The following is a 67,267-nucleotide window of genomic DNA, read 5'->3' on the forward strand; positions in this document are numbered from 1 at the left end:
CATGTAGAAGAAAAATGTATTAGGTTGGTAATAATAGAAGTGCTGCACATCTGTTAAGAGTAGTCACTTGTTGATCACCACGACTGTGGGAGTACAAAAGGTGCTAAACCGATACCACAAGAACACTCACGATGAGTCCATGACTCGGCTCACATCCAGGATGATCTCAGAACCCGCAAAGACTTGCAATGAGCTTAACAAACCATCACAGACTTGTGATGAGCATAAAACATCACTTGGGACCCATAGTGAACAATGGGCGTCGCCTGAGACTTGCGATAACATCGTCGATTTTGTCCTCTAACATGTGGCCATTGGGAAACCCATAAGGGGACGTAGCCTACACATGCCACGTTAGAATCCTTAAGAGAAATGGAACTTTGTCTTTGAAGGATCTCGTTGGACACATGGAAAAACCCCAATGGTTCCCTCTTAATAGCCAACATAAAGATAAAGATTCATTTTCCTAATAGGAAATGTCTCATTTTAGATCATTTTCCTTATAACCTTGGGGTCCTCTCTATAAAATGGTGATAACTCTTCCCCACGTTAGACAATACCATATAACCTTGACCTAGGGCTTCTCAAAAGAGGACTCTCCCTTCTCTCCATTCTCTTCCCTGCTCTTCCCCATGTTCTCTCTCTTTCCTGTCGCCTTCTCCGGACCTTCGGAGGCTTGACCAACCTCCATCGCCTTACCACGACACCAACACTCTACTGAGTGTCCCCCTGATTTGGGATCCCAAAAGAGGTCTATGAAACCAGTGTTTGCCGCTTGCAGTTGGATAAGCTACTGGACAATTACTTTAAAAGCAGAACCAGACAGATGATGAGCTAACAAAACATAGTTCTATGCTCAACCCTCATGGGTGATCTAGCAGCTACAGAACCTCGGTGCCAACAGAACCGCAAAGAAACTTGTGGGAGATTTTTGATGATCAAGAAAAACGAAATGGCGAAATTAAGAAAGTGGACTTTGGACTAAACTCAATGCACTTCTTCATCCCAGCCCAAAAGTAGTGCCAACACAACCGAAGCTCAGATCACCAATGGATTCATGCTGTTTAGCATGGTGGGTGCTGATGCCTTGGTGGCGGAGGACTGGTGGTGGTGGTGGTGGTGGAGGGCGAAGAATGGGTGGTTGGAGTTGTAGAGAGAGGGGAACGAGATGGTCATGATGGAGTATTTGCTGCAGAAACCGTGATTGCTAGCTTCATCCTAGAGGCACAGTGTACCGATGTCCAATAAATGGTGGTGCTGTGGATAAAGTTCTGTATATCATTTGTTCTGAATGCTAAAAGCGAAATTATGGTGATTCCTGGACTTTGGTGAAAGATGAACGATGACGACATATATGAAATCAGACTCTCATTCCTGATATATTTTCGCACGACGCAAAGAAATTCACATGCGGATACCATTTATTGGACGACCAAGCACCCATTCTGCTTTAATAATACATATATAAATAGATTAGAATCTCTCTCAACCCTGCACCTAATGAGACAAAGATTATCGGGAGAATCCATGCTATTGATATCAAAGGGAGGCTTGCTATGATTCTTGAAGATAGTATGGAATTTGGTAATGTCCTTTGCCTTTATTTCATGGTCAAATCCCTGCCAAAATGACCCAGAAAATGGTGGAATTTAGGTCCTTCTCAATGGAGGTATGAAAATGGTACATTCAACTCTTGTTTTTAGAATTTTCCTCTTATTTTTAGTATGGATATCCATCTTCTTGTATCATAGTTAGTGCTTCGAAATGTATATCCATTGAGATCTGAAACTCTCCTTGTATGTAATCATATCCAGGGTGCTTGGTCAAGAGAGATTCCACTATTTTGAAATTTTGAAGATTTAGCAAGCTTAAAAGTGACTTTTTGGTGATTTCGTTAAGCATAACTCTGATGGAAAGGCCTTTGAAAAGAGGAGATATTTTACCCTTTACGAGAAACGTCAAGGGAGATTAAGTTTTTTACCCATTAAAAAATACAGGAGTTTAATGTCATAAAGGATAGTTTAGGGGGCTAACGTCAAACGCACCAAAGTACACGTGGGTTTCCTGTAATTTACCTTAAATTATTCCTCTCATTTTCCAAATGAAACAAACACGTGCCCTAAAAGATAACACTTTACACGAAACCATGAGCTTGGAAAATCATACATGTGACTCAGGCCCATGTTTGGGAGTTTTTATGTTAAAAATAAGTGTTTATTCAAATAAGTATTTATTTGTATTTAGTACTCAGCTTTTTCAAGTGATTATTGTTTTATATTGGGTGTTTGATAGTCTTTTTCTCTAATAAACACTTGTGATTATTTTGTCCATATTCTTTCAAATTTTCAAAATATACACTGTGCGTGGTGAGTTCTCTCTCTCTATTGGTATTTATTCATTTTTTTTAACTAACGATTCTCTGTAGATACAAATTAAAACAACAAAAACCAATCTCTCTCTCTCTTGAAGCTATTTATCCATTTTTTTAACTAACGATTCTCTGTAGCTACAAAAACAACAAAAACCAACCTTTGATAATAGCTATTGAATGCTCAGTTTTGTTTGGTTTAACCAAAGTGAGATTTCTTTTTTATATTTTGATTGATTCCTTGATTTGTTATTTTAAATTTTTTAGTCTTCTCAGGCTTTCTATGAAAATGATCAATGACAGATTTTGACTTAAACTGAATTGCGCTTTTCCATGCATCACACAGGTCCTCATTAGTTTTGACTTTATAAAGAAGGAGCTCATTTTCAGAGTAAGCAATATTTTTTATTAATTATTATTTGGTGATCATAAACTTAAAATTTGTACGAAAATCCCTTTTATAAGTAATAAAAAACATTTATTTAATTGTTTGAATATTTTATTCAAAAATAAAAACATAAAGCAATAAAAAACTAATACAAATAGAATATTGGATATTAGAGTATAGATAGTATTTACACGGTACTTCACATTTCTACTATGCCTAGAAGTAGGGTCAATTCCTAGGGGTTGGGGCTATGAGTGTAGATAGACTCGCAGTCTTGTGGTAGATTTAAGGGTTTTTTTGAGTTTTGATTGGGCCAGTTAGATCGGTTTTACTATCTTGTGAACAGCCCTAGTTCTTACAAGAGAAGTTAGAGATTATAACTTGAAGATTTGAATAAGTTCCACCAAGAAGAGCCTTAGCATCATCTTATGCAATTATACATTTATGCTGCTTGACTCAAATAAGAAAAATCAGCTTCGAAAAAATTAGAAAAATACTGTTATACCATTGAATAAAGACTTGGGAACCGTCCAAGCAATCGGTTCTATTTTACTCCAAACTTGGTCCCTGATCAAAAAATGTAGAATTGGTCAACAATCCATTGAACTGGACAATCGAACCATCAAGCCGTTCAACGGTTTTGGCCATTGTTATTTTAATTATTTCTTTTTAATTTTTATAATTTTTTTGTTAAAACGGACCATCCATTCAAACCAGGCGGTTGAAACGTCAACTGAAAACCGGTGGCCAGAGCGGTTTAAGTTCCGAGTCATTTTTTAAAACATTCGGTGTGGTGGCATAGTTATCTATCACATCAATCTAACACACTGAATGGCTCTAGTTCAAGTCAGGGCGATACCAATATATATTTTTTTTTGCCAAATTCAGTGTGACAATAATTTATATATTTTACTGTTTTTTGCACTTTTTTATTATGACTAGTAATTAAGCACATGTGTTACACGTGAATTTCTTTTCATATTAATTACTTGAATTTTAGATATATCATAATTAAGATAGAAATTGAAAATTAACAAAAGTAACAATATGATTAAAAATAAACTTAAATGCTTGCAACAAATAAAAATTATTGTTATTATTATTATTATTATTATTAAATTTTGTATTGCATTTTTTCATGAATAAAAATAACTTTTATTTTAACAATTATTTTATTTAATATGATGAATATATAACATCAGAAATGTTCTCAAATGTTTTTGACAAAATTCTGTACATTTTTATTTTTGGTGTTCTATCTTTTTTTTTAAATATTTATTATTCAATTATGACATCATGGGTTTCTTTGAAAAGTTGGATCGTTGACCCACCATCTAGATAAGAAAATATCTTTGCTTTTGGATTGGTTTTAAATTAGGGGAAATTATTATTAGAGCCGGTTGTACATTTAAAATTAGGCTACAAGTTGATTCATAAACCAACAAAACTTTGATATTTGGCTCTACATTTCAAATTATAAAAACTCTCGCCATGTCATCGGAAGCTTATGTGGTTGTTGCCAACATGGGACTCCTAATCCATGTTGGATACACAAAAAGCTTATCCCTCATACACTCTCACTCTCATAGTCATCTTTATCTATTCAACGACTGTGTAATTTGAAAATAAATAAAAATGGTTTTTGGTTTTTGTATTTATGTTCTCTATATCAATCTCTCTCATTCTCTTTCTCTATTTATCATTCTCCCTCAATCTCTCTCATTCTCATTCTTAGTCGACCTGTCATTCTCCCTTAATTTCTATCGTTCTGCCTTATTTTTTCTCTCGCTTCCTCTTTCGTTATTTTTTTTATTTTCTTACATACTTATATGGTATTAATCAAATTGTATAAAAGAACATGAGACCAACTTGGTATAGTTAAAAAATCATAGCACCAAATTGATAAAAATTCACAAAAAACTCTTAGCTATGAAATTTACACCAATTGGAGAACGATAGAGATCGAGGGAGAATGATATATTGACCAAGAGGGAGAGTGAGGGAGAAGAATGAAAGAGATTGAGGGAGAATGATAGAGAGAGAGGTTTTGATTTCGCTATAGACAGAAGTTGAGAGAGTGGAAGAGATAGAGGGAGTGGGAGATCGATAGATGATTGTGAGAGTGAGAGAGAAGGGATGGACCAACCTGCAACCTAGTTTTAAATGTACAACCAACTTTGGCTATAATTTTTTCCTTCAAATTATATATTCATTTACATCACATAAAATATTTTTTACTTATCACACTTAATTCTTGTTCGTCTATAGTATCATTTGACTCAAACCACTAACCCACCATCTAAAATGAAAATAGTTTGATTTCTAAGTTGACATTAAATTTTGTATTACATATACATCATTGGTAAAATTATTTCTTATGTATAAAACTATTTTTTGTTCAATATAATGACTGCATAATATTAGAGATGTACCCAATATTTTATTTTTTATAAATATATAACATTAGATATGTGCCCAAAATTTTCTGTCTTTTTTTTATTTTTATGATTCTTTGTATTTTCTATTATTAAAAGTTTTATTATTTGACTATGACAACGTTTCACTTCTAGTTGAATTTTAAATTTGGTATTCTATTTTCATCATTAATAAAAATACTTTTTACATTTCATAGTTATTTATTTTATTTTATTATTATTTAATTATGGCATTATTTATTAATCCATTTGATCCCAAATGGTCGAATTGCTTGCCCACCACTGGGAGGGAAGAAAATAGTTTTGTTTTCAATTTAATTTTCAAAATATTTATTTTTATATTATTAAAATTAATATTATGGATTTAATTAGAAGAATTTAATGATGAGAAAAATATATCTTAATATAGGAATTAATGGGAGAAAATAGAAAAAATATTTCTAATCCCGATTAGTTTTAAATTTTACATTCAATTTCCATCATTAATAAAAACATTTGTTATTTATCATACTTGTTATTGTCTAATATGTATGTTAAAGATGTTCCCATTTTTTTTTATTTCTTCATTTTATTATTTAATTGTGGCAACACGGATTGACCCATTTGACCCAAAATGATTTAATTAATTTCTTATCACCACCTAGATGAAAACACTATTTTTGCTAGGTAGATTTTAAAAGTATAAGATTTTATGTTATTGGAATTATTAATTTATTAAGTATGGATTTAGTTAAAAGAACTTAATGATGAGAATAAACAAAAATGACTTAAATATATGATTCAATGAACATGAGTGCAAGTTAATAACTTAAATGTTGGATTTAATGAGAGATAATTGAATGCATTGAATATCTTAAAATGGCCTCTTTTCAACTTATTTAATATTAATAACTGATTACCCTATTTGCCCTCATTTTTATCAATAAATTTAAATATAGAGTGGTAAATTTTCTCCTTAGAAAATTCTGGAAATATTCTTGAGGTCATTCGTGCTTTTTATAGTAGTATATATTTAATGAGGAAGGGATTAAATTATTAAAGATATAGATGGTGTCGTGGTGTAGTTGGTTATCACGTTGAAGGTCTTTGGTTCAAGTCCAAGCGATGCCAATAAAAATTTTGTGCCAATTTCTGAGTGGCATTAATTTATATTTGTATACTTTACTTTTTTTTGCAATTTTTATTATGGATTAACAAGGAAGATATTAAATTAACTAAGATATAGCTGGTGTTGTGGTGTTATGGTGTAGTTGGTTATCATGTTAGTCTAGCACAATCAAGAATTTCTAGAAGGGCTCTCTTCGGGGTAAAGCCCTATAAAAATAAAAATAGTCTAACACATTGAAGGTCTCTTGTTTGAGTTCGGGAAAAATACTAAATTATTTATTTACATGTTAATAAATTAAAATTTTGTAATTAATACACACTAGCAGGGACCTATGCGATGCACGGGCTTTATTAAGTGAAAGATAAACAATAGAAATATATAAGAGTATACAATTGTTTTATATATTAACTTTTTAAATAACTAATAATTATTTATATTTTATATAATAAAAAATAACAATAATTAATTCTAATTAAGGTTGTTAATCAAACCAATGAAACTAACTAACCTGACTTGAATTGTTTTGTTTTCTAGTATTTTTTAATTGACTTTGGTTTAACAATTTTACCAACTCGGCTAGGTAATAATATAGTTGATTCTGAGCAGACATGATCTGAGACTGACTCAATTGGAACAAAATCATGAATCTAGAATTGACATAAACAGTCCAAAGAGTCATACAGAACCCATTCATTAACTCTGATATAAGATATATTTACAACAAAGAATAACTGGTGTCGTGGTGTAGTTGGTTATCACGTCAGTCTAACACACTGAAGGTCTCCGGTTCAAGTCCGGGCGACGCCATCACGTATAAAAAGTTTTCTTTTTAAATTCAATGGAACATTAATGAATGCCTTTTGCTGTTTTTAGTAATTTTCCCCTTGTGGTTTAATAAGATTAATGAGTTTCGGATTAATTAATGCCATTGATGGTGTCGTGGTGTAGTTGGTTATCACGTCAGTCTAACACACTGAAGGTCTCCGGTTCGAGTCCGGGCGACGCCAAAACGCGTACAAAATTTTCTTTTAAATTCAGTGAACCATTAAGTCTTTTACTATTTTTAGTAAATGTTTTCCACATCTCTTTTTAGCTGCAATTTCGATTTAATAAGGATTGATTAGTTTTAGATCATCAATTACCGATGATTTCGATGGTGTCGTGGTGTAGTTGGTTATCACGTCAGTCTAACACACTGAAGGTCTCCGGTTCGAGTCCGGGCGACGCCAATAGGAATTTTTGCGTTGCATGACCGGCGAAAATGGCATAATGCTCTAGTTTTATTCCTGTACAATGGTGCTCCGATACAGCTTTACCGATGCTCAATCAGATCAATATTATTGTTTCTTTCTGTCACTTGTGTTTGGTCGTAGTGCAAATAAATTTGCACCGATGCAAAATTATGATAGTATAAATTCTGATTTATTTTTATTTCGAACTTTATTTTGTTTGATTACAGTACAAATGAAATAAAACAAGACGTGAAAGGTGAAACATAATGAAATAAAATCCAAAATCAAATTAAACCAGATTTTGCATTCTTTTCATTTGCACTCCCATGCATTTGTACTATTGCAAATAAGATTGAACTGCACCCAAACGCAGCCTTTTTTTTTTTTAAAAAAAAAAACTTCATTTGGACCTTGCTGTAAGAAGGGGAGAGAAGATGCTAGTGGAGAGATGAAAATAAATGTTAACTTTTTTACATGGTGGTCTACTAGACATGAAGCCAAAGCAACCAGTATTGCTATTGTGTGACTTGTGTCAGCCAATTTCCAAAATTACATGGGTCATGCAACATGCTAATGTCAGCACTCAACATGACCCGACTTTTGAGTTTCATTCTCCCTTTTCTTTTACCCTATAGATGGACCGGATCTTGCTTATGTATCCATTTGGATCTGAATCCAAATCTGATAAGGTGATAGGGCCTAAAGTTTGTAGATTCAGATTCACATTTTGTTATCCTCTATGCTCTTTATGAACTTTTTATTTTTATTTTTTGAATTAAAAAAATAAAAGACATCAAAATAGGACTAACTAATCGCTTATAGCATGGGGCATCTTTGGCACCAATCTTTGCATTGGTAACCTTACTTCCTAGTTCCTACTATTAAAACCCACATCCCCTTCAGTTTACCTTAGAACTTTTTCAACCCTAATTGTTAAATAAAGCCATTGTCACCGTCACAGCACCACCATCATCATCAACCTTATCCCATCCGAGTTACTAGCAGGATTCCTGTTCGTCTACTACCCTGCTCAATCTAGAACTGATCATCTGTAAGTAACAAGTATAGTATCTAATTTCGCCGAAAAATCTATATAAATCCAATGGTTCAGGCAAGCGACCAAAATTTTTTAAGTAAAAACCCTTTTGGATCAATTTCCAAGTGAAACTACCGAGGCATACTAACAATTAATAGCAAATCCGAAATTCCAGAGTCTTCAGCCTTTCATTATGGGAGATTCATAAATTTAGAAGTTAAATGCAATGCCATCACCATAGGTGTATTGTATTCCTCAAAGAATTCTTTTTCTCAATTCCCATCAACATCTAGGATGGTTCAGCTCTTCAGATGCTGACAAGCACACCAGAGTCCAGTATGAAGTTGACCAGCTCCATAAAACATAAAAGAACAAGAAAGGAAAAAACAAAAAAAATTCTCTTTCAAACATTTCTACAAAATCTAACAAAATCCTACAAGGCTTGCATCTGCAAATTAGTATGTTCACCGCCATTAATGGAGGTTGACGTAGACTCCTGGTTCTCACTGGCATTCATCTCTTGCACCTGAGGAGGGTTGACAATGGTCATAGGCGTGACCATATTATCAGAGAGGCGTTCCTTCATCTCTCGGTGTTCCTGACACAATGCACACCAATGCATGCAGCAATGCACCACACATGGGTCACAGGGAGAGTTCTGCAGACAATGCAATGGGAATTAGCAAATGATAAATCCAAAATTATCCATTATATCAAGTGATAACATCTAAAAAATCCCTGACATTCAAATATCCAATTATGCATGTGTGAATGGAACACGACCATAATATTAATGTCATGCATTTTTTGTTGTTTGGCAATCATAATGTAAAACATCCTTTATCATAAAGAAATACCACATGGACCTTTTCATTTGTGTTCATTGAGAATTTCTCATGGAATCATTATCATTATTTCTTTTATGTTTTAGTATTTTTCAACTAAATATTCATAAAATATGGCCATTGCTAACAAAAGTTATTAGTAAAACAAATTAGACACATTATTTTTTTTTAAGTTCTTGGAAATTTTTATATGTTATTCTTATATGGTTTTATTAATGTAACATACTCAATTCAACTCAACTCTGCCTTATGATACAAGAACAAAAGAGTCGATGCTTGAACTTTCTGGTTTTTACATATTTCTGTGCTTTCGGACAGTAGGGGTATTTTGGTCATTTTAAGATGTCTGTGGAGGTGGGGTCCAGCCTATTTGTTCGATTTTTCTAGTCATAGTTTAGTCGTGTTTAAATTATCAGAGTATTTGGTCAAGTATTTTAAGAGTTATTTAGCTTCTTTAAGTTAGTTCATAAGCGGTAGAATTGTAATTTTGAGTTTTCCTAGTTAAGGAAATAGTTTGACTGACCCTAGAAAGTCCATATTTATATGTAAAGTTGCTAAACATTAGTAATGGATATTGAAGCTCATTTTATGCTTGTGTAACTTGTAATGAGTGATTCCTAGTCTTCTCTCCTCACCATCTTTTATCAGTAATATTGGACACCTACAAACTACAAGTTCACCAATTCGGTCTACAACTAAGTCCAATCTAATGTGCTAGTTTCTAATTCTGTCCTTTCTAGTCTTTCCATTCATCCATCTCAGCTAAACTAATTTTATGAACATGCCAGTTCTTGATTCCCAGGAACCTGTTCCAAAATTACTAATCTTATAGTTGTCTTATAAAATTTTTCTTTTAGTCTCATTGGTATATGTATCTCTCCACTTCAACCACCATAAATTGATCCTATAGGCAACTTCCTCTTCAAGGTCTTTGATCCAAGGTACCAGAAGTGCTTGGTTTGAGGCATCTCTTGATCATCAATCTTCATTGCACCACCATCGTTACTACTATTTTTACTAAAATTACAATACATGTATTCTGTTTTAGTCTGACTTATCTTGAAACCTTCTGATGCTAAATCATTTTTTATCCATGATTCTAAATCATTTTTACATTGTGCTAGCTTTGCATTCAGACCATCTTTAATCTTATTAATCAATACTATATCATCAGCAAACTACAATATATTGCAGGACCTCATCCTATAAATGTTTAATTAGTTCATCCATACTGATGCAAAAAGATATGAATTAAGTGCTGTCCCTTGTGCTGTGTTTGGTTTGAAGGAAAAAGTAGGGAAAGGTAGGGAAATGTAGGGAATCCTTTACAAACCTTGTATAGGTTTCCCTACTTTTTCCTTCAAACCAAACATAACCTTGGTGTAAACCCATTGTGACGGCAACTCTCATCTCCCCTTCTGAGTCTTGACATTGGTTATATATATGCCCAACGATATCAATGTGAATCTCCTCCTTTTCCAAAACCCATCAAATGACTTCTCTAGGGGCCCTATCATAGAAATACCAGACAGAGATCTATCCTTTATTCTCTTAACCTCTCAATCTTTTAAGTAAAAGATAACTTACATGGTTGGTCTCTTTGGCATGAACCCAAATTGTTTTTTTTTGATACTTTAGTTTCATATCTTAAATGTTGTTGGATCAGATCATAATCCGGTCCGTTTGCACCCCTATACTCTCATTATCCTAATTTCATGATAATTATTATAACTTTATATAACACCATTTTTTTCTTATATATAGGAACTGTTGGACTTTTCCTCCACTCATTTGGCATTCTTTTTGTTTTAATAATCATATTGAACTAGTCGGTCAATCATAATAAGCCCACCTCACCATCTTTTTCACCTTCTTGTATAGTTCAACATATGCTTTAATTTTAAATTCACTTATTGATTCCCACGATTCTTTTTTTAGCATTTTTTATATCTCTAACTTCTCAATTTTGTATTTGTTTGATAGGCCCCTTTGTTTTAATGGCTTGTTGAACTTCTTCATTCCACCACCAAGTCTGTTTGGATAATTTTCTTTTATCTTTTGATTCTATAAGGACCTCTTTAGCAACTATTTTAATGCAATTCACAATTTGAAATCACATATATTCCACTTTCTTTCAAGTTTTAATTTGTCCTTAAATCGCATTAGATTTTATCCCTTTAGATTCTACTACTTGATTTTAGGGCTCCTGTTCTTTTTCCCCTTCTTTGCCCTTCTTTTGATGAAAAAATCTAAAACCATTAACCTATGTTGCAGGGTTAAACTATTAGCTGAGATAACCATCAATATCTATTAAACATTCTGTCCTCTAATCAGAAAATAATCTAATTATTTACATATTAGTTTATTATGCAGCATATTATCTTAAATTTATATATATATATATATATTTAAAGATAAATTTAAAATGTTTTGAACAAAAGAAATCAGAATATTATTTTCGTTGGAACAATATTGTATTGAAACATAAAAGTGATAAGAAAACTTGACTTCAATATGTTTTGTCTAAGCAACAAATATCTAATAAGCTATCTCAAAATTACCAGGATAGTCATGATCCTTTGCATGTTTTTTTCTAAAGTGATATGGCATTCTGGCTATAGCATACACATACAGACATGCACACACACCAACTACTACGAAGGAACAACATAAAATGGGAAAAAAAAAGAGCTTGCAATTTGTAGAAATAGTCTTTGGAAAGGAGAGGCATAAAGTAACTAATACAGATATTCAGAGTTCAATAGTAGATTGTTCATTGGGGATCCCAAATGTAATGATATTTTCAAATGATCTTCAAATGACTCATTTGCAGCAGTTTATAAGATCAGATTCTACCTTCACACAAGACTTCAACCTTTAGTGTTGTATATCCTGACATAAATCCATGCCCGATAACTAAGTTTTGCATTAATGCATAAGTGGTTTTAATCTTTTAGGTGCTGATGTGCCAAAGATGTATCAGAAACTAGCCTTTGGATATGTTAGACCAAGGCAGTAATAGCCGCAGTACAAAATACTCAATTAGTCATCCAGAGAATTGGTCCCCTCCAGCAAAAGAATTTGGTCATAAAACCAACTTTCTAGATGAATAGGACCCAGTGATAATTATATCCGATCATATACTATCTAAAATATGATTTTCCTCCCCATAAAGATACCTAGATGGCTAGGCTCAGTTATTATAGATTGGTAAATGAGGAGAATACTCCATGGTTGTGTGTCAAGGGTAAAAAGGTAAAAGTCCAATGTGCAATAAAATACTCCAAATTTGTATGTGTCTGCTTATTTCCAAGTGTATATGCTAGTAAATCAAGTGCAAGTTGGGTGATATATATGTAAAGAAATCAAGTTCACCTTGAGATGATATTTCTTCTGCAGTGATTGTCGAAAGAGACCAGTATAGATACCACACATCCACCAAGTAAACATCAAACCTTCACAGATGAGAAACGATGTACTTGGATCAATACCATGGAAGATTGACGTTGCTGCTGCTAGTGCAATGCCACCTTCAACGAATATAGCATGACAAATGCATGGGTTGGTCCAAGGAATATCTTCTTTCAAGTTTTCAACATTATGGCCAAACAACACACATGGACAAAACAGTCCGGTCCAACCTGTGGGGAAACAACATAAGGATTTCTTTAGACTAATTAGCATCCACATAAAAAGTACCAAAATTTATTATAGATGTGAGGAAGGAAGTTTTCCACTATACCTAATACAGAAGAAACATATTTATTATGGCTTGTAGGAGAAAATTGATATTTATTTTGAAAGGTAATGGTCAGTTTATGGATTAACACATTACACCTGCTTCTTTGACAAATATTGTTCCTTCTAAAACTAAAAAGGCTGATTGTCGGTCCTGAATGCCAATAAGCATAAATTAAAAAAAAAAAAAAAACTGTGGTTAAGCACATGCAAGAACATGAATAGCTGGAGTTTGTAAGCACATGCAAGAACATGAATAGCTGGAGTTTGTATTCATCTATTTGCAATGATGAATCTGAATTGGCAGGGCTATGCCCCTGCAGATATAGGCCCTAAAGGTGTTCTTTATATTTCAACTTCATCCCAAGTTTCACAAGTCAAAATTTGTCAATAAGATGGAAAACATATGAGCATATTAGCAGGTATAGGCAATAAATAATTTATGTAAGCCTCTATGTTTTGCTCCTTTCCACAGCAGGTATTTCATAATATAAACGTTTTTTCAGGGACCAGCTGACCAGTAACAAGATCAAAAAGCATGCATTAATTGTACAAATGAGAAATAAGTGACAATAGTACAGAACCATTTTCCCATACTATGGGTGAAAGACCAAAAAGTCTTTTTGACTTGATTTTTGTCCTGATCTTTTTTCCCCTTTTCTTGATAAGTTTTTCTTTTCTTCTTGGGTAAATTACAGATTACTACCCTGTAATTTGAGGGTAGTGGCAATTACCCCCTGAACTTTCATTTGCGACAAAGATCCCCTGAACTATTAGATTCCAACAAAGACCCCCTTCTGTTATCATTCTCTCAGTTAACCAAAAAGATTCCCTGTGATTCTTTAAACTTTTCTAAATCCTTATCCTTTTTTCCAACAATTTTCTAAAACAGGTATTGGGGTTCAGTTTAGCAATTTTTTTTTTTTAAATTTCCATTTGTTACAGGTTTAGTTGATATTAATTGCATTCTGTGTTTGTTGCACTCCAGGTTTTCATAGAAGTTTATTGGTATTCATTTGTTGCAATTTCCACTTTATAGAGGTTTCTCAAGTGGGTAGTTTGGTAAATTAACTTTTTCTGTCACTCAACTTAAGAGAGGGGGGTCTTTGTCGTAATCTGAAAGGTCAGGGGGTCTTTGTCACAAATGAAAGTTCAGGGGGGTAATTGACACTATCCCTAAAGTACAGGGTAGTAATCTGTAATTTACCCTTTCTTCTTTTTGGTAGTAAAGATAAAATTCATTGAGAGAAGATGAAGAAAAAAGTTCCCCTAAATAATATTAATAGAGAAGAAAGAATGGCAAAGTATGAAGCACATGGATAACACCCTGATGTTTTCTATGATGACTTCTCTGGATAGTGATAAAATTGTTGTTATTGATAAAGATTGTGATTATGAACCATGCCATCAAGAGTGTGATCTTTGAACTCCTATCTCATGGGCATCCAATCATTCTAGTGCTAATGGTATCAATCAAAGTATCATAGATCTCCTTATTTCAAAAGTCTCTAGCATGCACTGCATTCCCTCCTAACTACACCAAAGAATAGTTTCCATAGGATGCCTCACATAATCTTATGTCTTAACAAAGAGTTATCATCATAAGATGTAATTATACATGCTTCACCATAAGAATGACAGAATATCTATTTCATTTTCTAGTGTATATTATGTGATGGTGCGCAATCCGGCCGGTCCTAGCTGTCAACGACCTTGCCTCTGACTGGAGCTACAGGGAGCCTGAAACAGAGAAGATGAGGAATCTCCGGGGGGAACCCGGTGAGATTGCTCCGAAGCTCAAGTTAGTATTCTCTCAAAGGCAAGATAAAACCAGATGGCGCAAAGTTCACATACCTTCTTCTTGGGGGGTAGGGAGCCTTTTATAACCACCTCGCGCACTCACTCCTAAGCTTCTGTCAGGTCGGGTATGATTATCTCTGCGCTCCTGCCAGTTTGGGTGTTATCACCTCTGCTGGGGCAGAACCGCCACTGCTCTCTTTGTCGGAGCCGTCTCTGCAACTGGAGATGGTGGTGGCAGGTGGCCGTTGAAGTGCGGCTGTCAAGCGTCAGATCCCAAGTCAGTCAGGTGCGCCACCCTTGGATACGGACTTCCTCGGTGTCAGGCATGGTACGGTTGTTCAGTTCGGCGTCCTGGAGGCGAAGTGCTGGAGTGGTGAGCGAGGTGAAGTCTTGAGTTCGGATAGAGGAGTGTCCCGAACTGCCATGGGGTAGGCCAGTTTGGGTTGTTGCCCTTTGTGTTTGTAAGGCTCGAGGCCTAAGGGAGAGCTCGGGCTCCTTGCGGGGAGTTCGGGCTCCTTGTAGGGAGTTCGGGCTCCTGGTAGGGAGTTCGGACCGCTGGTTCCTCTTTTCGGAGCTCGCGCCTCGGGCGTGCTGTTGTGCCGAGCTGTTGCCTTTGTCACGTGTTGAGTGATTACGAGGTTGGGCCAAATCTTCCTTCATCAATTGCCCCCCACTCCTCGCGCTAAGGGACTTGCCTTGGCGCGAGGAGTTCGCGAGGTGGCGGGTGGGTTTGTCCCGTACTTTGAACAGGTTTTGACTGATAGCGCGAAGTGTGCGCTCGTTAGGAATTTTCCGGGTTTCTCGAGCGCCAAAAAGATGGGAAACGCGCCAATTTGTCTATGAATGCTGACAGACGTGATGGCACGCGTTTATTTCAAAATTCAAAATTCAAAAAGCGCGCTGCTGGGAGACGTGACAGCGGGCGTCTTTTCAAATTTGAAAAAACGCACCGCTGCCGCCTTTAATGCGAGGAGACGTGCGCTGGCGTTTTCAGTTTCAGAAAGACGTGTGGCCAATCACGTCTCGGTCTCTGGAGACGTGCGGTCAGCGCGACTGTGGGCCGTTGGATTTATCTTTTGATCTGAGCCGTTGATTCTCGGTTACTGTGGGTATAAATAGTGGGGGACCCCAGTCGCTGTCACTATCCTGCGTTTTGCTTCTTGAGCTCGCGTCTCAGTTTCAGTTTGCGTCCCAACTTCTAGCTCGCGTTCACGTTCCCGTAGTCCGTTTGCTTTTTTCCGGGTGAGTACTTTCCTATAATCCTTATTCTCCTTCCAATGTCTAGCTCGGATAGCTCAAACAGTTCTTCAAGGGAGTCGGATGCAGGTTCTACGAACCGAGTTGCATCCCCTGACAGTCTTAGTGAACCTGAAGTAGAACTCGAGGAAGAGTTCGAACCCGTAGTCCGAGTCGCCTCGGGTAGTTTGGCGTCCTCCTCTTGTCGAGGTCGGGCGTTGGACAAGTTTGGGCCTTCAACCATGACACTTGAGGGGCTTCATTCCCTTATCACCCAGTTCAATTTGCCTAGGGAGTACACCTACTTCATACTTTCGGGCAGTTTCTCCTGGGAACACGGTCCTAATGAGATCGTGATATTCCGGGAGCAGCTCGTTGTTGGGTTGCGCCTTCCTTTCCACCCCCTCATTGTTGAGGTAATGAACCACTTCGGTGTTACAGTCGGCCAGCTTCACCCGAACTCTATTCGCAACTTGGTGGGGACAATCTCCCTATTTTGCGAACAGGTCTTGCCTTTAGACTTGGAGATCTTCTCCTCAATTTTAATGCTTAAGAAGCAAGCGGGTCCCCTTCCCGGGCGTAGGCGGGCGTATTACTTGCCTCCTCGCCCGGGTTTTAAGCTTCTACACGAACTTCCCAACAAGGTCCCGGCGTGGAAACGGGACTACTTCGGGGTGCGAAGTGAATTGGGGTGGCCGTTCCAAACCGGGTGGGGGATGGCTGCCCCTGATGCCGGTGTTACGCTTGATAAGGAGACGGCGAAGGGCCTCCGGCAATGGGCACGGCTTGGGCTAAAATGCCATCATTATCTGACGGAGGCCAAGCTCATTGCGGCCGGTCTGAGTTTGGGTAGGTTCCTTACTCAGAGGTTTTTTGTTTTGCTCCGTTCTTTCATTTTTTCTGATGCCGAGCTCTTTTTGCAGGTGTGATGGACTCAGGGAGGACTCGTGGTGGGCACCTGTTTCACGGCATGAAGAGGAAGAAGCGAGTCGCCAAACGAACTCGTGTCGAGCTGCCCCGTGATGCAGAGCCCGAGGTACTAGACTACCCGTCAGAGGATCCGCCCAGGGAGCCCGAGATGGCCCCTCCAATGCAAGAAGCGGCAGGGGCCCCTTATGCCGAGGCTACTTACACGGGGGCTCCCGCTTACTCTGGGTTTGCTTATACGCGAGCTGGGCCCTCAGGCTCGGGAGCCCAAGGGGAGTTCAGGAGTGTGTTGTCGCCGAACCACGCTCTTCAGAAGAGTAGGGAGGCCATTTACCCCGAGTAGGTCGCGGCATGGACCGATCTTCCTTTGAACCAGGTGGCTTGTCGTGCTGCCACTCATGTCATGGTGGTAAGTCAGATTTCTTGTCGGGCTCTTTGCTTTTATCTTTCTTGCTGTCGTTCTTTTGATCACTTGTTCTTTCCTTTTGGTAGGTGAATTCTTCTATCCATGCCTTGGCGGCCCAAGTGGAAAGGAGCTCGAGGCAGGTGTGAGCTGCCAAAGAGGCTTTCCGTGCTGCCAAGGCGACTTCCCGAGCTGCTGAGGCGGCTGTTCGCGCTGCACAGGCCAGGCAGGCGAGGTCTCAGAGAGATGCCGAGGCCATGGGAGTTGTAGTGAAGCACATGGCGGACCTGAGGCTGGATTTGCAGCATCAGGTTGAATACCTTCAGGAGGAGGCCGACGCGGACCTGAGGACGCAGATCTTTTCTCAAGGCATTGAAGATGCCAAGAAGAAGGCCGTCGATGAGTACATCGCCTCGTCGCACTTTGATGACCTAATGGTGGACTCGTACAGAAGGGGCTTTAAACTAAGCCGGTGGATGATCCGGAATACGTACCCCGAGCTCGATATTAGTGCAATATCCACTTCGCGCATCACTCAGGAGATGGCCAACGCTGCTGATGGTGAGCTGGATTCCGAGGGCGAGGCAGGACCTTCGGGTATCGTTGAAGTGCCTTCTGATGGTGAAGAAGTAGCTTCGGGCCTGTAAAATGTATTTTTTTTTTGAAATGTACACAAAGTATTTTGCAATGGAATGATTTTCTTTTGATCAAGTGTTGGTCTTTTTTCCTCCGAACTGGCCGTATTGCCGAACTGACCATATGCCGATGCCCCTATTAGTTCTTTTGTTGGTACTTTGCCTGAGCTTTTAGTTTGCATCTTTTGCCTTTGCTTGCCCATGTCGGGGTCCTTGTTAGTTCGACATCCTAGCCCTTTGGCTCTGGTAGTGACTTAGTTCACTTCGCTTGGTGATCTATAGGTAGTATCGTCTCAAGTTAACGACGTTCCAAGCTCGGGGTACTTGTTTGCCCTCTAAAGTTTCGAGCTCGTATGCCCCCCCGAGCTCTCTCTTTACTCGGTAGGGCCCTTCCCAATTCGGTCCAAGTTTGCCCACGCCGGGCTCGGGTGCCATGATCTTACGGAGAACCAGGTTGCCGACGCGGAAGTTCCGCTTTTTTACTCTGGCGTTGTAGTACCGAGCTACCTTTTGCTGGTAAGCTGCGGTCCGGATGTATGCGAGGTCTCTTACCTCGTCCAGTAGGTCGAGGTTGGTACGCAACTCATCTTCGTTTGTTTGATCATCGTATGCTTCTAGTCGTAGTGTAGGTATTTCGATCTCCGCCGGGATTACTGCTTCAGTGTCGTAGGTGAGGTTAAAGGGGGTTTCTCCTGCGGCAGTTTTTTCCGTGGTTCGGTGAGCCCATAGAACACTTGGTAGCTTGTCTACCCACAACCCCTTAGCTCGGTCCAGTCGTGCTTTCAGTCCGTGGAGGATAGCTCTGTTCATTACTTCTGTCTGACCGTTTTCCTGCGGGTGTGCGACCGATGTGAAGTTCTGCCGGATTCCCATATCTTGGCACCATTCCTAAAACTTGATATCCTCGAACTGCTTGCCATTGTCGGAGATCAGTACCCGAGGTAACCCGAAGCGGCATACTATGTTCTTCCAAAAGAAGTTCTGCACGTTTCGGGCTGTAACTGTTGCCAGAGGTTTAGCTTCTATCCACTTTGTGAAATAATCTACCGCTACCACTAGGAACTTCCTCCCACCTGTTGCTGGCGAGAATGGCCCCAGGAGGTCGATGCCTCATTGCGCAAAGGGCCATGGACTGGTGAGGTACTTGAGGTCGGCGGCAGGCTGATGGTGGATATTGGTATGCTTCTGACACTTGTCGCATTTTCTGACGAGCTCGACGGCCTCTGCCTTCATCGTTGGCCAGTAGTATCCTTGTCGAAGTGCCTTTTGGGCGAGGGCTCTACCCCCCAAGTGTCCGCTGCACAGACCTTTATGAGTGTCGCGGAGTACGAGCTCGGCTTCGGAAGGTCGCAAGCAACGCAGGTAGGGGAGCATGTAGGACCGTCGGTACAGCCGTTCGTCTATTATGACGTATTTGGCTGCCTGGCGCTGCATCCTCCTGGCTGCATTGCGGTCCGCAGGGAGGGTTCCATCTAGCAAGAAGCTCGCGAGTGGGTCGATCCAGCTCGACTCTACTTCAAGGACGGGAGCGACCTCCTCTGCCCCACCGAGAATGCTAGGCCGAGGTAAGTCCTCTATGTACACGGTTCTCATGGTGTTGTGACTCGTGTTGGCTAACCGGGACAGAGTGTCGGCCATAGTGTTCTCTGACCTCGGGATTTGCCTGATGAAGTGTGACTGGAAGTTGAGCAGAGCCTCCTTTACTTTTGCCAAGTATGCGATCATAGTGAGCTCGCGTGCTTCGTATTCGCCCGTGACCTGGTTGACCACGAGCTGGGAATCGCTGCAGATAACTATGTGTTTTGCTTTTACCTTTTGCGCTAGGTTCAGCCCGGCTATCAGTGCCTCGTACTCTGCCTCGTTGTTGGATGCCGCAAACTCAAAGCGTAGTGCGTATTCCAATTTCGTGCCACCCGGGCCGCGCAGCACTATCCCAGCCCCGCTGCCCTGCTGGTTCGAGGAGCCATCTACGTGAAGGATCCAGGGCTCCTCATCCCAGTTCGCGTTTGGTCTAACCAGGAGAGATGCCACACTAGTTGCTACTTCACGGGGTTCAGACTCTATTGGCTTGGGAGCTTCGGTCTCACCCGAACTAGGGATCTCGGACTCAACCGGCATAGGGACTTCGAGGCTAAACGTGCACTCGGCGATAAAATCTGCTAAGGCTTGGGCCTTGACAGCAGTTCGCGGCTTATACTGGAGGTCGTACTTGCTGAGCTCGATGGCCCACTTCGTCAGCCGACCGGAAACCTCGGGCTTAAGTAAGACTTGCCTCAGAGGTTTGTCAGTCAAGACAATGACAGTGTGGGCCTGGAAATATGGGCGAAGTTTCCGAGCTGCAATTACCTGTGCGTATGCTAGCTTTTCTATCTGCGGGTATCTCGTCTCTGCTCCCTGCAGAATTTTACTAACATAATAGATGAGCCGCTGGACCCGATCTACTTCTTTTATTAATACCGAACTGACTACCTCGTCGCTTGTCGAGAGGTACAGTTCTAAGACCTCGCCCTCCTCGGGCCTGGCTAAGACTGGCACACTAGCGAGGTAGCTTTTTAGCTCGTCAAACGCGAGCTGGCAGTCTCGGGTCCATTCGAACCCTTTTCCTTTGATTGCCTTAAAGAAAGGTAGACAGCGGTCTGCCGATTTGGAAATGAAGCAGCTCAGAGCGGCTATGCGGCCGTTTAGCCTCTGAACCTCTTTTACTTTTCGGGGTGGTCTCATATCTAGGATGGCCTTTATTTTGTCCGGGTTGGCCTCAATGCCACGCCGGTTGACGATGTACCCTAGGAACTTACCCGAGGTGACACCGAAGACACATTTGTTTGGGTTCAATTTCATGCTAAATTGACGCAGAATTTGGAAGACAGAATCTAAGTCTTGTATTAATTCCTGTGAAAACTGCGTCTTGACGACCATGTCGTCTACATAACATTCTATTTTCGTGCCAATTAAGGGCCGAAACAGCTTATTCACAAGTCTTTGGAAGGTCGTCCCAACATTCTTCAGTCCGAAGGGCATCATGACCTTGTAGCAGTACAGGCCGAACTCGGTAATGAAGCTGGTTTTTTCCTCATCGGACTGGTCCATCCTGATTTGGTTGTAACCTGAGTAGGCGTCCAAGAAGCTTAGCAGCTCATGTCCCGAGGTCGCGTCCACTAGGTGGTCAATTCTGGGGAGGGGGAAGCAGTCTTTTGGGCAAGCTCGGCTCAGGTCGGTGTAGTCGACGCACATGCGCCACTTGCCGTTTGCCTTTTTCACCAGCACTGGGTTGGCTACCCAGCTCGGGTAATGAACTTCCCTTATGAAGTCCGCTGCGAGGAGCTTTTCGACCTCATCGTCGACCGCCCTCCAGCGCTCCGGGGCTAAGTTGCGTTTCTTCTGTCTAATGGGTTTGACTACAGGGTCAGTATTGAGTTTGTGAGTTGTAAGGCTGGGATCAATACCGGGCATATCGGCCGCGGACCATGCAAAAATATCTAAATTTTGAAGTAAGAAACTCACCAGTTCGGTTCGTAGAGGCTCCTTGACGGAAGCACCGATCTGTAGCGTTCGAGCCGTGTCCGTAGCCGAAGTCGGGATTGCGACCGTTTCCTCTGTGGGCGAAGCTCGTTCCTCGCCCTGCTCCGTAGGCCGCTCCAGCTCGAGGTCGTCGGCCGCCTTGGTTTTTCCCTTTAGGGCGGCAACGTAACACTTGCGGGACTCAAGCTGGTCGCCCCGCGCTACCCCCACACCGAAGTCTGTAGGGAACTTCATTGCCAAATAGTAGGTGGAGACCACTGCCCGTAGGACATGCGTAATTGGCCGCCCTATTATGGCATTGTATGGGGAGGGGGTTGTGACCACCAGGAAATCGTGGTTGAGTTTCACCGCACAAGGCCATGTGCCGACTTCCACAGGCACTGTTATTTTCCCAAGGGGTCTGACTTCCTCTCCGCTGAAGCCCACCAGAGGAGTGTTTGCGGGCTTCAACTCGCTTCTCTGCAGCTGAAGCTGGTCAAATGCCGACTTGAAGAGGATGTCCGTCGAGCTACCTGAATCCACGAGTACGCACCTGACTTCGAAGTCGCTGATCCTTAGTTTTATGACAAGCGCATCATCGTGGGGGTAGTGGACACCTCGCGCGTCGTCTTCCGTGAAGAAGATTGGTTCTTCCGTCTTCGGCCTCTTTGGAGGGTTCTGTTCTTCTCGGGCTGCTTCGCGAACTGACGTCCGGGCCGCCGCCGAAGTACAACCTGCTACCAATGAACCTCCCACTATTACATGGATGGTTCCCCGAACTGGCCTCTCTTCCGGAGGCTGTCTTTGCGATGGTTCGGCAGGCCTGCTGCTGGATTCGGGAGCATCCTTACTGTGCTCCCCTTGCCGGCCTATCTTATTATTATTATTATTATTATTATTATTATTATTATTATTATTATTATTATGCTGTACAAAATTTCTCAAGTACCCGCGACGGATGAGTCCCTCTATCTCGTCCCGGAGATTATTACACTGTTCGGTACTATGACCGTGATCTCTATGGAAACTACAGTACAAATTTTTATTTCTCTCGTTTGGGTTCCCCTTTAGGCGAGGTGGCCATTTTACGTATGGGGCGTCTTTGATCGTCATCAAGATCTCAGTCCGCCTTGTGTTTAAGGGTGTGTAGTCCGTCCGAGTTGCTAAGAGAGCTCGAGACGGCTGGCTTGGCTTCGCCTCCCGGACTGGGTTTTTTCTGTCACCTGGGTTGGAGGGCTCGCCTTCTCTTTTCCTTTTCTCGACCCCGCCTTCGGTCCTTTGGTTGATCTCTTCCTCTGTTCTCATGAACTTGTCCGCGAGCTTGAGGAATTCGGCCACGGTCGCGGGCTGGCTGGCTACCATGTGCCATTTGAACTCCTTGTGTGTTACTCCTCTCTTGGCCGCCACGAGCTGTACCGCGGGGTCCAGTCGTGGTACCTGCAAACACGCGTCATTGAACCGCTTGATGTAGCCCCGGATGGACTCTCCTTCCCTCTGAACCACTCCGAAGATGCTTTCCTCGGTTCTGGGGCACCGCTTGCTGGTAACGAAGTGTGCGGTGAAGACCTGTACGAACTGGATCCAGCTTCTTATTGACCCGGGGGCCAGGTTCCTGTACCAAGTGCGGGCCACCCCCCTGAAAGTGGTGGTGAAGGCCACATACATGCACGACTCACTGGCCCTTGCCAGGTGCATTTGGGATTGGAAGGCATCGACGTAGTCGTTGGGGTCGAAGGACCCATCATACTTGTCCAAAGGGGGGAGCTTGAAGTCTCTGGGCATGGGGACTGCGAGGAGTTCTGACGAGAGGGGGGAAGGAACTGAGAGAATAGGGGCAGCTTTTACCTCGTCCGAGCTTGTCTCTTCTTTACCTCTGAGCTCGGGCAGGACACGGGTGGCAGTTCGGCGACTTCGCCGGCGCCTTCGTTGCTGAGTGGGCCTGGTACTGGCGCTGCTGGCCTCTGTGTTGCCGAGCTCGATGGGCCCGGAATGTTGGTAGTCCGCTGCTAGGGCGCTGAATCGGTTCTTTGTGAGCGGGAACTTAGGCTTGGAGCGCCGAGGTGCTGACTTTGCGGGCGAGGTTCCCGACCCACCTGCGAGCTGCGAGGCAGGGGTGATTTTTCTTTCCCTTCGGTCCGGGGATGAGGCCTGGCTGTTAGGGGGGTTCTGAAGTTGGGAGGCTTCTCCTCGGTGATGGCGTCCACCCTGAGGGGAAGCCTTAACCGGCTTTGGAGCAGGGTGCTGAGGTGGAAGTAGTGATTGGTTCAGGGGCAGTTGGGGGAACTGCTGCTGGTAGTGGTACTGGGAGATGTGGTGCAGTACTTGGTGTTGCTGGAGCTGATGTTGCTGGAATTGTTGCATTTGGGCTTGCATTGCCCGCATGCATTGCATTAGGTCGTCAAAGTGGTTCTGGCTGGTCGCCAGGGGGACAACAGTTGGTTCAGTAAAGGTTGTTTCGATGGGGAGTGGAAAGGGGACATTCATGGCGGGAAGATTTACGGGCGCCACTGTTCGCGGCGCGTTCAGGCTGGGGATCCCATCCACCGGAAGGGGGATGGTGAACTGCCCGATGCACACTATGGGGACTTGAAGTTGTTCCTCGGTGGTGTTCATCTCCGTCCCACGTCCGACGTTGCTGGAAGAAGCCATGAGTGTTGGGGTTTTCTGGAAAAAGGTGGTTATGAGAGTTTTAGAGGGAGGCTTTTAGAAGCGTTTCCCACAGACGGCGCCAATTGATGGTGCGCAATCCGGCCGGTCCTAGCTGTCAATGACCTTGCCTTTGACTGGAGCTATAGGGAGCCTGAAACGGAGAAGATGAGGAATCTCCGGGGGGAACCCGGTGAGATTGCTCCGAAGCTCAAGTTAGTATTCTCTCAAAGGCAAGATAAAACCAGATGGCGCAAAGTTCACATACCTTCTTCTTGGGGGGTAGGGAGCCTTTTATAACCACCTCGCGCACTCACTCCTAAGCTTCTATCAGGTCGGGTATGATTATCTCTGCGCTCCTGCCAGTTTGGGTGTCATCACCTCTGCTGGGGCAGAACCGCCACTGCTCTCTTTGTCGGAGCCGTCTCTGCAACTGGAGATGGCGGTGGCAGGTGGCCGTTGAAGTGCGGCTGTCAAGCGTCAGATCCCAAGTCAGTCAGGTGCGCCGCCCTTGGATACGGACTTCCTCGGTGTCAGGCATGGTACGGTTGTTCGGTTCGGCGACCTGGAGGCGAAGTGTTGGAGTGGTGAGCGAGGTGAAGTCTTGAGTTCGGATAGAGGAGTGTCCCGAACTGCCATGGGGCAGGCCAGTTCGGGTTGTTGCCCTTTGTGTTTGTAAGGCTCGGGGCCTAAGGGAGAGCTCGGGCTCCTTGCGGGGAGTTCGGGCTCCTTGTAGGGAGTTCGGGCTCCTGGTAGGGAGTTCGGACCGCTGGTTCCCCTTTTCGGAGCTTGCGCCTCGGGCGTGCTGTTGTGCCGAGCTGTTGCCTTTGCCACGTGTTGAGTGATTACGAGGTCGGGCCAAATCTTCCTTCATCATTATGATTCATATAATTAAGTAGGGTGGATGCAGTGGGAAGGCACCCATCAAATTAAGAAGGAAAATTTTATATTATGACTATAAGGTCCACAATTTTACCATTGGATTTGACAGATAATAGTAGGGGAAGCTAAGATGCCAAAATATATATGTTAACATAGATATAGATGTGGGTAAGGGGATACGACTCTAACATTGAGAAGAAATTGAGCTGGAAAAAGTGGTAGAAGAAGATGTTCAATTTAGTAAAATTTTGGATCTTTTCTTTCTGATTGGGAAAGAATTTGCTAGGAAAACATTTTTGGAGTTGGAGGGAGGTAAGGAAGATAAGGGTTGCAGATCTCAGAGATGGAGACGGAAGTAATGGGTAAAAGGATTTGTTAGAGTAGGGGGAGATAAGGGGTTTCGAGGGGACGTATAAAGGTTTTGCTGGTTGGCGTGGGTGAAATAGGAAATTTCCATGTTTGAAGATTTGGATAAGCATTCAAGAAGACTATTCAGATCTGATTTATTATGTTCAAATTTGTTTTGTATAGGGTGCCTTTGGAGGTTTATTTAGATGTTTTGGGTGTGGCAGGGTTGTCCCAATTGGTATCATTTATTGCTTTATTTATGTTTTTGTCTTTTTAAGGTGATTTCTCATCACCTGGCAATATATGGAGCCTTTTTAATTTTAATATGTTTTCTTTTTTATTTATTACCAAAAAAGGGGATGTGACTCAATTTCTTGAGATCTAGGGCATAAATACAATAACAGTTATCCCATTTAATGTTCTGATGTTGTGCTTCTATATTGCTTGGTGCAATGGTAAAATCTCGGGCTGACAAATGTGAGAATGTTGGTTTGAGTCTGAGGGCAGCCATTTTGTGTGAAAAAAATGCCAAAGATTAGGACTGTACCCAATCTACCCTTCCCAAGACCCCAGATAGCTGTGACCAACATTAAGTAATGGTTTTTATACTGTGCCTCTATATTTAATTTTCTAAGATAAGGTGTTGTTTGATAACCACAGATATAAGCACTGAAAGCTGAGTTTAGAAAATATTACAAATTTAAAAGAGTCCCCTTCAGCATTTCAGTAACTCTTGACCTACTTATTTGTGGAACCTACTTAAGCTTGAAATCTTTTTTACATTCAGCTTCAGCACCTATTTCAGCAGTTACCAAAAACCAACTAGCATTCCTCATTACTTATCTTTTGTCAAAGTTAATTGAACTTCTAGCATCTAAAAATATATCATACATTATTTGTTAAAATTTACCATTTAAATTTTCAATAAGTATTCATAACAAGTATGCTCTAGAAGTCCCCAAGCAAGTATTCTGTGTTGTATCAGGTATTTATTGTGTCCAATACAGTTACTCTAATCATGTAATACTGTTTGGGTAGCATAAAGAGGTGTGAGAAAATTGCGTGTACATGTTAGAGTGATACCAGGGAAGAAACAATTTATTGTATATACAGAAAGCTGGGTACTTTTAAGGTAAACTTTGATTATTGTGTCATGAATCCATTGGCATTGGTTGAGTTCTAAAGATGAGTTCAGTGAAGCTATTAAGGCTTTCTGAAATCCTTTAAATGCCAACATTCTAAGTGAATCAAAAGTTGAAACTCTATTCAGTAACTCAAAGTCTCTAAGCATGAAGTTTCAACGGTGGAAAGAGACTTGTCAAAAGCTAATCCTTGGTGACCAAGTGACCAAGGAAGATTCTGTTATATGGGATTGGATAGCAATGTTGACCAAATGCAGGAACCTCTGTGAAGCAAACTTTAACATGTACATGCAATAGATCAACATTGCTAGCCAACCCCATATAACAGAATCTTCCTTAAGGAATTAAGTTGGCTAGCCAACCTCAAAATGAGCCTCCTTAAACATAGGTAATTAAGTTATTTTTTCCAATAGATTAGAGAATTAAATTAGGCTGTATCTAAGGGGCAGGGGCAAAAAAATGGAATTGTTTGCCCCAATTCCACAAGATTCTGAATGCCACTGTTCTGTCTACTTCTATGGTGGTGTGGAATTCAGAAACTAGTGAGTTTTAAACCTATACTGTGTTCTTGAAGATTCCAAAGTTCCAAGAGGGCCACTCATTTCAGTTCTGTGGAATTGGAACAACAATAGAGTACATTTCAATCCAATCCAGTTATTCAAACAGTGATTTACAAAATCTTTCATATTATTTTCTTTGTTCAATACATACCATTTGTTTTACAGGCAACAACAATGAAGACATTTAGTTCAATAGGGGAGAACAAAATAACATATAGGGAGGATGTGGAAGTCATGAAAACCACACAGCCAAATTACAAAGGAAAATGTGCTATAACACAAGAATCCCTTTAAAATTACCCTTCACTATACTATAACTATGCTTTCACCTTTATCATCTAGGCTTTCTATGAGTTATCTATGGTAATAAAATGCACCAAAAACAGGTCTCTATACTATAACTGTGCCTTCACTATACAGGTAAATGCCTGAAACAGGAAACACATGATTTCCTATTTAATCATAAACAGTAATATTTAATATTTAAGTTCAAAGCATAAAAAAGTAGTTGTAGCTTTGGTTGTAATCCACATAAAACTATTTCAGAAAACATCCTTACAACTATCCATATCTTCAGCACAGCCAAAAATCCCAGTTGTCCAAGCTTCATCAGCTGGGGGCTCATAGCTTTCAGGAAGGGGCTGACCACACTCACTGCATCTATGAACAGTCAACTGCATAATAAAACATATGATCATGGTCACATTAAAAGTTCAAGAATTTTTGCCCAAGCCCAAACAATTTGAAACATCACTTTAACCTTCTGGTTTGGTGGAGGAATCACAAATGTTGATGTCAAACCTAAGGACAAGAACCTATTTTTGCATGGGCTCTCCAAAATGGATGATGTGTCCACATTAGACACACATTGAATTCTAGTACTCCACAGATTCTTGAGGGACACCTCTTTGTAACATTTTCCTTTTTGTCCTAACTTATTTGAGATAAATTAACAGCTAATGTACATTATGAATTCCATTTCTCCTATAAAACAACATTAAGTGGCAAAAATAATCTCTTTGTCCTATGAATAAAGGTGCACAGTTAGAAGTCAAAAACATGCCAAATAGAACTCCTATTTGTTGAAAATTAAAAAAAAAACTTGATTTAAGGAAAAATAAGGGAACAATATTCATGCAACTTGAGATGATCGGTGTCCTGATATAGTACCTATGTAAAAGGCAACATTACTAATTCAGTATCAGATTCTGAAGATAAAACATTGAAAATCTGGACAATATAAGTTCCATATGAAATTATATGGATTTGAAGATGCATGACCACATTCTCACAGATGATCCACAAAATGATGAGTTGGTAAAAAATATATACGTACTTAAAGCTGTATTACTATGATGATTGGACTCTAAAATCTATATTGCGCTACAAGAAGGGAGAATGTGATTCAAGATTTGCATTTGGTGTGTCATGTTTAAGACGTTATCATTTTGGGTCATTAATGTAAGAGTTCAGCTCAACTAAGCCTTATCATAACTATATGATATGGGTTGGCTACATGAATCCTCTTCTGTCATTTTGCCCAATTCAATGGCTAAAGCTGTAGTACTATGATGGGAACCCAAACTCTTATGAACATGGGTTCTGAATTATCATTAATGTAGGAAAACTAATTTGAATGGTAAAGAATAATATGTTTTAATTAGCACCTATTTAAGTCTCTTAATCTTCCATTACTTGTTATTACTTAAAAGTTCTTTATAGTTTTCATTGTTTTAAATTTGGAAAGTAATGAGTAAAGAATAAAGAATACTACATCTTCATTATCACCAATTCTAATCGTTATAAACTTCTACTAGTTGTTGCAAATAAAAGTTCTTCATAGATTTCTGAATATTCTCCATCTGTCCTTCTTTAATGTTTCCAATCTTTCACCAATTTTCCCATATTTCCCATTATTTCAGAAATGTCGTCAATAGTTCTCCAAATATACACATTTCCACTGGGTGTGATACTTTGAGCCTTGCATCTACCTGCATTCAATTGTGGAACTACAATAGATGAACCAAATAAACCATGTAAATTTAGTTAAACCCAGAAGGCCACATGAAATGAAAGCATATTCATAATTTGATATGTTCGTTTGTCTAAAATGGAAAACGTGATTGTTATAGAAACAAAAATGATAAACGTTCCTAGAAAACATGAAAGATCTCATTACAATTTACTACTAATATTTCAGAAGTGCATCCAACAACATTCAAACGCTAACAAGGAAAGCTCCATTACGATCCGTCAAAAAAATACGACAACCTTTCTATTAACTGTTTCGAACCAGCACTAACGTTGAAAATTGCAATTACATCAATCGGTCAACATTGGAAATCAAATAACAACAAATTCATGATAACCTCATGGATCAAAAATCAAATCACAAACTTTCCATTAAAAAAAACAGAACAAATCAGACCTGAGGAACCTGAACAGGCTGGTTAAGCTCCCCGGGCGTAATCTCCTGCAAGTCCACTTGATCCTTCGTAAGCTTCACGTAACGAGATTGTGTACTCCCCTCCGCCATCTGATCCAACAGTATAACCACAAACAAAAATACTCAAGGTTCCCCTGAATGAAACTTAGAATCCTATTTGAACTCCAAATTCAACTCGGGAACTACAAACCATATCAATCTTCCTGGAACTTAAGATTCCAAATTCAGAATTCGCATCCAAATACGTCAATAAGCGCCTATTTCCGGCTTTATTTCTCAATATGAATGATACTCTGCAACGCGTTGACGAATCAAATCTACAAAACTTGCCCAGAGCCCAAACCTTCAAAATTGGCAATGTTGTTTACCAGTACTGGTCGTTGAAAGAAAATCACCGCCAAATTTAACGGAGCTCCGACATCTTTAACAAATGAACAATGCCTCCAAATAAATTACTCGAAACACCAGTTTCAGATGACGAGTTTATGTGCGACGACGTCGTGCCGACTGCTACACCTCCAGGATCCATGAAATTTCGGGTACGTTTCTGGTTGAGAGTCCGCATCTCTCGACGTGCGACTAGAATATCAATAAACTACTCTGGTTAGGAAAAACCTTTCATCCGGAGGATTGATATAATAAATGGTCATTCACATTAATGCATTTGCATTGGAATTTGGAAGTATCTGCATACTGCATTGGTTGTCCTACTACCAGTGGAGACTCAAACACCGGATGATCATGATCAATCTCTCAGATTAAAGATTCCAATCAAACAGTTTTACCATGAGGAGGACTGAGGACAGCTATACTGTTAGCCTTAGGTTGTCCCTCCGTGGGCCTAAAGAGATATAGGCCGTGTTGGGCTGTGGTGTTTTATCCAGAATAGTTGGTTTCTCTCTGATCTCATAAACAATAAACACCGAATGAGTGAGTAATACTAATACCAAATAAAGAAAATGGCCTTGTATTTGAAGTGTGGGTCACACAGACGGGGACCGCATGTGAATGACCTGACGTCTGCCAGGAGGTGAGTAAAAAAGGAAGGGTAAACTTGCCATTTGCGGTGTTATAATGAATTGTCAATGATTGGCCATAGGTAATAGTGTGATCATGTGATGGGACTAATGCCCATTGCGAGTGGTCCTCCTTAACCAGTTGTTTCATGTTTTGAATTGGCTGGCCCAGTAAGAGGCCAAATTCTCTTGTTTGAACTTTGAACTCGTAGAATAGAATGGTAACTTTAAGCCCACGAGATCCTTAACCGAACTCAAAATTATTTTGGGGTGGAGCTTGGGCCAAACTGTGTAGAGAGTGCGTCAGCAATATGGAATGGGCTCGAGCCCAAGTCCGAATTCAACATAATTGAAATTCTTCAATCAAGCAACCAATTTCTGGCACTGCTTAGTGCTTACAGTGAATGAAATAGCACCATTTCTAGTTGGAGCCGCTGAAGGTGTGTCCGTCGGAGTCGTTTGGACGCTTTTAGGTAGGAGATTGGTAGAGTTGGAATTTCGTCGGTGGTTGAAGGAGCCAATGGAGAAAGGTTGTTTGGAAATGAATAGGGGATTGAGAAAAGGATTCAACCTATGGTACTCGAAAAACTTAGGCCCCGTTTGGTTAGTAAGAATGGGAGTTTGGAATTGGAGTCGGAATGGATTATTCTGATTTTAACTATTTGGTTGGGTGGAGTTGGAATCTCATTCCCATTCCTGCTGAAATGGCATTCCCCTATTTGAGGGAATGGCCATTCCCTGCCCCTCCCTAGGGAATGAAATCTCATTCCTTCTGATTCCAATTCTAATTCCCATTCCTATCTGAACCCAACAGACTATGGGAATAGACCATTCCGATCCCGATTCCAAAGAATTTCGATTCTGATTCTGACTATAAACCAAACACCCTTTAGTTTTAATGGTGTGCAATCCGGCTAGTCTTAGCTGTCAACGACCTTGCCTCTGAACGGAATTGCGGGGAACCTGAAACGGAGAAGATGAGAAAGCTCCGGGGGGAACCCGGTGTAGAGGCTCTGAAGCTCAAGTTAGAATCCTTCAAAGGCAAGATAAAACCAGATAGCACAAAGTTTGCATACCTTGTTCTTGGGGGTAGGGGGCCTTTTATAGCCACCTCGTGCACTCACTCCTAAGCTTCTGTCAGGTCGGGTACGGTTACCTCTGGTCTCCTGCCAGTTCGGGTGTCATCCCCGCTGCTGGTCAGAACCGCCACTGCTTCCTTTTGTCGGAGCCGTCTCTACGACTGACGATGACGGCGGCAGGTGGCGGTGGTAGGTGACCGTTGAAGTGCGGCTATCAAGCGTCAGATCCCAAGTCAGTCAGATGTGCCGCCCCTTGGATACGGACCTCCTCGGTGTCAGGTATGGTACATTTGTTCAGTTCGGCATCTCGGAGGCGAAGTGTTGGAGTGGCGAACGAGGTGAAGTCTTGAGTTCGGATAGGGGAGTGTCCCGAACTGCCATGAGGCAGACCAGTTCGGGTCACTGCCTTGTGTGGCTCGGGGCCCAAGGGAGAGTTCGGGCTCCTCGTAGGGAGGTCGGGCTCCTCGTAGGGAGTTCGAGCTCTTAGTAGGGAGGTCGGGCTCCTCGTAGGGAGTTCGGGCTCCTCGAAGGGAGGTCGGGCTCCTCGTAGGGAGGTCGGGCTCCTCGTAGGGAGTTCGGGCTCCTTGAAGGGAGTTCGGGCTCCTCGAAGGGAGGTCGGGCTCCTCGTAGGGAGTTCGGGCTCCTCGTAGGGAGTACGGACTGTTGGTTTCTTCCCTTTGGTGCTTGCGCCCTGGGTACGCTGCTTTAAGTGCCGAGCTATTCGTTTTTGCCACGTGGAGTGATTGCGAGGTCGGGCCAAATCTTCCTTCATCAATTGCCCCCCACTCCTCGTGCTAAGGGTCTTGCCCTGGCGCGGGGAGTTCGCAAGGTGTCAGGTGGATTTGCCCTGTACTTTGAATCTTGGTTCTAATGGCGCGAGGTGCGTTGTCAGGGTTCCTTGGGTTTCTTTGAGCGCCCAAAAGGCGGGAAATGTTCTGACCTGCCTAAACGCTGATAGATGCGACGACGCGTGCTTTATTTCAAAATTTCAAAAAAGCGCGCCACTTGGGAGGCGCGACAGCAGGCGTCTTTTCAAATTTGAAAACGTGCCGCTGTCGCTTTTATTGTGAGGAGACGTGCGCTGGCGTTCCGTTAGTTTCGAAAAGACGTGTGCTGGCGCTCTGTCAGTTTCAGGAAGACGTGCGCCGGCGCTCTGTCAATTCCAAAAAGACGTGCGCCAATCACGTCTCGGTCTCAGGGGACATGCAGTCAGTGCGACTGTGGGCCGTCGGATTGGCTTTGATCTAAGCCGTTGCTTTTCAATCACTATGTGTATAAATAGCGGGGGGGGGGGGGGACCCCAGTCGCTGTCACTTCTGTATTTCTCTCGAGCTCGCGTCCGAGTTTCAGCTCGCATCCAGCTTTTCTCAGTTCGCGTCCAGGTTTTTTCAGTTCGCGTTCAAGGTCTTTTGCTCGTCCGAGCTCCTGTGGTCTATAGCCTTTTTCCGGGTGAGTACTTTCCTGGAATCCATCTTACTCCCCGATGTCTAGCTTGGATAGCTCAGATAGTCCTTCCAGCAGGTCTGATGCAGGTTCTACGAACCGAGTTGCATCCCCTGATAGCCCTAGCGAGCCGGAGGTAGAGTTCGAGGAAGAGTTCGAACTCGTAGGCTGAGGTGCTTCGGGTAGTTTGGCGTCCACCTCTCGTCGGGGTCAGATGTTAGACAAGTTTGGCCCTTCAACCATGACGCCTGAGGGGCTCCAATCCCTCATTACCTACTATAACTTGCCCGGGGAGTACGCTTATTTCATACCTTCGGGTAGCTTTCCTTGGGAACATGGTCTTGATGAGATCGTGATATTCCGGGAGCAGCTCGCCGCGGGGCTGCGATTGCCTTTCCATCCCCTCCTTGTCGAGGTCTTGAACCACTTCGGCATGACGGTCGGCCAGCTTCACCCGAACTCCATTCGAAATTTGGTGGGGACAATCTCCTTATTTTGCGAAGAGAGCTTTCCTTTGGACTTGGAGATCTTCTATTCAATCTTAATGCTTAAAAAGCAAGTGGGTCCCCTCCCCGGGTGTAGGCGGGCATATTACTTGTCTCCTCGCCCGGGCTTTAAGCTTTTACATGAACTCCCCAACAAGGTCCCGACGTGGAAGCGGGACTATTTCGGGGTGCGAAGTGTGCTGGGGTGGCCGTTTCAGACCGGGTGGGGGATGGCCGCTCCTGACTCCGGGGTCACGCTTGACAAAGAGACGGCGAAGGGCCTCCGACAATGGGCGCGGCTTGGGCTGAAGTGTCAACAGTATTTGACGGAGGCCAAGCTCATTGCGGCCAGCTTGAGCTCGGGTAGGTTCTCCACTTGGAGATTCTGTCTTGCTGTCTTTTTTGCTTTTTACTGATGGCAAACTTCTTTTCGTAGGTGTGATGGACTCTTGAGGGACCCGTGGTGGGCACTTGTTCCGAGGCATGAAGAGGAGAAAGCGGGTTGCCAAGCGAACTCGCGCCGAGTTGCCCCGGGATGCGGAGCCCGAGGTGCCGGATTATCCGTCAGAAGATCTGCCCAGGAGCCGGCAGGGGTCCCTTATGCTGAGACTACTTACACAGGGGCTCCTACATACTCCGGTGCTCCTGCTAACTCCGGGTCTGCTCATACGCGAGTTGGGCCCTCAGGCTCGGGGGCCCCGGGGGATTTCAGGAGTGTGCTATCGCCGGCCCATGCTCTTCAAAAGAGTAAGGAGGCCATTTTCCCCGAGGAGGTCGCGGCATGGACTGATCTCCCCCTGCATCAAGTGGCCTATCGTGCCGTTACCCATGCCATGGTGGTAAGTGATCTCCCCCCTTTTTTTTAGAGCTCTTTGGCTTTTGTTTTGTTGGTTCTTTTGATCACTCAGTTCTTTTTGGTAGGTGAGCTCTTCTATTCACGCCTTGGCGGCCCAGGTGGAGAGGAGCTCGAGGCAGGCGCGAGTTGCCGAAGAGGCTCTTCGCGCTACTGAGACGACTTCGCGCTGAAGCAGCTGTTCGTGCTGCCGAGGAGGCTGCTCGTTTTTCGCGGATCAGGCAGGCGAGGTCTCAGAGAGATGCCGAGGCCATGGGAGTGGTGGTGAAGCACATGGCGGACTTGAGGCTGGATCTGCAGCATTAGGTTGAGTACCTTCAGAAGGACATCAGGGAGAGGACACAGATCTTTTCTCAAGGTATCGAAGATGCCAAGAAGAAGGTTGTCGATGAGTACATTGCTTCGCCGGGCTTTGATGATCTGGTGGTGGATTCATACAGGAGGGGTTTTAAACTAAGACGGTGGATGATCCGGAATACGTACCCCGAGCTCGATATTAGTGCCATATCCACTTCGCGCATAACTCAGGAGATGGCCAATATTGCTGATGGTGAGCCAGACTCCGAGGGCGAGGCGGGGCCTTCGGGTATTGTTGAAGTGCCTTCCGATAATGAAGAAGTAGCTCCGGGCTTGTAAATTTTTCTTTTTTTTTTAAATGTACTACCTTACTTTTGAAATGGAATGACTCTTTTGGTTAAGTGTTGGTTGTTCTTTCTCCTGAACTGAGAATATTTTCCGAACTAACCATACGTCCGATCTGTTTCCTGCCCGGGCTACCGCACTCGCGCGGCCTATTTTGGTGGTGATTTTATCCACTTTGCTTGGTGGCCTATAGGTAGTATCGCCTTAGGTTGACGATGTTCCATGCTCGGGGTACTTGCTTACCCTCTAAGGTTTTGAGCTCGTATGCCCCCCCGAGTGCTTTCTTTACTCTGTAAGGTTCTTCCCAATTTGGTCCGAGTTTGTCTACGTCGGGTTCGGGTACCATGATCTTACAGAGAACCAGGTCGCCGACGCGGAAGCTCCTCTTCTTTACTCTGGCGTTATAGTACCGAGCTAATTTTTGCTGGTAGGCCGCTGTTCGGATGTGTGCGAGGTCTCTTACCTCATCCAGTAGGTCGAGGATGGTGCGTAACTCGTCTCCGTTTGTCTGGTCGTCGAATGCTTTTAGTCGCAGTGTGGGTATTTCGATTTCCGCCGGGATTACCGCTTCGGTGCCGTAGGTGAGGTTAAAGGGGGTCTCTCCCGTAGCGGTTTTTTCTGTGGTTCGGTGAGCCCACAAGACACTTGGTAGCTCGTCCACCCACAACCCTTTAGCTCGGTCTAGTCGTGCTTTCAGTCCGCGGAGGATGGCTTTGTTCATTACTTCTGTCTGACTGTTTGCCTGCGGGTGTGCGACCGACGTGAAGTTCTAACGAATTCTCATATTTTGGCACTATTCTTGGAACTTGATATCCTCGAACTGTTTGCCGTTGTCGGAGATCAGTACCCGAGGTAGCCCAAAGCGTCATACTATGTTCTTCCAAAAGAAGTTCTGTATGTTTCAGGCTGTAACTGTTGCCAGAGGTTCAACTTCTATCCACTTTGTGAAGTAATCTACTGCCACCACTAGGAACTTTCTCCCACCTGTTGTTGGCGGGAATGGCCCCAGAAGGTCGATGCCCCATTATGCAAAGGGCCATGGACTAGTGAGGTACTTGAGGTCGGCAGTAGGCTGATGGTGGATATTGGCATGCTTCTGACACTTGTCGCATTTTCTGACGAGCTCGACGGCTTCTGCCTTCATTGTTGGCCAGTAGTATCCTTGTCGAAGTGCCTTTTGAGCGAGGGCTCTGCCCCCCAGGTGTCCGCCGAACAGACCTTCATGAGTGTCGCGGAGTACGAGCTTGGCTTCGGCAGGTCGCAAGCAACGCAGGTAGGGGAGCGTGTAGGATCGTCGGTACAACCATTCATCTATTATGACGTATTTGGCTGCCTGGCGGTGCACCCTCTTGGCTGCATTGCGGTCTGCAGGGAGGGTTCCATCTAGTAGGAAGCTCGCGAGTGGGTCGATCCAGCTCGGCTCTGCTTCAAGAACGGGAGCGACCTCTTCTGCCCCATCGAGAATGCTGGGCCGAGGTAAGTCCTCTATGTACACAGTTCTCATGGCGTTGTGACTCGTGCTGGCTAACCGGGACAGGGCGTCGGCCTCAGTGTTCTCTGACCTCGGGAATTGCCTGATGAAGTGTGAGTAGAAGTTGAACAGAGCCTCCTTTACTTTTGCCAAGTATGCAATCATAGTGAGCTCGCGTGCTTCGTACTCGCCTATAACTTGGTTGACCACGAGTTGGGAATCACTGCAGATAACTACGTGCTTTGCTCTGACCTTGTGCGCTAGGTTCAGCCCGGCTATCAGTGCCTCGTACTCCGCCTCGTTGTTGGATGCTGCGAACTCAAAGCGTAGTGCGTATTCCAATTTCGTCCCTTTCGGGCCACGTAGCACTATTCCAGCCCCGCTGCCCTGCTGGTTCGAGGAGCCATCTACGTGAAGGATCCAGGGATCCTCATCCTAGTTCGCGTTTGGCCTAACCAGGAGAGATGCTACACTGGCTGCTACTTCACGGGGTTCGGACTCTATTGGCTTGGGAGCTCCGAGCTCGCCCGAACTGGGGATCTCGGGCTCGATCGGCTCGGGGGCTTCGAGGCTAGACATGCACTCGGCGATAAAATCTGCCAAGGCTTGGGCCTTAATAGCAGTTCTTGGCTTGTACTGGAGGTCGTACTCGCTGAGTTCGATGGCCCATTTCGTCAGTCGACCGGAAACCTCGGGCTTGAGTAAAACTTGCCTCAGAGGTTTGTCAGTCAGGACGATGACGGTGTGAGCCTGGAAGTTCGGGCGGAGTTTTCGAGCTGCTATCAGTAGTGCGTATGCTAGCTTTTCTATCTGCGGGTACCTTGTCTCTGCTCCCTGCAAAATTTTACTAACATAATAGATGGGTCGCTGGACCCGGTTTGCTTCTTTTATTAGTACCGAACTGACCACCTCGTCGCTTGCCGAGAGGTACAGTTCTAGGACCTCGCCCTCATCGGGCCGGGCTAAGGATGGCACACTAGCGAGGTAACTTTTTAGCTCGTCAAACGCGAGCTGGCAGCCTTGGGTCCATTCGAACCCTTTGCCTTTGACTGCTTTGAAGAAGGGTAGGCAGCGGTCTGCTGATTTGGACATGAAGCGGCTTAGAGCCGCTATGTGGCCGTTTAGACTCTGAACTTCTTTTACTTTCCGGGGTGGTCTCATATCTAGGATGGCTTTTATCTTGTCCGGGTTGGCCTCAATACCGCGCCGGTTGACAATGTACCATAGGAACTTGCCCGATGTGACACCGAAGACACATTTGTTAGGGTTCAGCTTCATGCTAAATTGACGTAGGATTTGGAAGACAGAATCTAAGTCTTGTATTAATTCCTGTGAAAACTGTGTCTTGACGACCATGTCGTCTACATAACATTCTATCTTCGTGCCAATCAATGGCTGAAACAGCCTATTTACAAGTCTTTGGAAGGTTGCCCCGGCATTTTTTAATCCGAAGGGCATGACCTTGTAGCAGTATAGGCCGAACTCGGTTATGAAGTTGGTTTTTTCCTCATCGGACTGGTCCATCCTGATTTGGTTGTAGCCCGAGTAGGCATCCAGGAAGCTTAGCAACTCCTGTCCCGAGGTCGCATCCACTAGGCGATCAATTCTGGGGAGGGGGAAGCAATCTTTCGGGCAAGCTCGGTTCAGGTCGGTGTAGTCGACGCACATGCACCACTTGCCGTTTGCCTTTTTCACCAACACTGGGTTGGCTACCCAGCTCGGGTAATGGACTTCCCTTATGAAATCTACTGTGAGGAGCTTTTCGACCTCCTCGTCGACCGCCCTCCAGCGCTCTGGGGCTAAGTTGCGTTTCTTCTGTCTAACGGGTCTGACTACAGGGTCAGTATTAAGTTTATGAGTTATCAGGCTGGGGTTAATACCGGGCATGTCGGCCGCGGACCAGGCAAAAATATCTAAATTTTGAAGTAAAAAACTCACCAGTTCGGTTCGTAGTGGTTCCTCGACGGAAGCACCGATCTGTAGTGTGCGAGCTGGGTCTATAGCTGAAGTCGGGACTGCGACCGTTTCCTCTGTGGGCGAAGCTCGTTCCTCACCTTACTCCGTAGGCCGCTCCAGTTCAAGGTCGTCGGCCACCTTGGTTTTTCCCTTCAGGGGGGCAACATAACACTTGCGGGACTCGAGCTGGTCGCCCCGCGCTAACCCACACCAAAGTCTGTAGGGAACTTCATTGCCAAATAGTATGTGAAGACCACTGCCCGTAGGATATGCGTGATTGGCCGCCCTATTATGGCATTGTATGGGGAGGGGGTCGCGACCACCACAAAATCATGGTTGAGTCTGACCGCACAAGGCCATGTGCCAACTTCCACGGGTACTGTTATTTTTCCGAGGGGCCTGACATCCTCTCTGCTGAAACCCACCAGAGGAGTGTTCGCGGGCTTCAGTTCGCTCCTCTATAACTGTAGCTGGTCAAATGCTGACTTGAAGAGGATGTCCGCTGAGCTGCCCAAATCTACAAGTACGCGCTTGACCTCGAAGTCGCTGATCCTTAGTTTAATGACAAGCGCGTCATCGTGGATGTAGTGGACCCCTCGCGCATCGTCTTCCGTGAAGAAGATCGATTCTTCAGTCTTTGGTCTTTTTGGGGGGTTTATGTTACTCGAGGGTCGCTTCGCGAATTGACGTCTGGGCCGCTGCCGAGGTACACCCTGCTACCATCGAACCTTCCACAATTACATGGATGGTTCCCCGAACTGGCCTCTCTTCCGGAGGCTGTTGTTGCAACGGTTCAGTTGGTAGATTTGGGGGCATCCTTTCCGTGCTCCCCTTGCCGACCTGCCTTATTGTTATTATTGTCATGCTGTACAAAATTACTTAAGTATCTGCAACGGATGAGTCCCTCTATCTCGTCCCGGAGATTATTACACTATTCGTTACTATGACCGTGGTCTCTATGGAAACTACAGTACAAATTCTTATTTCTCTCGTTCGGATTTCCCTTTAGGCGAGGTGGCCACTTTCCGTATGGGGCGTCCTTGATCGTCATTAAGATCTCGGTCCGCCTCGTGTTTAACGGTGTGTAATCCGTTCGAACTGCTAGGGGAGCTCGGAACGGTTGGTTCGGCTTCGGCTCCTGGGCCGGGTTTTTTTCTGTCGACTGGGTTGGAGGGCTCGCCTTCCCTCTTTCTTTTCTCGTTCCCGCTTTCGGTTCGTTGGTTGATTTCTTCCTCTGTTCTCATGAACTTATCCGCGAACTTGAGGAATTCGGCCACGGTTGCGGGCTGGTTAGCTACCATGTGCAATTTGAACTCTTTGTGCGTTACTCCTCTCTTGGCCACCGCGAGCTACACCGCGGGGTCTAACCGCGGTATCTGTAAGCATGCTTCATTGAACCACTTGATGTAGCTCCGAATGGATTCTCCTTCCCTCTGGACTACTCCGAAGATGCTTTCCTCTGTTCTGGGGCACCGTTTGCTGGTGACAAAGTGTGCGGTGAAGACCTGCACGAACTAGGCCCAGCATTTTATCGACCCGGGGGCCAGGTTCCTGTACCAAGTGCGGGCTACCCTCCTGAAGGTGGTGGTGAAGGCCACGCACATGCACGATTCACTGGCCCTGGCGAGGTGCATTTGGGACTGAAAAGCGTCAACGTGGTCGTTGGGGTCGAAGGACCCATCATACTTGTCCAAAGGTGGGAGCTTGAAATCTCTGGGCAAGGGGACCGCCAGGAGTTCTAATGCGAGGGGGGAAGGAACTGAGAGAATCGGGGCAGCTCCTACCTCGTCCGAGCTCGTCTCTTCCTTGCCTCTGAGCTCTGGCAGGACACGGGTGGTAGTTCGGCGACTTCGCCGGCGCCTTCGTTGTTAAGCGGGCCTAGTACTGGCGCTGCTGGCCTCTGTGTTGCCGAGCTCGATGGGGTCGAAATGCTGGTAGTCTGCTTCCAGGGCGCCGAATCGGTTTTCTGTGAGCGGGAACTCGGGCCTGGAGCGCCGAGGTGCCAACCTTGCGGGCGAGGTTCCTGACCCGCCTGCGAGCTGCGAGGCGGGGATGATTTTTCTCTCTCTTCGGCCTGGGGACGAGGCTTGGCTGTTAGGGGGGTTCTAGGGCCGGGAGGCCTTTCCCTGGTGAGGAGGCCTTAACCGACCTCGGAGCAGGGTGCCGAGGTGGAAGTAGTGGTTGGTTCAGCAGTAGTTGGGGGAACTGCTGTTGATAGTGATACTGGGAGATGTTGTGCAGTATTTGGTGCTGATGGAGCTGGTGTTGCTGGAACTGTTGAATTTGGGCTTGCATTGCCCGCATGCACTGCATCAGGTCGTCCAACCGGTTTTGGCTGGCTGCTAGGGGGATGACAGTTGGTTCAGTAAAGGTTGTCTCGATAGGAGGAAGAAAGGGGATGCTCATGGCAGGAAGGTTTACGGGCGCCACTGCTTGTGGCGTATTCAAGCTGGGGATCCCATCCACCGAAAGGGGGATGGTGAACTGTCCGACGCACACCACGGGGACTTGAAGTTGTTCCCCGGTGGTGTTTGTCTCCGTGCCACGTCTGGCGTTGCTGGAAAAAGCCATGAGTGTTGGGTTTTTTGAAGAAAAGAGGTTATGAGAGTTTGGCGGGAGGCTCTTTGAAGCGTTTCCCACAGACGGCGCCAATTGATGGTGCGCAATCCGGCCGGTCTTAGCTGTCAATGACCTTGCCTCTGAACGGAATTGTGGGGAACCTTAAACGGAGAAGATGAGAAAGCTCCGGGGGGAACTCGGTGCGGAGGCTCTGAAGCTCAAGTTAGAATCCTTCAAAGGCAAGATAAAACCAGATAGCGCAAAGTTTGCATACCTTGTTCTTGGGGGTAGGGGGCCTTTTGTAGCCACCTCGTGCACTCACTCCTAAGCTTCTGTCAGGTCGGGTACGGTTACCTCTGGTCTCCTGCCAGTTCGGGTGTCATCCCCGCTACTGGTCAGAACCGCCACTACTTCCTTTTGTCGGAGCCGTCTCTGCGACTGGCGATGACGGCGACAGGTGGCGGTGGTAGGTGACCGTTGAAGTGCGGCTGTCAAGCGTCAGATCCCAAGTCAGTCAGATGCGCCGCCCCTTGGATACGGACCTCCTCGGTGTCAGGTATGATACGTTTGTTCAGTTCGGCGTCTCGGAGGCGAAGTGCTGGAGTGGCGAACGAGGTGAAGTCTTGAGTTCGGATAGGGGAGTGTCCCGAACTGCCATGAGGCGGGCCAGTTCGGGTCACTGCCTTGTGTGGCTCGGGGCCCAAGGGAGAGTTCGGGCTCCTCGTAGGGAGTTCGAGCTCTTTGTAGGGAGGTCGGGCTCCTTGTAGGGAGGTCGGGCTCCTCGTAGGGAGTTCGGGCTCCTCGAAGGGAGGTCGGGCTCCTCGTAGGGAGTTTGGGCTCCTCGTAGAAAGTTCGGACTGCTGGTTTCTTCCCTTTGGTGTTTGCGCCCTGGGTACGCTGTTTTAAGTGCCGAGCTATTCGTTTTTGACACGTGGAGTGATTGCGGGGTCGGGCTAAATCTTCCTTCATCAAGTTTAGAAAGAGTAAAAGTACAAATATATATAGCATAAATGTATGCAAAATAATGTAAAATAGGGTAAAAAACTTGACTCCCTTGATGCTTCTCTTAAATACCGAAACATCTCCTATTTTTTTTTTTTTAAAAAAAAGAATTAAACTAAGACCTCCCTCATTGAATGACGTGACTGGACAAATACATCCCCTCCATTAGCAATTCATGCAGATTCGCTTGTACATAACATTTCAAAACCCAACTTTACCCATCTCTATATTATTTCTTCGTCCCCTTGGAGTATATATTAGGAGTAATATATCCACGAGTTCCTCTTGCGTCTTCCATGACTCAGCATATGTGCCAGTGGTGGCTTTACTCTGAATAAAATAGTTAGCGGATCCTTCAATTTCAAATTCTAATATTTACATTAGGAGTGCTAGTAGCTTGAATGCATTGAGTTTATAGAAATAAAGTTGATCATTAGGAATTTCTCATGGTTCCAGCTTCCAAAACCTTTGTTTGAAATAGAGTTCTAGGTTGACATCAAGCAAACCATCTTCACACTCATAGAAAGTGTTATATCCAAACTTTTGAGGAGGACCCAAACTTGAACCTAAGATTGGCAATGGTGGAACTAGAAGATTTTGATGATAACATTGGCCACCAAATATCATATCACACTAATTCTTTTGTTCATTTCTCAGGAAATGGACTGATTGGTGGAACATGGGGCAAGGAAAGGTCAGAGGTCTTTAAACTTAATTCTGGCATAAAAAAACCTTAAAAAATCGAAATAAATAAATACTTAAATTAGAATTATAGTTGGAGGATATGATAGTAATAAAAATGTGAAAACAATCAAAGAAAATAACATGTTGTTATTTCATCAAATACGCCATGATTAAATCAGAAGGTTCTAATTTCTGAACAATAGATTAACATGCCTGGTTTTGAAGTAACAGAGGCCATGACAAAGTTTATAATTCAAAAACGTTTATTTGATTCTAATCTCTCAAAACATCATAGAAGCGTTGATCGAGATAGATGATCTTCTCATTGGATTTGTAAGCCTTATCTTTCTTTGTTCTATCCCGTAAATTTCCTTAGTTACAGTTTGGTGGTTTTCTTTAAAATTTTAAGGACAATGGAGGGTAAAAATGTTATTTTATTGAATCTGTTAAATATAACGTTATATCTTGTTGACAGGGGAGGTCAAGTCCATTCAGAAACCATAGGGGTGTTATAAGTATTTATCTTAAATCTTAGGAGGTTTAAGTCTTTTGCCCTATAAAATACAAAGTTTTACACGTATTTGTATTTGTATTCTTTCCAAATTAAGCCTTAGGCTGTGTTTGATTGCAGTGCAAATTTGTTTGTACTAGTATAAATACATGGGAGTGCAAATGTAAAAAATGCAAATTCATGTTTCATTTTGTTTTGGGTTTTACTTTATTCTACTTCATGTCTTAAGGCTGTGTTTGCAAACGATACAAATGGAGTGTAAATTCTAGTTCAGGGTAAATCTGTACTCTGATTCACTTTTGTTTGTGTTTGTCAACATTACATTTTTGCATTGACAAATGACAGATCAATGTATATTTATATTGATAATAAGATGTAAAAGTACATCAATAAAAAATAAGTAAATTTGCATTTAAGTGAGATTTTGATAAAAAAAAGCATATGCTTTATTGGAATTCATGCTTGCATCCATTACAACTAAAAGTCTGTTTGGTAAGAAGGTAAATTTATCAATGCAAAACTAATCCAATTTTAATTTATATGAGCAGTTTTACACTCTACATATTTGCATCATTTCCAAACACAACCTAATTTATTTCATTTGTACTGCAATCAAACAAAATAAGCTAAAATTTAAAACAAAAATAGGTCAGAATTTACGGCCAAATCATTTGCCTTATCATGGTTTTGCATTAGTACAAATTTATTTGCATTGCAACCAAACACAGTATTAAGGAAAAAAAATGAGCTTTCAACTTTTAACAGCCTTGTGTTGTTCATAGTATTCTTTCTCTAAGACACGTTAAATAGTTAATCCATAAAAACTCCATCTAACAGTAATGGGATTATGCTTACCACAATACACTAGCCACAAGAACTTACAGCTATACAGCGGAAACATTTCCTGTACTTTGTATATTGTCATTCATTGTACATGTAGATGTTCCTATGTATGGTTGTAATGTATTGTAGCTAGTATGATCAGGGCTGGAGGCATGGCTTGTTGTTGTTGTGGACTAACATGCCATGTCGATAGAGCCTGTAGGTGGAGCCAGGGGTGGCCGTCGGAGGGGAGCAATCCCCCCTCCCCTTCATTGCCTTTTACTATATTATTGTAATAAGGTTGTGCTTGGTTGGAATGTAAATAAATTTGCACTAATGCAAAACTGTGGCAGTGCAAATGATTTGAATGTAAATTCTAACTTATTTTTGTTCCAAAATTTAGTTTATTTTATTTGATTGCAGTGCAAATGAAGTAAATTAAGACATGAAGCAGAGTAAAGTAAAACCCAAAACAAAATTAAACGAGAATTTGTATTTTTTTCATTTGCACTCCCATACATTTGTACTAGTGCAAATAAAATTGCACTGCAATCAAACACAGCATATAAGTGTGAATAACTCCCCAAGGTTTCTGGGCTTTTTCTTCTAAAATACTCCTCTTTATAGATTTGGTCCCTCTCTATTATGAGGGCAAAAATTGTAATTTGAATATCATTTGTTAGTTTATTTTATTACTGTTATCAAGCCCAATGTTTAAGGTATTAATGCTCATTCCCTCTTATTGAATCTAATATTTAAGGTATTTTTATTTTTCATCCTTAAGGAATTTGTAGAATTTGATTATTTCTCTTCTATCTCATCGGTTATAAAAATTTTATTTTGTTATTTATGTAGCATATAAGTAAGTATTGAAATTTTGCAACGTATCAGCTTGTATCAGCCGATACTTATTGTATCAATGACCCACCTATACGACACTTTAAGTTGTGTTTAAGGGTTGACATATTTCACAGGGTAGATGGGCCTTGTACCAACTCTGTTGAACAGGTAGAGATGGATTAAAATTTTAGGATGGGTTATTTTTTTAGTGAGGCAAAGGCAAGTATCAGCATTATATTAATGATTTATGCCACTGTATGTTTTTATAACGATGCATGCTTGCTTGGTGGAAATTGAATTGGATCCAATTGTCACAGAAGGGAGCTCAACATACAAAAACACATCATTGAATTCCCACATCGGAATCGAATGGTTTTAGCCCAACTAATGATAAATGGTTGCACAATTAAGCTGTTAAGTTGGTTAATCTCTAGATTCCCTACCATCTTCAATCGACTGATGACTGAGGATTGTTCATCGCTGCCTCTTTTTGGCGGGTTTGGGCCTGGGTATAAAGTACAGATCTACTGTACAATCACAAAAAAGGGAATAAAGGTTCAGCACTTCAGCCCACCTTCTTCTGCTTCTGTTTCTTTATTATGTGTTGTCTCAGACAAACAACCCTTTGGCAATTGATGTAATTGATCGCTGGGGTTTCCCTTGATCGCTGAGATGGTATAACTCCAACGTACAAAAGTTTCCCACGCCAAAAGAAGCGACAGATGGTTATAATCATTCACTCTATTGATAAATTTCTTTTTTCTGTCTTTTTTTTTTTAAAATTTAACCTGGAAATACTTTGGATGCTCAGCCTCTCCATGATCCCAGAAAAGTAGTACCCTTGGCCCTTTCAAAGGACTAGCTAGACAGCAATCGACTGAATTGCCAACTCAAAAACCAACTTACCTGTGATTTAGTTGAGAAAAACAAAAACAAAAATTTTCCATCAGGATAAAGAGGAAAAAAAAGGACAAATTCTTTCTTCTATACCAATCCCCATATTATAATTAAAATTAAAAAAAAAAACTGAAATTAAATTATATTAACACTCTACTCCTGGCTTGTGAACAACAAGACTAGCACCACCACCGATGACACTATCTCCGCCACCGCCCAGGCTGCCCGGAATCTTCCTTTTGGGCTTGGCTTCTTGCAGCATCGACACGACGTCCCTCATGGACGGTCTGTCGGCCGGGTTGCGACTTGTGCAAAGTAATGCAATTCTTAGCACTAGCACCATCTCTTCCCTCACCGAAGCGCACGAAGCACCGGCGTTCTCGTCTAGGATATCCGCCACATCGTTCTTTGTTTTGATCTTCGATCTCACCCAGTCGACAATGCTGTTGCCGTCTCCGAATTCGGCATCCACAGATCTCTTCCCACTTAGTATCTCCATCAGTACCACTCCGAAGCTATATATATCGCTCTTCTCGTCCACTTGCAATGTATAAGCATACTCTGCAAAACGCAATAAAGCCGTCTGAATTAGTTTGAATAGACCAACTGATCTAATGATCTAATTTCCTAATCTAATCATGTTCTCTGCTTGTATAAAAGGCTATATTTATCTTTTGGGATATACTAAATTAATTAAAACTAAAGCGGGGAAAAAGTATATCACGCGCAATAGTGCGCAATGCACTCCAATGGGGAAAAATGGCGCGGTGACAAAAGAAGAGAATCTTGCTTCCATGCCACCTTTCGAAATTCGAAAAAAATGGAGGAAGAGACGATATCACCAGTCTCTTCTCTGGTGCTCTCTGTAGACCATCCCCCCCCCGTCAGCTCCCCAGAAAAGTACCACGTCGTTAATACCCGGATGTTTCCCACCCGGCGCACATTATCAATATGCAAACGTACTACGTACCAGGTGCAATGTAGCCGTACGACCCGGCAATGACCGACATGGACTCGTCGGTTTGAATCAACTTGGCGACTCCGAAGTCCGCCACCCTCGCTTCCATCTCTGCATCCAGTAAGATGTTGCTTGGCTTCACGTCCCGGTGCACGATAACAGGGTCACAGTCGTGGTGAAGGTAGCAGATGCCCTGCGCAACGCCCAGTGCTATCTTGTACCGGGTGAACCAATCCGCCACCAGATTCTCTCCCTTATTCTTCCCGTGCAACAAATCGTCCAAGCTCCCATTCGGCATGTACTCGTACAGTAGCAACGTAGCCTCGTTGTTGCTGCAGCAACCCAACAGTCTCACGATATTACGGTGTCTCACGTTACCCAGCACATCCACTTCTGCTAAAACACCCCGTCGCCTCCGCACCGTCTCTTTATGCTTCCCCCATAGCTTCTTAACCGCTATGATCTCGCCACTTGGCATCTCCGCCTTGTATACAGTCCCGGTGGATCCCATTCCGATGATCTTATCGCTCATCGACAAACACTCAAGCACGTCATCAGCCGTGAAATTCAACCGCTGAAATGCGGTTAGTTTCCATGGTCCCGCCTTTTGATCATCCACGAATCGACGGCCGTAATTCGCTTGGAAGCAGCGGCTACCGGCAATAAGGACGAAGAGGCCTACGCCGAATGCTGCAGCCACGATCCATACGATCGCTCCGGCGGTCTTCTTTGGTTGCTCCCGGAATCTGGAATCATCGGTTGCCATCCTATCCGAAGCGCAGGGTTTCTCCACAGTTCCTCCACAGAGGCCCTCGTTTCCGGAGAACGACGACGGGTGAAGGTTCGGGAAGATCGTACCGAACGACGGGATGGGGCCAGTGAGGAGATTGAATGACACATTGAAACTCTCTAATGTACTGCAGTTGCCGAAGTTCGAAGGGATCGTACCAGTAAGGAAGTTATGGGAGAGATCGACGTCGGTGATCGATGGGAGCGTCGAAAGCTCCCAGGGGATTATCCCAGTGAGAGAATTCTGTCTGAGATTCAACCAGAGAAGCTTCTCGCAGTGGTCAATGTCCCACGGAATGCTTCCATTAAGCGAGTTCCCCTCCATTTCCAGTTTATACAAGCTTCGACATCCAATGAAATCTGGCATTTTCCCGGTGAGTTTGCAAAAACTGGCGGAGAAGATCTGTAGGTTGGGAGCACTCCATATGTTGTCTGGTATTCCACTGTTGAATGAGTTCTCAGAAATGTTCAAGTACTCCAATTTCACGGACTTGCCGATATCTCTCGGGATTTCGCCGGTGAAGTTGTTCTTGCTGAGGTCCATGTAAGTGAGGTTTGGCAAGAGACCGAAACCGGAAGGGATCGTTCCCGATAGTCTGTTATTTTCGATCCGGAACCTCCACAGAGAAGTGCAATTTGAAAGCGATGGAGGGAGCTCGGAGTCAAACCTATTGGAAAACAGAATGAGTCGAACGAGTCGGTTTCCGAGGCAGAGACTCGGTGGAATCGGACCGGTTAGAGAGTTGGATGAAACATCGAGCTTCTGCAACTTGGAATTCGAGCCAAGCTTTTGGGGGAGATATCCAGTAAAAGAATTGTTCCAAAGCAGTAAGGCTTCGAGGTTAGGAAGTTCGCCTATTCCAGCCGGGATCTCGCCGGATAGATCATTGTCCATTAAACTCAGCAAAGTCAGCTCCTTTAACGAAGAAAATCCTTCTGGAATCGGACCTGAAAGGTGGTTATCTGACAAATCAAGCACCTTCAGTGCTCCCAAACCTGAGTAACTCGCGGGAATTGGGCCGTAAAATCGGTTCTTGAATAGAAAAAGTGATTCGAGCATCGTTAAATTACCAAGCTCTGGCGGAAGAAGACCAGATAAATTTGCAGTGGCAACGTCGAGATATCGGAGTTCCGATAACTGCCCGAACTCCACCGGTATCCCTCCAGAGAACTCGTTGTATCCAATCTCCAAATGCTCGAGCTGAGTCATAAAGCCTAAATCTGGTGGAATCGGTCCATGCAAGAAATTTCCAGCTAAATGTAAATACTTTAATCTCGATAAACTGCGAAACCCCCCCGGTATACCACCTTTGAAGAAGCTCCCGCCGAGGTTGAGCTGCTCAAGAAACCGAAGCCGTGTAATCCCATGTGGCAGCAGACCGGTGAAACTGTTGCTGTAAGCGTTAAAAATCGTCAAAAACTTGAGCTTGGAGATACCAGGTGGGAAACTACCATTAAAATTGTTGTGGCTGATGTCCAGAGTCCTGAGCTGTGACAATTCAAAAATGGCGTTGGGAAAAGGCCCTTCAAAGGAATTGCCGCTGAGGTTGAGGTGGTTCAATTGAGATAAGAACCGGATTTCTGGAGGGATGAACCCAGAGAGGTTCTTGTACGAGAGATCAAGTGAAGTAATTAGGGAGGCATCTCGGCCGCACGTAACCCCTGTCCAGGAACACCAGGGCGGCGTCGAAGAAGGAGAGCTAGAAATGGTGGTGGGATTCCAGTCATGGAGAGAGGAGAGAGGGTCCTTGAGGGAGGTTTTGAGAGATAGGAGAGAGAAGAGCTGGGGTGGGATAGTCGCAGAGACTACAAGATTCGTTTCGAAGAAAAACAAAGAGAGGAAGAGGAAGAAGAACAGAGGATGAGAGCTGGTTTTCATGGTTTTTTGGGGGAGGAGGTGAGATGTGAAAGGGTTTAAAGAGGGTAGATTTAAGGGAGGAGAGGTTTTGACGAGGAGGAGAAGTGCTTTTGGGGAGTGCTGGGCGCAGAGGGTGTTTCATGATGATTGGTTCAGTCTTCAGTCTTCAGTGCTGTGTGGGAGGGAGAGAGAGAAAAAGAAGAGAAAAGAAAAAAAAATTAAAAAAATAAAAAGAAATTGTTTCACTGATACTAGTCTACAGTGGATGTCCATTTGTATTCATACACTAGTCTCTCCTTTTTCTTCTTTGGTTCCTATCTTTGTCTCTCTCTCTCTAAATATTATACTTTTTGTTTTCGAATTGTTGATTAGCTACCTTTTTCATCATTCCTTGTTTCCTTTGCCTTTGGATAACCATTATGTAATTTGTCACCGGATCCTTGAAAAGTATTTAATTTCATATAGGAAAAAATGTATAAACCCACTTAACCACAGTTATTTGTTAAACTGATAATATTACAAAAATGATTTTCAATCGCTGTCCTGCTTTGAACCTCCCAAGAAAAAAGAAATTCTTAGCTCACAGAATTTGTAAGAAATAATCAGTCAAATTGGGTGAAAACACCAACAACATTTACATAACTTTATCTGCTCTGCACCATTTGTTTTGGTCCTTTGGATTGTATGCGATTATGAGAGATGGAGAAAAGAAAAAGAAAAAGTGAAGAGGGAAAGATTCAGGGTTTCAAGTAGATGTGCCACTTGGAGGCTGATCTTGTCAGATGGCCCTGATGTCATGGTGATCAAATACCATGCAGCTTCATTGTTGCCTGTCAATTACCTGTTTACATGCTAACATGGTATTGAGGATTCACCTTTTTTCCAATGCGTACAATGATGAATATTGGCGGGTCTTTTGAAATGTTTGAAATGTCTAAAATGCCCCAGTTGGAGATTACAGCATTGGAGATAGAATTGGGATAATTTGGCCTTAATACCAACATCTTGTTGCTTGCTATCAGTTTTGACTTTTTTACTTATCAACATTCAGCTGTTAAAGTAAAGGTGGGATAGGATTAGGATTTCGCATTAGCCAGGCCCCATCTCTTTCCTAAGAAAGAGTAGAAGCATCCATGCCTAAGAATTCTTTCTTTCTTTCCTTCTGGATTGATTTGAGCACACCCATCTATTTTGAAAATGGGGCACACCACTAATCATTACTCAAATTTCAGATTTTAAAATTTATATTTTGACTTCTTTTAATGGTTTCTTCGTCTTTACACTAGGGATGTGCCCCCTAATAAAAAATGGGATTTGCCCTAATCATTCTGCTTTCATATTTATATAAAATCATTATTTGAATACTTCCAATAAAGTCGTTTAATCCCAATAACAAACTTCTTTTTTTCTTTTTTTATGGATTATGCCAATGGCTTCTCAGTTCTCAGTCAATAATATCATATTATTGCATAGATAATTGCTTCAAAATATCTATACGACTTAGATGTCAAACTTAATTATGGTGTGAAAGGAAATGTTTCAAAGACCTTAGAATTATGGTAACATTACCACTCCCAATGCTGATAAATTGGTCTAAAAAAGTATTGTCATTCTTGGCTTGTTGATAAGATTGTGGCGGTGGATTTGATTGTTATAATTGAACTTTACATAAAAAAATAAAAAATAAAATATATATACTTGGTATAACCAGATATGATTGCACTAATAGTCATAGCAAATGAATAATTTCTTTCTTTCAATAATTTGAGTTCAAGAAAAGATATAGGATATTAGGAATAGTGTCTTTATGGCTTAGTTTGGGAAGAGTGCAAATATAATATGTTCGGTGCAAACTCTGATATTTCACTTTGTATTTATACTGTAGATATTATATTTTGCACTCTTTTCAAATTGAGAATAACGAAAAACATATAAAAAATAAAATTAGTGACCTAAAGAAAAGACTTTCAGCGGAAAAAAAGGCATTATTCAATACTGGTATTGATTAACTATTGTATTGAGAGGGGTGGATAAGAATAGATATGAACGTAACCACTAGAAAATTTGTACCAAATGGTTTATGTTACATTCAATTCATGTTTTTATGCTTGTCAATACACAGATTTTGATGTTGTTTGGAAGTGTGGGTGCTTTTTAGAATCGATTTTTAAGAAAAAATACTTATGCTTTTAAGACTTGTTTTTCACAAAAAAACGCTTTTATCACGAAGGCAGTGAACAATACCATGCTGTTTGGTAAGGTGATTTTTATTACCATTTTTCATGTATGTGCTGACAGGTAAGTATCATATAGGATATACATCAGTCAACCATTAGGAGAAACGGTTTACCGATGCATTTCATGCATCGATGGGATCTCGATTGTTTAGGCATACTCGCTTTTTTAATAATCGACTGAACCAACAAGAAGATACATGGACATTTGTTGAAATGCCTATATGAATCCGATATGATACCATTCTTTTAAAAAACAGCCACGATTTCAAACATCCCCTTTGTAATTGCACAAAGCAAATGGTCCTTGGCAGGGATAAGTTTGGGTCGGTATGGGTTTGGCTCAAACCACGTCCAACTGGATCAAATAGGATTGGATTACCGAATAAACTCCCATCATATGAGATTACAATCAATTCCTCCAACTTGACCACGAGCTGTGAGCGTTAGTGGTGGGGATGGCAATTTCTACTCTAACAAGTTGGTACATGCCCCTGGCCTCAGTGGTTTTTTTTTTTTTTTTGCTTGGAAAATAGATTGTCAGGCAGGGGAAGGGGCAGGTTTTGGGATTTTACAACATGTATGGGTATAGGTTGGATATAATATCAAGCTAAATCTGACCCTCCTCTCATCCACATATTGTTGGAAAGCATACAAACTTATATATTAAGTCTTGAATTTAATAATATTTTAAATTTTATATGAAGATTAGTCAATAATTTATTTTTTACATATTTTAATAATAAGTAGAAATTTGTTCATATTATTTTACTTGTTTAATGATTATATATAATAACAAAAAATTAGATGTTGATTTTGGATTCAATGGTTCAACCTACCAACCTAGTATATGTTTGGCACCGATGCTAATGTGTGGGTTGGAAGCACCATTTTCTGAGAAAATCATGTCTTTTTTTTTCTGTTTGAAAATGTTACTGCTTGGTAGGATGTTTCCTGGAACAACAACACTTTCTATTTGGTACCGGTGTTCCATGTCTGTTTTCTGCACTGTTACCCATTATAGGAAATCCATGTCATTGCCACATCACATCCTCGTTGACAGCAACGAGCTGCAATCTAAGAAAACCCCAAATTCGTCGTTGCTCCAAACCATGCCTTCTCGATTTCCAAAGCGTGGCTTGGAGCACTGTTTTTTATGAAAAAACGATTTCAAACAAATATGTGTTTCCTAAAGCACCATTTTTTTCGAGGTGGTGCTGATGTGTCACCATTTTCTGGAGCAACAACATTGATGCTAAACATACACCTAATCTATCCGACCCTCAAATATAGGGAGTATAGGGTTGGAGAGGGTTTTACATTTTCATGTAGGATGAAGGTTTAGATTCTGAAGATCCAACTCACTATATGTCTTATGATGATATAATTTGAGAGGTCTAGAAAGATGAATAAAATCTAGAATTCACAAAAGCTCTTTTGTTGTTGAATGACATATTTACACACTTTTCAACGTTACTAGTACAATGTTATTTGTAATAAAAGTTTGGTAAAGTCTTGTGCTAATATGGAAGAAAGGATTTGTTTTAAACAATACCAAGAAGATTTCTATGCACAACATGGAATGGAAAGAAAGTTATGGTTCAATGATATCAACAGATCAAGTTTGATTCAGGTTTGCCTTAACCCAACCTGTTGCAAGCTTGGAGGCGAACCTAACCTAAAAGTTGATCAAACTGACCCAAACTTATGGCGCGGGTTAATGTGAATTTAACACTTGATCCATTAACATCCCTAATGCTTGAAAATGGTTTACATGGGAATAACCAATCTCAAAAGTGCGGGCATATGTGAATCAATAGGCTAAGAGTAAATCCCTCCTACCATCAAGAGGTAATACAGCAAAAGGAAATATATCAAATCATTAGTGATTATCTTTGTTCTAAATATCTTCTGCACACCCAAAGCCTATGCGACACATGTCCAAATTTTTCCTTTTTCTTTATCAGCACACACAGTAAGCTAAGTATAGTCATTTGATTGGAGACAAATTGAAGTTTGTCTTCCTCGTAGACAAGACCCATGTATAAAACCAAACTTACACCGAATCATGAAAAATTCTCACACCACAATCATTTTTGACGAATTAATTCATTTTTTTTGCAACCGCGAAGGTGGCCATGAGCCTCGTAAGTTTAATTGAGTTTAGTATAATAAATAAATAATTTTTTATTATATATATAAATATATAATAAATAGTTATATTATATATAATTATTATTTTTTATTTATAATAGTAAATTTTTTTATAATTCTTATTTTTTGTTTATAAAATAAAACATTTATATATATATATATATATATAATTTTTATTTTTTAGAGAAAGCTTAACTTGTAATCAAGTTCGAGCCAAACTAAATTTGAATTTACAAGCTTTGAATCAAGTCGAATTCAAGTCCAAGTCTATAACTCAAGCTCTAGCTCAAACTTGAACCTAACACAATTTCAATAAACTGAAATTGAATAACCAAATATTCGGTTAGACTAGGCTCGAATTCATCCTTACCCCTACCAAGGACGGAAAGAGATAAATAAATACGAAGCCCTTAAAAAACAAATAAACAAATAAGAAAAGGAGCCACAGGTTTAAAAATGTGGTTTATTCGTGCATAGAATTTTTTCTCAAAAAACCATAACTTAAAAACTTTGTACTACGCTTATGAAATGCTAATGCTCGTTAAACCACGGAATTTTGAATAAAGTAAGGCCTTTAATCACTACTTTCCCTTTTCTTTAATAAAAATTCCACTTTCCTGTTTTTCATCGATTCTCGATACGACCAGATCAGCCTTTTTTTTCACTTTGACAGCTAACATTAGTTATTCGTTTAATCTAACTGTGGAAAGTTGAGCCAAACAAGTTCTCTTTAATCTCCCATCTCCTCAGGTTAAAATCCATATTAACGATCGTCATTAAATGATTTGAGCCGCGTATACAAACAGAAGTCGTTTGTTGGCCCACAACATATATTTCTGTGTCCTAGTTCGTACTACGGTACTAAGAGCAGTTCCTAGTTTTCGTTGGACATACTTTGTTTTTGAGATAAAACTGGAGGATCACGGGTAATCGAGAAAGAACTAAAACAAATTTGATTTATATTTTTTCTCTTTTTTTCTTTATTTTATTTCTTCTTTAAATTTCATATCAGGGCTAGTCATTTCGACTCAGATGCATCGGATTCACCTAATTCGCTCACTTGAAACCCATCCATATTCACCAATTTCATTGGCGGGTTAATATAGGTCCAATGATCCATTAGGGTAAAAAAAGTTTTGTGTGGGTTAGATTGAGACCTTAAGGTTATGTTTGGCTTGATGGAAAAAGTAGGAAAAAGGTAAAAAAATCTTTACAAATCTTGTATAAGTTTCTCTATCTTTCTCTTCCTTTCCCTACATTTTCCTTCAAACCAAACATAGCCTAAGGGTATCATTACATTATGAGGTAGAGTTTAGTTTTTTTTTTTTATTTGATAGGGTAATTTACTAGAACACTTCTTATTGTTTCACAAATTTACTTAAACTTACCCTAGAATTTTCATTTTACTAAAACACCATCTATAGTATGCAACCTATTTACTGAATTTACCTTTTATTAAGAACTATTTGTTTTGCCATCAGAAAATATTAACACAATCACCAAAACTGTGAAAAATGTTCATTGGCATGTACCACGGTTGTCTTTTCAAAAGTACCCCCCCGACACTTATCACTTTCCACTTTCATTTAATGGAAGGTGAATTATGTAAATTGGTTGCAAATTATAGGGGATGTTTTAGTAAAAACATGAACTATAGAATATATTTTAATAAATCCATGAACCTATAAGGGGCATTTTAACAAATTAAATGGCCCTTTCTAATTTTTTGGTAATAAGGGTTAAGGTTCAAATGTTTTTGTTAATTCATTATCTGTAGGGCCAAGCTGCAAGGTCTGCAACTTTCACCCAAGCAGAGATGAAATTCAGTCCTCATATAAATGGTGCACACACCATATTCATAACTACTTGCAATTGTGCATTGGGAATATTTTCCCCATAAATAAAAACATATATGTACATAGATATTCTCAATATGCGATTGCAATTAATTGTGAAAATGAAATAAGCACCGTTTTGTGAGGACTGAATCCAAGTTTGGCAAAGCAATGGGGGTAGCCCGTCCCTTTTAACTCCTTACCCCACCTCACAGCCAACCATGGTAGCATTGGGATTTAATCTCGACCCAAGTCTAAGCTATTAGCTATAGCAATTGAAACTCATAGATAGACCTATCAATAATACCCAAAAATCCAAGGTTTTGATCTGACATTCAATTTGATTATCTCGAGTTGGATGAATTTATATAATTTTGTTTAAAATACAAAAAAATATTTTAGATATTATGTTATATATAAATTTATACATAATAAATTCAGTACATTATATTTACATTAATTTATTACTATGTATATAAGTTAAAAAATATTTAACTTTTAATTTTTTTATGTTTAAAAAAAATTAAATCGGATTAAATCTGAATCAGATACAAGTATGTTCAGCCTTAAAATACTATCAAATTTCGAATTAGATTGGAATCTTAATTATTACTGTGCGGACGGGTTACGAAACCCAATCATGAGTAAAACATATAAGCAATCCGTATATCCAGCAACTATACGTATTACTTACGTGTTCGCTCGTGATTGAGTGACGTAACTCGTTGTACACGATTTGTTCGTAAATTGTACAAGTTGTAACAGATCCCGACCCTGCAGAAAAAAGCGTGGTTATGATTGCCGGAATGCCTTCTTCTGCTCCTGGTCCTCCTTGGTCAGTAGCTGCACTCTTCAGAGGCGGTGTGGCCTACTATGACTTTTGTCTCCCTTATCCCCATGACCCCATCACCTGGCAAAACGGCTCAAAGACTCTCTCTCTCTCTGCCTACTGTATCATCACCTGTCAATCACACGTGCGATAAGCCCTCGCACGCGTGAATAGTAGGGACTAGTGGGGCCCAGTGCCCTCATTGTCCATGATGGATGCGGCCACGCCCGCGTGACGTCTGCCTAGTCATGTCTGTTACTCAGCTTTTGTTGTTTGGACGGGGAACGGGATCTGCTCCTCACACTGTGGCTTTTTTCGCAACGACCAAAGGATTCAGAATTTATAATGAATCATTTGCCACGTTGCACCTCTATCGAGCCACGTTGGACAATAGTGAGAGCTGGCCAATCTTGACAGAACAAAGCAGATGTGGGTCCCACATGTCTACGGGCTGATACGGTGTTTTGTCGTTGCATATGATGACATGGTTTCATCTGGTTATTGGTTCGCATCCGGCCCCCGCAAATTTGCCCCCCAAGAACGTCCCACGAGCTGTGAGTCGCCGCGTGTCCTCTCACACGCAGATTTGAGTCGCCGGAGTGGTCAAGTGTTCTCATTTCAGAACACTTGACCCCTGGATCTTCTGTTCTCAGAACTGAAACCTGCTGGAGATTACTCCCTTTGATTTCCGCCGGTCGTTGTTGACGACCACTCCGGCAGCTTTATTTACCGGAGGTAAATTTTTCTCATGTTTTATGTTTTTTGTTTTTTTCCTCATTTTTGTCGGAGTGAGAGCCCCCTTCCAGTTCCGCCGGTCGACGCCAACAAGTCAGAACCGCTGCAACATCTGCAACTCTGTCTCTTCCATTGACCAAAACCAAAAATCTACCTATGTCGGTAAAATCTCCCAGACTTCAGTTGTAAACCAAACCAAAACCAGTCAACAAATTCAAGATGTGGCTACTACAAAACGAAACGGAACCCATACCCTCAGTCCCTCAGAGAAATAACAAATTTTCATGTCTAGTAGCAGAACCATTTCCTTCAAAAGAAAAATAATAACAAAGGGGGAAAAACTGAAAGAACACTCGCCAAAAAAATATAATAAAAAAAAGGATAAAAGCAAGGGTTCCATTTAATGTAACTGTGATGGATGAAAAATAAGTAGCACACAACAAAGCATACAAAATCACCAAAAAGAAACCATTTTGTAGACAGTCGATGCAGTTACCTGCAACTGTGACCGGAGAATTATCATCTTTGGATTTAACCTGATTATTGCCCTTGGAAATCAAGCTCTCCTGCACCCTCTGACAGAGAAAGCAAGCCATCTGGACGATTCTAACAGCAACATCCAATTCTGTTGAATGTTCCTCTGTTTCAGAGAATATAATCCCCAACTTTTCGTCCTCCATGATCGATGGAGAAGTTCGATGAAAACCCGAAAGAGAAGCAGCGTTTTCTGAGAGACCCACCTTGCTGGAAGAGGCGGCTAGGCAGCATTTACTACTGGATAATAGCAGAACGCCTACATGCTTTGATGTGAGATTATTTCTTCTCACTACCAAATTATGTAGGAGTTGTGTTGTGTGGCTTGCACAAAATAACGGCATCAAAGACTCCCCTTTCAATCAATTTAAACTATCTTCGCCTACTCGAAAGAAAAATCTATTTTTTTTTTCAAATAACAAATTGGTTGTTTTTGATTGATTATGTGGGTTTTGAAGAAAGAAAAACAAACGGCAAATTGGGTTCATGAAAACTGAGAAAATGGATATAACAAGGGACCTATAACAAGGCGTTTGAGTGGACATCTTCTTCGTTGTTTCTCGCTGTTAAAAATGCTTCGCTTTCGGAACGGTCATCGGTGTCGACTGGTGGAATTCAAAGGGGAACAATCTCCGGTGGATTTCAGTTCTGAGAGCAGAAGGTGGAAGGCTGAAGTGAGCGCGTCGACCGGCGGAGCTCAAAAGGTTGAAATGTTCTGAAATGAGATGAGGACCTTTTGGGCGTGAAGAGGCACGATTAACTCCGCACGAGTCCCTCTAATCCACGTGTGGGAGGACACGCAGCGCACTCATAGCGCGTGGGACGTTTTTAGGGGGCAAAGTTGTGGGGGCCGAATACGAACCCTCTGATTATTGCGCCAAAAGATTAGAGTCTGCAAACGTCGGTGTTGGTAGCATTGCCTTTGTCATTTGGCACAAAATCTAGTTACATAAATAATTGATGTCTGAGGAACTTTTTGACATCGAAATGGTATATTGTACTGAGTGGCAAACAGGCAATACAAAATATTTAGGAAGATTACATTATTGCCCCACTTAAATATTTCACCGTGTATCGAGAATATCTTCCGTATTTATCATGGGGAGATTTTTCCCATACACGGGTAGGGAGATGCTGACAAGCTGTGGGGCGCATTAGGGAGATGCGTGGTATTAAAAATTTAAAATTTCACTTTTGAATTGATTTGGAGGGATAGTATTCGGAATACGGATGTTTAATGAACAAATCAACAAACTATCATGATTGTTTTTGTCGCTTTCTGCTTTTATTACATTCCCAGCCTGCTATCCGTACGGATGCGTTCCTGACACACGTCGATATATTGATTGGTTTTTATTTTGAAGGAAATCAAAGCACTAGCTCGCCACCCATAGCTGAGTCAACCAGTCGTCTGACGTGGTCAAGCAAAATCCACTTGGCATATATAAACTATCAAAGCTCATATCTAATAATTTAACGATACGTGACGGCATCTGTTCCTCACAAATGGGCGCCTCACAGTTACATCCACCGTGCATTGGGAACATTTCCCGTGAATAATACTTAATGGGAGATGTTCCCAATGCATGATAGGATGTGCGTGTGAGGTGCTTGTGATGTGTCAGGTGTGAGCAGATCTAATCTCTAAGGATATTAGACCTAGCAAAAAGTTGACTCAACCTACAAATCCGACCCTATCCAATCCGAAAAAACAGGTTAGGGCCTCATATTTAGCTATCCGAATGTGAAAATAGCCCGATCCGAATCATGTCAAAAAAATAAAAAAACAGGGTTGGGTTGTGAAAATAGCCCGACCCAAAATCAACCCGAACCCGACCCACCCAACCAAATTGTCAGGTCTAAAGGATACCCACTAATTCAAGACCGGGGTAGCACAACATCAGCAACACAAATAGAAAAAAGAGGGCATGAAGAGAAGTTATCCTAAGATTAACGGACTAAGATAGAGGTTCGTGCATTCGCAAATCAGCCGTCTAATTTGCTTCCCGATAGACATGTCTATACGTCAGACCTCTTCGAAACTCGTCTTTTAGCTTAATGTGGTTCTTGGTGATGTGTTTTATCTTCCAAGGTACTGGGATCTTCATTTGCTCTTATGTCTATATATGAAATTACAACAATCACATTAAGAGGTATATTGATATTGGTGAACATTTTTTTCCTCTATGTTGTTCTAAATTCTGAATTCTAAATTTCGAAAATTGTCAAATATCCATTTTAACGTTATATATGAGACTTTTTCCTCTAAAAGTTGTAAAATTCCTCTTAAGCTATTTTTGGTTTGAAGGAAAAGGTAGGGAAAGAAAGGGAAAGGCAAGGAAACTTATACAAGATTTGTAAAAGGTTTCTTTACTTTTCCCTTCCTTTCCCTCCTTATTCCATTAAACCAAACACAGCCTAGGAGATAAGAGTTAAAAAGGGAAAATGAACAAGACCTCATCTTCCCGTATTCAATGCATGTTAATGAATCAAAACCCACCTTGTCCATAACCCACCCATGTTGATCTGCTAATAGAAATTTAACACTATTGAACATTTTCTTAATTTTAAATGTAGCAATTGAGTTGGATCAAATTAACCCATGTAGATCCAAACCAAAAAATCGGTTAACTGAACTGGTTGGTTTGGTATTTTCAAAAAACTGACAGTTTTCGATCGATTTTGATAACCATTTTAAAAAATGGATGATTAACCGAACTGACCAATATATATACAGTAATATATATTTATATAATATTCTATATATTATATTATATATTATAATTTTTATTTTTATTTTTTTGAAAATTGAATAAAAAAATTCGCTTGTCTGAAACTTTCAACCTTTCTCTTTGAAAATCGAACCTTTCAATTCTATATATATATATATATCTTATTTCAATTGAAAACCAAACACTGCGCTACTGCTAGTCTCTCAGTTTGACAGTCTCTTCGATTCTTTCTAGTTCAAGAGAATTCAAAGGACGTTTGGTTCTTAACATCTACCTTTCAGACGACTTCTTGTTAGTGTGGTTGTAATACAGCTTGTATTTCTTCTCGGATCTTCTGAAAGTAGTTCGTTTATCGTCAGGGGCTCTTTCTGATCCGTACAATTTGACCGGCGTACTGTTCAAGACTTACTACTTCTTCTGTTCTTCATCTTAACAAGTTCACATGGCTTCCCAAGGAGGCTGAGAAGCGGTGTTTTAATTAGTCTCAGTTTTCTTATTTTCCAACGGACCGACGGCCTCCGATGCTTCGCCCTCCGACCGAATCACCAACGGCCTCCGATAATCGAGCCACCGACGTCCGACCAGGCGACCAACTGTCTCACTCTCTGTGACACTCACTCAGACAGTCAGAGTCACTCAGTTTCTTCTCTTTCAGTCTCAGTAACTCATCTCTCATTCTCAGTTCTGTTCACTCTATCTCATACTATCGTCCATTGCCTCTCACTCAGTCTCTTCTCTTTCAGTCTCAGTCATCGGCTCTCACTCAGTCTCTTCTGCAAGAGAGAAAGTTGTTTCCCTTTTTTGTTTTTAATTTTCAGTACATAAAAAACCGAAAAATTGAACCGCCCTTAACCGATTGCATCGATTCAGTCTAAAAAATCACCCCATCGAACCGTGAACACCCCTAGTCTTTACCCCAATCCCATGGGGAGAAAAGTTAACCCCCATCCAAAATCTCCAATGGAAATGTGTTCCTAACTGGGGATCCAAAACCCCGAAATTTTAATTAGAAGTTCATAGGAAAAAGAATTACTTAAAATAAACAAAATTTTAAAATGTAAATAATATTATACAATGGGGGTTTGGGTGGGGGAACGTGAGGTGTGGACTTCACTTCCCATATGTAGAAAATGTAGGAAAATTATGGAAATGGAAATGGATAAAATGTAGGAAAACTATAGAAACGGATAAAAAAAAATTGCAGATAATTTACAAAAAAATAGAAAAATGCAAAAAATGAAAATGAAAAAACAGGATAACTTTGCAGAAAAATGCATATAAATTTTAAAAATAGAAAATATGCAAAAACCCTTGCCGATTAATCGATTCTATGCCATTAATAGCAACCACCAACGGTATTATTAATCGGTTCTTAAAAGCCAATTAATGCCTATCGTTGTTGAACAACCGTGCCGAACTATAAGTTCTCAAATGCTGGAATTGTTCTCAATTTTGCTGCGATGGCAACTCTTCAATTCTAAAATTCCAGTCCTATGCAACAACCTGAATTCAATTGGGCTCTATTGTCTCTATTTGCTGTTGAAAATCGTTCATCATCTCCACAGAGTCAAAGAGATGATACAACGAAAGTGTTTGAATATCGAACCTAAAATATTGAGATTAATGAAGATAAATAAAATAAAAACAGAGAAGATAGAAGGACAATAAGGTAGTGATTAGTGAACAGTGAATTCACCTAAAACGAATCGAACAGTTCCGTTTATTCTTCTTATTTGTGCCCGACCTCTCTGCGTGTTCACTTGTAGTTTACGAGAATTTTTTTTTTTTAGGCTCAGTCTGAAAGGAATATAAATACAAATATATACGGTGAAACACATACAAAATAATATAAAATACAAAGTTTTGCATCTACATATTTGTATTTATATTTCTTTCAAACTGAGCCTCAATAAAAATATAAATATATACAATATAAATACATACAAAATATAAGGTTTTGTTCTCTACAAATTGGTATTTGTACTCCTTCCAAATTAAGTTTTAGAAAAAGTATAAATACAAATATGTAGATAAATAAAATGCAAAACCTTATATTTTGTATATATTTGTACTATATTTGTATTCCTTCACTAATGAATGCAAAAACTTAGCCTTAGGAAATTGCGTGATGATGTTCAAAAGTCACCAATGAATCGGATTGTTTGGTGCACACCTTGGACATGAACGTTCTCTGAAAGCACAATGAGAGTTTTGGAGGCCCTTAAGTGAGGATTCGGACGGTTAAAGATGAGTCTTGAAGACAAAATAGAGAGTGAATACGAAGTGGGCGAGGTGATTGAATATATTCAAATGGTGGGTAAATGATTAAACGCATACCTTTATATAGGTAAAGGCAATTCGGCTCTAAAGACTAATTTGATTGACTGGCCCACGGCATGTGTTTGAGATCTTGGCGCACTCAGTGGCGGATATATGTAGAAGCCGGTGTGGTCAATTGCCCCATTGGGATTTAAAAATGGTTTATATGTATAGGAAGAATTTAATTTTTTTATAATTATCCCCACTCAAATAAAATAGTAGGAGTCAAATAAAATTTAATTTATTAAATGACGTACTTTTTTCATGAAGGCCTAAGAGGTGAGGCAAGAGGTGTGCCCCACTAATCAAAGGTCTTGGATCCGCCACAGGCGCATTTGTTTTACAATGTGTTGATACATCTGGGCTACATGGTAAAATGTTGGGTTCACTTTCGGTCTTTGGTGGCCACATAAGGCCAATTTCAAATCAGCCCCCACAATGTCCCGTATAACATCCCTCAAGTGTATTGGGAACATTTCCTGATAATGACATTATCATTCCTAGTATTATCATCGGGAAATGTTCCCAATACACAGTGGGGATGTGTTGTGGGATGTTGTGGGGGGCTGATTTGATCTTCATAAGGTCATGACGTCATCATATCGTGTTCTAGTGGCTGCGATTTGTCTTTCTCTTCCTAATGCTCTTTTATCTGAACTGTTTTGCTTGATGGAGCAAATGTGTTAGAGGGAGATTCAAAATTTCAAGAATCTCTCTCCTCTTTTTGTTTTTGTCTTCTCCTCTTCTCACTCTTGAGTGCATGGAAAGACTCTTTGTCCCACATTACTTGGAAAATGAGTGGAAGTAGAGTATATCTATATCTTTGCTCTCTTTATGGGTAGGGACTCATAGGAGGAACGCACTATAGATATTCAATGCATATGAGGGGGGGTGCCTTTCACATGCACACTGAGCCGTGTCGAGGCATGGCATGGCGTGGGTACATGTGCACGATGCATTGAATCATTTTCTTTTAACTAGATTAAACGTTTGAATTTTGAATTTAATTTTTTAAATAAAAAATGTTTTCTCTTTCCTTTTGTGTCTCTTCGAACACGTGCACTATTCTGAAGAGGCACCTATCTGAACAGACACCTCTATGTCCTTTTGGGTTTGAGAACACTCTATAAAATGAGTGTTGGTCGATCAATCTATACACACAACATTTTCGACTCTCTGTATTCTCTGTATATCTGAGCATTAGTCTTTTGTTGTTTGCGGAAGTCAGGTAAACGAGTGCACGCCTACCAGTGGCTTGTGGGTTGTTTTATCTTGGCGACCGATTTGCGATCACCCGGCTACACCGTAGGGGGCAAATGCGGTTTTAAGGAGAGTGACCAAGTAGCGTGACTCAATCCTTATTCTCCTTGCAATTTCCCAGATTTGAGGTTCTGCAACATCACACTCCTGCAAGTTCCAATTCAAAGAAGCGATTATATATATATATATCCAAATACACGTTGGGTTTCATCGAGATCGGTTTTAGTGCTCATAAGATCATGTTCACACCGTTCTTACAACCTTTTACAGCCGTCAATTGGAAATATCTTCATACTTGTATGCTATTTTTCATGGGAGATATTTCCAATGCAAGGCTGCAAGGCACTGTATTAATGGTGTGGACACGATCTTGTGAGGACCAAATCCGAATTCAATTTCATCTACCTCTCCGTTACAATTAATACAACACCTTACCAACCAACCAGTTAATACTTTGACAAAGATCTTAAAATTAGGAAAATTTCCCAATCATTACCCTATACTTTGCCTTTAATGATAATTTGGTCCTCAAACTTTAAAATGTAACATTTCAGTACCCGAACTTACGAAACACAACAATTTGGTCCCTGTCATTAATGGACCGTCACCCAACTCCATCACGTGACACCATGTGTGGATTAAATAATTAGAAAATGCCTAAACTGTCCTTGTTTATAGTTCTCGGACCATTTTACTCTTTCTCTTTAAAACAAATAAAAGGAGGGAAAAGGGCTCTTTCGTCTTCAATCCTGGGTTGGAAGCGAACATAAGCAATCAACTCCTTCACTCTCAATTTTTTTCCTTTCTCTCTCTGTCTCTCTCATTATCCCATCCTCTTTATCTTTCCCTCTCCTTCCCTCCCTCCTTTTCTTTTTTTCTTTTCTTCCTGTCACCCATGTTACGCCACCGCCACTGCAACTCGAACTAGTGGTGGTAGCAACCTCCCTCCTCCATCCATCTCGGCTGTCGCAACATTCCTCATCGTGAAACCCCTTCACCTCACCATCCGTCTCAACGACTCTTTCGCCGCTCATACCTCACTGTTGCCAGCGCTGATGTCTCCCTTCATAATGCCTCTAGATGGAACCCCTTGCAAGAAGTCGTGTATCGCCGCAGCTTTAAGATCGCTTTCAGCTCTTCTCCGGCTCCACCACTATTCCGCCTTGTCTAAATGGTGTTGTAGACTCCCTCGCCTTGTTGATGTTCTTCGAAGAATGTGATATCTCTCTCTCTGTTATTCGTTCTCTTCTTCAATGTCATTACCGTCCAACAAACCAGATCTAAAATTCCCTCCTCTCATTCCCCAAAAATTGATACTTTCTAACCCTTCACTTTATGATGTAACCGTTTCCAGTCATGTATCAGTTTTTTGTGCTAAGTACCTCGTCATCCCGTCCGTTCCCCGGTGGCCGATGACTCAGGGGCTGAAGGTGCCAGTCACGATGTCACTGGAGGGCCTGCAAGGAACTAAATGTCAGTACTCTCATAGTAGACTGCGAGCTAAAAATCACAGTCTGAGAGCTAAAACTTGCTTACTTGCTTCTGCGGTGCTTTTGGGGTTGGTCACTTTATACAGACATTGTTTGGCATGGGCTTCACGCACCATATCCGAGATTTCTGCGAGGTCGTCTAAGTGGTTCGAGGTTCCTAGAGGTAACCGCCATGCACGTTGACCATCCTCCATATCGCTCGGCACGTGGGCCAACTTCTGAGGATCGTGGGAGTGTTTGGATATGCATGCCGAATTCGTCAGCGAGCACGTCTTGCAAGTCTCTAGGTCGGCGCATGTGCCAGGTCGCGCCTGGGCCAGGTTGCCGGGTCGGTGCCAGTGCCAGGCCGCACGCAGGCCGCCAGGCCGCGCACAGGTCGCCGGGTGGGTGCCTTAGAGCTATGATTGCACTGCATCAGCCTCATGGTGCCGATCACCCACTCCTACAAGAAACTGCTAGGAGCTTGACCAACAAGGGCAGCACTACTGACTTTAGGTCTCCGGCTCGCACGAGAGCCTTGGAAGGCTCGACCAGCAAGGGCGCCCATGTAGTCTGTTGGCCGCCAACTTCCGCGAAAGCCATGAAGAGCTCATCTTTGTAGAGGGGACCTCGCGAAGAGGACTGATGAGGTTTTATTTTCTGGGAGAAGAGGACTTAGATTTTTGTAGGATGAGAACTTAGCTTTTTGTAGCGTTTTCCTACAGACGACGCCAATTGATGTAACTGTTTCCGGTCACGTATCATTTTTTGGGTAAGTACCTCGTCATCCCGTCTGCTCCCAGGTGGTCGATGACTCAGGGGCTGAAGTGGAGCTCCCTAGCGTAGTGCAACCCAGCTGCTCCCTGCAGGAGGTGATCTGCTCATCTTCATAGACGGCGGGAATTAGTTGCCTGCAAGAACTGGATCAGAGGACCCGAGGGTGGCTACCCGGCGAGATCACTCCGATGGCTAAGTCAGTACTTAATAGTGAGCTGAAAATGATATTTAGAGAATGAGAGAGCTGAGAGCAGAGATTATGCATCATTTCCCCCCTCTTCTTCCATGCCTTCGCCCTTGGGGGGTGAGGTCTTTATATACTGGAGTCCTCGTGGGTTTGGTGGAGTGGTTCCTGGATTCCCGCTGTGATGGGACCTATTTTCGTGTTAGGTGGGGATAAAACCACCAACCGGTAAAGTTGCCCATTTCCGCCTAAATCGGGAGTGGGTGAGCTAATATAGTCGTTACAAGTCACAATCCCATGAAATGCGGGGTACGGTGGTGAGCTCCTCCGAGTTGTCATGCGGTGGTCAATTTGACTAGGAAGCGAGTTGTCTGTAAGGTGCCAAGCTGTATGACGGCGAGCTGCCTAGTTGTCACGGGGCTAATCAACGAAGCCCCGTGCGGTGCTCGATGGGGTCGAGAAAGCCTACAAATGCAAGTAACAACACACAAAAGGCAACATGAATGCACACAAATTAGACAAAAGGCAACTTGTATTGCATTAATCAGTGGTAAGCACAAGCACAAAGTACAGTGTCGAGGGGATCTCATGCTTAACATTTACACGCTTATGAGCTTACTCGACTACCTACCTCCCCTCAAAGAGTACGTTAAACTTTTGGGGGAGT

General features: G+C 42.1%; 2 protein-coding genes, 1 long non-coding RNA gene and 3 other non-coding genes across 7 annotated transcripts; 3 read left to right on the forward strand and 3 right to left on the reverse strand.

Moving 5' to 3' along the window:
* Window positions 1-7,032: 7,032 nt before the first annotated feature.
* TRNAV-AAC (transfer RNA valine (anticodon AAC)) lies at window positions 7,033-7,106 on the forward strand. Its single transcript has one exon. It is a non-coding gene; the product is annotated as a tRNA-Val (tRNA).
* A 126-nt stretch (window positions 7,107-7,232) lies between these two features.
* Window positions 7,233-7,306, forward strand: TRNAV-AAC (transfer RNA valine (anticodon AAC)). Its single transcript has one exon. It is a non-coding gene; the product is annotated as a tRNA-Val (tRNA).
* Window positions 7,307-7,454: 148 nt separating this feature from the next.
* On the forward strand, window positions 7,455-7,528 carry TRNAV-AAC (transfer RNA valine (anticodon AAC)). The gene has a single exon. It is a non-coding gene; the product is annotated as a tRNA-Val (tRNA).
* A 1,248-nt stretch (window positions 7,529-8,776) lies between these two features.
* LOC104598480 (cell number regulator 6-like) lies at window positions 8,777-30,092 on the reverse strand. Its single transcript, XM_010260556.3, has 5 exons — window positions 29,864-30,092; window positions 29,656-29,763; window positions 27,787-27,901; window positions 12,788-13,053; window positions 8,777-9,225 (listed from the first exon to the last, which is right to left on the reverse strand). Exons 1-5 carry the CDS (start codon window positions 29,864-29,866, stop codon window positions 9,001-9,003), a joined length of 717 nt encoding a protein of 238 aa, XP_010258858.1. The 5' UTR covers window positions 29,867-30,092; the 3' UTR covers window positions 8,777-9,000.
* A 15,823-nt stretch (window positions 30,093-45,915) lies between these two features.
* LOC104598478 (leucine-rich repeat receptor-like protein kinase TDR) lies at window positions 45,916-49,925 on the reverse strand. Of its 2 annotated transcripts, XM_010260555.3 has the most exons (3): window positions 48,752-49,922; window positions 46,904-48,628; window positions 45,916-46,494 (listed from the first exon to the last, which is right to left on the reverse strand). In XM_010260555.3, exons 1-3 carry the CDS (start codon window positions 49,557-49,559, stop codon window positions 46,079-46,081), a joined length of 2,949 nt encoding a protein of 982 aa, XP_010258857.1. In that variant the 5' UTR covers window positions 49,560-49,922; the 3' UTR covers window positions 45,916-46,078. The 2 variants fall into 2 exon arrangements, with proteins under 2 accessions (XP_010258857.1, XP_010258856.1); XM_010260554.3 differs by having other exon boundaries at window positions 46,904-49,925.
* Window positions 49,926-57,391: 7,466 nt separating this feature from the next.
* On the reverse strand, window positions 57,392-58,777 carry LOC148790715 (uncharacterized). Its single transcript, XR_016077745.1, has 2 exons — window positions 57,822-58,777; window positions 57,392-57,451 (listed from the first exon to the last, which is right to left on the reverse strand). It is a non-coding gene; the product is annotated as an uncharacterized LOC148790715 (long non-coding RNA).
* Window positions 58,778-67,267: the final 8,490 nt, after the last annotated feature.

This window comes from Nelumbo nucifera, chromosome 6 (assembly GCF_055504915.1).
Source record: "Nelumbo nucifera cultivar China Antique chromosome 6, China Antique-T2T, whole genome shotgun sequence".
Classification (NCBI taxonomy): Eukaryota; Viridiplantae; Streptophyta; class Magnoliopsida; order Proteales; family Nelumbonaceae; genus Nelumbo; species Nelumbo nucifera.

Excerpts from the sequence above, each read along its gene's own strand:
- LOC104598480 (XM_010260556.3), bottom strand. Across the intron at positions 27,902-29,655 it reads AGCCTGTTCAGGTTCCTCAG|TTGACTGTTCATAGATGCAG; the intron begins GTCTGATTTGTT and ends TTTATTATGCAG. Across the intron at positions 13,054-27,786 it reads TGCTGAAGATATGGATAGTT|GTTGGACCGGACTGTTTTGT; the intron begins GTAAGGATGTTT and ends GTTTCCCCACAG.
- LOC104598478 (XM_010260554.3), bottom strand. The coding sequence starts at position 49,559 with ATGAAAACCAGCTCTCATCCTCTGTTCTTCTTCCTCTTCCTCTCTTTG. Across the intron at positions 46,495-46,903 it reads GTACGGCTACATTGCACCTG|AGTATGCTTATACATTGCAA; the intron begins GTACGTAGTACG and ends TGCGTTTTGCAG.